The following is a 64,714-nucleotide window of genomic DNA, read 5'->3' on the forward strand; positions in this document are numbered from 1 at the left end:
AAAGTGTGCCTCCACTTTATCACAAAGAAGGTTGAAATAAGCCTGAAACCAAAATGAAATACAAAATGAAAACCTCTATGGAGGCATTATTAATTCATTTTTATTAATAAAAAAAATTGCATTTCTATAGAAAGCTGCCATGCCCCGTGAACAAAGGAGAGATAATAAAGTCACAGCAGTGACAGACTTTTAAATTCTGAGCCTTTCTCCTGGGGACCTATGGTAGTTCATCTAAATTGAGTGCTAGGCTATTAGAAGATATAACTGTATGATTACTAAAAGATCATAACTAAGGTCACATAAATTTCCTTGTGCTTAAATTCACAGATACTCAACAAGTGTAATGTTGTCATTAGAATGGTTCCGCAATTAACAATATTAGCATTTTCTTATCTGCTTTATAAAGGTGGACTATAGTAAATGTACTTATTCTTTTCTCACATGTTATTCTGCTTTACTCAAATCTTCCTCTGACTACTCAAGTCAAAACAAGAGGAATCTTCGTGCCTCCAACCCAGGCAACTCTTCAAAACTAAGTTTATTTTCATACCGCCTCCACCATATTACATTTCTCCTTGGCTATAGCCAACAGCTTCCTGGTGATAGTCAAAATAACCTGACCGGTATCCACTGTCTCCATAAACTCTTCCCAGCCTGCCTTTCCTGTCTTAGACCCTGGTGCACAGCCACTCAAAACCTCTGCTATAGTTGGGCTAGTTGGCCCTTTGTTTTCAAGCACATGTAGACCCACTAGCACACAGCACTGTTCTTCAATTTTCTTTGCTTGGAATGAGCTCTCATCCTTTTCTCCATCAGTCTGAACCCTACCTTGACTTCAGGGTAAAGGGACAGTCTTAGGTTCTCTCTGAAGCTGTTCCTAACTAGCCCATCTCACAGTTGTCTATACTTCTTAGGGAGTTATATTACATTTATTATCTTTACCAGTCAATTAATAGTTGTCATATTTCTTACATTTTTAATTAACTGCTTGAATATTTACATAGTTCTCTCCATACATATATTTAAATTTAGTAAGAAATAAAGACACTTTTTTATTATTGTTTTTGCCTTTAATTGTCATCCCTCTGTGTACTATACACAGCAGGTGTTCGACAAATGCTTAATTTACTCAAATAAACTCAAAGAGCAACACAAGGGATTCATGCTACATCTAAAACATTCCTTTCCAGAGAAACCTGCTAAGCATTGCTCTAAGTTGCCAAGAGGAATCTTATCCCCTGGGTGTCATTAAAAATAGATACAGACGACATTGTGTTGGATGATATAAAGGAAAGTAATAACTCGGGGAAGAAATAACCAAGGGTGTATCGGCCCCCATTCTCCTGTTTTATTATTCTTGAGGTATTTCAATGCCTCCAGACTGTAAACATCCAAAAGAAAAAGATAGTTTAGTATCTGGGTGGGAGCTTTAATCTCCAGCGGATGCAGGGAATGAAGTAAACCATTAGGGATAGCGAGCTCTGTTCGCGGCTCTAACGTTAGGCCTGATAAATCTGTGAAAGCTCTAACATATAAAATAGAGCACTATCACTTCATATCAGATAGTTTTCACAATACACACTTCCTACATTAGCCAGAATCTACTACCAACGCATCCCTCCATCTCATCCTTCAATTTCGTCTCTCCTGTTACCGACTCTGCCTTTGGCTTGGACTGCCAGACCACGTACGTTTAATGCAGTTATGGATATATTGCTGCTTGGTTCCTATTTATCCTGTGTTTTGATTCTCAGTTCCTCCTTTCCTTTCTTTTTTTTTTTTTTTTTAAGACTTTATTTATTTATTTGACACAGAGAGAGATCACAAGTAGGCAGAGAGGCAGGCAGAGAGAGGGGGGACCCAGGCTCCCTGCTGAGCACAGAGCCAGATGCGGTGCTCAATCCCAGGACCGTGGGATCATGACCTGAGCCAAAGGCAGAGGCTTTAATCCACTGAGCCACCCAGGCGCTCCCTTTTCCTGACTTTGCAAATAGTTGTCAGTATTTCATTTTAATTCATATATCAACTTTTTAGCTATATCTGTTTGTATTATTTTGGGTGGTTATCCTAGAGATTAACACCACCCTCTACTTAGACTTAATAATGTATTAATTCATGTAAAATTAACAATCTTGTGAGAGTAAAATTCCACTTAACTACTTCCTATTGTTTTGCTATTGTTTTTATGTATTTTACTTGTGTTATAAATGTCATGAACCTCAGTCAGTTATCTTATGCAGAAAATAGGAGTAGAAAAAAAAAGTAATGTTTTATATTTACCTACATGTTTGTCATTTCTTGCTTTTTCCTTCTTCCCAGTAAGCTCAATTTTCATCAGGTGTTTTTTCTCTCTGGCATTGAAGAGCAGCCTCGAATATTTCTCGAAAGTATAGGCCTAATGAGAACTAATTCTCTGAGCTTTCATTTATCTGAAAATATTTCTATTTTGCCCTCATTTTTTTTTTTTATATTTTATTTACTTATGACAGAGAGATCACAAGTAGGCAAAGAGGCAGGCACAGAGAGAAAGAAGAGGAAGCAGGCCCTCTGCCGAGTAGAGAGCCAGATGCGGGGCTCAATCCCAAGACCCTGAAACCATGACCTGAGCTGAAGGCAGAGGCTTTAACCCACTGAGCCACCCAGGTGCCCCTGCCCTCATATTTTAAGAGTATTTTCATTGGATATAGAACCCTAGCTCAACATTTTTTTTTTCTTTCAGCATTTTGGAGATGCCATTCTGTTGTCTTCAGTCTTCCTGTGTTTCCTTTTTTTTTTTTTTTTTTTTTTTTTAAGATTTTATTTATTTGTCACAGAGAGAGAGCACAAGCAGACAAAGTAGCAGGCAGAAGCAGGGACAGAAGCAGGCTCCCCTGAGCAAGGAGCCCAATGCAGGACTTGATCACAGGACCATGGGATCATGACCTGAGCCGAAGGCAGCAGCTTAACTGACTGAGCCACCCAGGCGTCCCTCTTCTGTGTTTCTAATGAGAAGGCACCTAACGTTCATATCACCAGTCCTGTGTGCGCAATGTGACGGAAACCCATGTTTGCTTTCCAATACTTTGACTATGATGCGCCTAAAGTGTGACTCCTCTTTGTATGTTTATCTTTTTTGGCAAATGCTGAGCTTCCTGGATCTGTCAGATGATGTTTTTCACTTAACTTGAAGCCATTGTTTTCTTCAAATATTTTTCTTCCCCAGTCTGTGTTCTCATTTTTTTTCTGAAATTCAGACTAGTCATATGTTATATTACTCAATATAATCCCATAGCCACTGCAGTGATGTTATTTCTTTCTTCAATGTTGGTTTTCTTTCTCTTCTTCAAATGAGATCATCTTTATTGACCTGTCCTCTCTTTTGCTTCCTCCAATCTGCTGTTAAGCCCATTCTGTGAATTTTTATCATTTCAGAAACTGTCCATTTCAATTCTGAAATGGCTAGTTTTTTTTTTTTTATAGATTTTCATTCCTTAATACTACAGGAGGTCATCAAAAAGACATAACTGCTAATTGACTCGTGAGGGGACCCAGGCAATCAGAAGCTCCTCGGTCTCTTCCCTGTCATTGAAATGTACATTCCAGCCATTCTAGGAGCCATTGCAAGGACACAGACTTGCGAGAGGAATGTGTTGTTGGAACAATCTGGACTGAATATGATTGAACTCCACTGAGGCTTCTATATAAACTTTAGATTCTGGTCATTGGTTATGGAGACCTATTCATCTTGCAGATGCCCAAGGTGTTTATTAAAATTACCATCTACCCTCCTGTAGTGGTCTGCCTCTTTATTTGGTCTCTGCTTGCCTTATGTGTATGGGAGCCAGTTTTGAATTTCACTCTGGGAACTCTGTAGATTGTGAATCAACATTTACTGAGATTTCTCATCTCCTGATATTTCTCTGAGATTTCTCATTTCCCTTGATATCTATTGTTCCCCTTAGGTCATTTAACATATTTACAAAATCAAGCTTGAAGTCTTTGTATGCTAATTTTCACATCTGATTCATTGACTTTTTGCTTAATTATGGGCCACATTCTTTGTTTTTGTTTTTTTTTTTTTTTTTGCACGTCTAAAAATTTGTGTTGTGTATTAGATACTGTGTTTCATTGTAGAAATGCTGGAATCTATTATTTTTCTCCAGAGAATGTTGGGATTTTTTCTGGAAGGAAGTTAAATTACTGGATGATTATTTAGAATCTATGGAGGGTTAGTGTTGTGCTTTGCAAGGGTAGGTGGGTAGACAATCCCTGCGGTTTACCAAATTCCCTAATTTAAAAGGACTCAAACTCCAACCTCTGTCTTCTCTGCTTTGAGAAGCATCTATCCATTTGCCATCCTTTCAGCTCTTACTTTCTAATGGATTTCTTGGCATCTTCCCCATGCATACATGGTTCAGAAGTCAGCCAAGGACTTGAAAAGAGTTCATCTTCATATGTTTAGTCTCTCTTTCCATAAACTCCTCCTTTGCAGGAGGTTATTCTAAATGTTCAGTCACTCTGGCATTCTCAAACTCCATCCTCTCATTTGTCAAACCAGTAGAATTCTGGCTTTCAGTTTAGGTAAAGATATTCTATATCATGCAGGTGGCATGTGACTTGTGTTTTTAAAAAATTATATAAATGTCTATTTCACCCAGTGTGTATGACTGTCTTCTTTCAAGGATTAAATTCTAAGTTCTGCCTGCTTCTGGCCATTTTTCAATTCCTTCTAATCATATACACACACAACCACATGTGTGCATAGATGTATGCATACATACATGTATATATGTATGCATATGTGTGTGTATTATAATTACTATCAGTGGAAGAGTCAGTCCAGTTTTCTGCAGTTACTAGGATTGGAATTCCATCCTTGGCATTCATTTTCAAGTCATCACTCTGAATTACAGCAATAGCCTCTAGTTCCCAAGGGCCTTTAACTCTTCTTTGACTCACAATTTTGCTCTGTTAAAATATATTCTCCCTGCAGCAGCCAGAGTTATTTTATTAGAAACCCAGTATTAATCATGCCACTCTCCTTAACATCTTTGTATGGCTTCTCATTACACCAAGAATCAATCCAGAATTCTAAGTATCGTCTTTAATAACTTACACATCTGCCCTCTGTCCACCATTTCTACTCCAACTTACCTGCTCTATTTGTCCATCAGGTTCTGGTAATACACAAAATGTTTAAACTTACTAAACAATAACCCTGCTCAAGAATTTCAGATATTCTGGGGTGCCTGGGTGGCTCAGTGGGTTAAGCCTCTGCCTTCGGCTCAGGTCATGATCGCAGGGTCCTGGGATCGAGTCCCGCATCGGGCTCTCTGCTGGGCAGGGAGCCTGCTTCCTCCTCCTCCTCTCTCTCTCTCTCTCTCTGCCTGCCTCTCTGCCTACTTGTGATCGCTGTCTGTCAGATAAATAAAACCTTAAAAAAAAAAAAAAAGCAAAAACAAGAATTTCAGATATGCTGTGCCCACAGCTAAACCAGTGTTTCTACTCCCTATATCGGCCACCTGACTTAACCTTCAGGTTGTCATCTAAATATCACTTCCACAAAGATGGTAGGGCTGATTCCACAGATTGTGTTAGTCAAGTACTACATTATAAATGGTGAAACCCTAATACCCTTCTACTTCTGGGCTTGGAGAAAACTGTCAATCCAGTTTCAATAATCCATAAGTCAAAAGCAGGCGACTGGGGGATTTCTTTCTTGGGGTGACCATCCCTAGAGGAAAGCCCTAACAGATCCCTTTATGACTAGTGTTCTGCAGTAAAACTGCCCGGCTGGATTATGCTACAGAGAAACCCACGAGTCAATACTCCAGTCTGTGTACATGCAGAGAAGGCTTCCTCTCACCTACTTGGGTCTCCCTCTGAAATGTGAACAGACAGGGACAACCAGACTGTTGAGGGCAGGGCCCAGGATTAAAAACAGAGGAATGCAACATATCCTGCAAAAAGAAACTTTCAGGAAACAGAAATTTTAGATTAAAAAAAAAAAAACTTTTAAAAAATCTATCATTAATGCCCTCATAGAACTAAGCTTTCCTCCTGTAAAAGGACAAAACGGGAAATTTTAACTGAGGCACCAAGATATGATGAGCACTAGATACTAAAATTTGTTAAGAGACAACATACAGTAAAACTTAAACATTTCGAAGTAATGTGGTGGAAATTTAGACAACTCTAAATCTCATACAGAGAGTATAAATGGGTTAGCGGAAATGGAGAAAGGATTTAAAAGAAAGGTTTTTGTGGGAAGAGCTGTTGGGATGCTGTGAGCCAAGGTGGGGTGCAGAGAATCTTCAGAAGGAACACTCAGAGAACTCGATGTGTGCCCCAGAGTTAGGAGGGCCATGTGGACTGGTGACTGCCTCCTGCCTAGGAACTCTGGAGGGCAAGAGCACACTGATAGGTCACTTTGGTGGTAGCAAGGAGAGGTGTTCCTTCCTGCTTTGGGGTTAGCAAAGATGCATCCCTGCATTCTGTGGACAGATGTGGCCACATATTAGAGAGAACAAGCTGGAGAGGTATCTCAGATCCTTTCCAAAACTATCACCTACCTGGAAAACCAGGCGTCAGCAAAGAAGTTAAAGATGGACCGCTCGACTCCTGGGGGCTGATTGCTCTATTCAAAGGGGTGACTACTCAAATCTGGTTTGTGAGTCTAAACCAAGAGAGAAACACACCAGGGGTTTGGTTTCCAAATAATTCTGTAAATACATTCCAGGTCTACCAAAATAAAGTCATTAAAGGACAGAAACAGTAGTATAATGATTGCCCAAATGCATAGAGAAAACAGCCAAAGTGTTGATGGAATTAATGTTGAGATGGTTCTTGTCTTTCTTCCCTTTCATAAAAGTTTCTCCAAAGGATGATTCAAGTTCTCCGTGTTACTTTATCAGAAAGGATGGGAGACTAAACATTTACCTAGCACTAACGATATTCCAGGCACTTTCTGGGAATTTCATCTTAACTCATTTGATTTTTCCAACAATCCTATTATATAGGTAATATTATTACTGTCCTTTTACATATGGATCTGAAGCCTAGAAAAGGTTAAGGATTACTAAAATCATGTAGCCACTAAGTGTATAGCCAGGGCATCAGTGCCTCAGTCTAGTTCCAGAGTCTGTGCTCTTAATCAGTATATTTTATGGTCAGCTCACTTGTTCCAGATGAAAGATTATTTCCTGGCATATATCCTTGATTATAACACATACTAATGATATTCTGACATGTTTTCTCTTTCATTTAAAACCACGTTGTAAGGGAATAGGTTTCTATTGTTTACAGCTGTCTTGCTATTCATGATCTTTCTTCAGAAATAGAAGCAAAAAGAATCTGTACTACTCAAAGTCTATTGCTGTCATGGGATTAGTCTCTGGGGTCCAACTACTTTACACTGAAACAAGGCAATAAGTAGCTTATTACTTTGATCAAAATTTTCTTAGTTGAGACAATATTTATGTTATTGCATCATAACTTAGAGTTAAGTTTGAAAGAGTCTATGTTTTAGACATGCAAGTCACATTAAAAATAAGCCTGGCTTAAGAAGCTAATAAAAGAAAATCAATTTTCTCCCTGGAGATCACTATTTTTTGAATATAGTTTGTGTTCAATCTAAGTAGTTGCCAATATTCTCAACTATAAATCTCACAGTTTAGGTTATTCAACATAAAGCTAACAGACCTCAGGAAAAAAGTGAAACATTTTCCATCCCAGTTGTATCTAAAAGGCAAGACTGTTAACATCATAACTGAGATTTTTCAGGTCTCTCAGAATATGGCACGCATCTGGGTAATGGGAAAGGTCTAGATTTCCTGATCACTGTAACTAATTTTCATTTATTCACCAATTCAACAAATATTTATTGTGCTGCTACTGTGTGGTAGGCATAGACACTAGAAATCCAAAACTGAATAAGATAAATATGGTCTCTGCCCTCATGGGGTCTGCAATTGAGTGGATTTCTCAGGATTATCTAGATCTACTTATCCCATGTACCATTTGTAAGTGGGAGAAAAAGTAGACAATCAGGTGACCTGTGGATGAGGACTTTCCTCTTAAAAAAAAAAGGCATTAGGGGCTTATGTGCAAAGTTTAAACACTGAGATATTTATTTTACTTTCTCTTTGGATTCTTTTTTTTCTTATAGCACCACTTTTTGTAAGCTGTCATCTTTACATTCATAAATAAAAAATTTATTTCCTTTAACCATATTTTCAGTGAGCATGTTTCTGTTCATTTTCAGTTACTCCACATAGCGTGTCTCCTTTTCCCAAGGCAGAAACAGAAGCAGGGAATGGATGGGCTGAAGCAGCGTGCTGTCAAGGGAGTAGCATGTAACAACTGGGTGGTTTGAAAATAGTAGCTTCCTTGAGCTTCCTAGGCTAAGTCAAAATAGACTCACGTCCATGAGATGCTTGGCAAGAAGTTTCTTGGCCCTGATCTCATTTTAGTCAGGCCTAAAATAGACATAATCCTAATTCTCATTGCCTTCCCCAACAGTACAATGTTAAAATAACAAAAGGAAAATATTGGCAACTTATGAAATCTTTAGTAGCAAAATGGAATGTAGCAACTAAGTTAAACAGGGTTCTATATTACCTAATGCTCTCATAAACTCCCCCTGAGGGGTACTCAGCGGTTAGCAGCCTCCAGAGGAGATGCACTTGCCAAGGAACTGGGTGAGATGCCAAGGGCACTGGCATCAGACCAACTCTTGACTTCCTTTGACGATGGGCATTTCCCAGGCCTCGCTCTCTCACCGGACCAATGTTGGGGATGCCCTTTCTTCTCAGCCTCTGAATTTCACAATTCTTAAAATTATGTCTTACCTTGTTTACTTTTCCACCTTATTTTACCTTTTATTGTTTCAGATCCCCTTCATTTCTCTTCGTTTTTCTCTTGTTTCAGGATGTCCTGGACCAACGCATTTTTTTTTTTCCATGTGGAACCTGCTGGGAGTAAAATCAACAAGGATCTCTCATCTATACTTAATTTTCCTCACAGCAGGTGCTGTGATACAGCAGCAATTCTAGACAGAAATGTGGTAAGGCTTTTGTTGCTGCTGCCTTGCTAGTTACCAGAAAATCAATAAATGATTAGAGCACCTAACAGAGTGAATAATTCCAGGAGCATTAAAATGATGATGGAGGAAATCACTTAAAATTCATACATGTACTTGTTCTTTGGCTGTCAAGATTCCAAATTAACATGCATAGTAACCAACCAGTTTCTTTTTTTTTTTTAATTTTTTATTTTTTATAAACATGTATTTTTATCCCCAGGGGTACAGGTCTGTGAATCACTACTTACCAAAGCACATACCCTCCCCAATGTCCATAACCCCACCCCCCTTCTCCCAACCCCCCTCCCCCCAGCAACCCTCAGTTTGTTTTGTAAGATTAAGTCACTTATCAACCAGTTTCTTAATATACTGTTTAAAAGAGTTTTTTAAGGTTGATTTTTTTTGTTCCATGCTTTGCAAAGAGGAAAACAATTTAGAATTTGTGGCAATCAATATAATCGGATAAAAATAAAGAAATTCAGTAAGAGTTCATTTGCCCACTATTTGTTCAGGTAAATAAATTTTTTGGATAGCTAATGTTTAATCTTTATAACATAAAAACTTTAAAATTTATAATCACTTCAACAAAAGCTTTCAAAATTCCTATGCACAATTCCTTCCTTCTTGAAATCTGAGTATTAAATAGAATTTCATATTTTTCTTGATGCAAGAATTGCAGTTACTCCTTTGCCCCAGCTCTAAATATGCCTTTGGTTTCATTGGTTTTTACAGCTTCCATCTTCCCACACCTGGCAGAAAATGCCACAACCTCACTAAATGAATATAGCTTAAATTTTCCTCCCTACAAAATCTAAACTGTTACTCATGACCTCAAGCTTTCAATTCCACTCCTCATTCTCACCTCCTCTGGTCTTCCTATTACATTGAGGAAATGGAACCCTTCATCAGTCACGATCTTGTTCCTGCTTAATTCATATTTCAACCTCAGCTTCCCTTCTTCAAGGGATGAATGGGCCCTCTTCCTTCAACCTCTGTTCTCTATTCTTCTGGTGTGTTCAGGATTTCTGTCAACTATTTGCCCTGATTCTTTCCATCTAAATCTGGTTTGGATATTGTCCTAGAAGCATACTTAAGTCTGTTCCATCTTAATGAAGAACGAAACAAAGCAAAACAAAAACTCCCACGGATGCTGTGCCAAATTTCAAATTCTATTGTTGTTCATACCGATTCTCGCTCATGATGGTTTGTTTCTTGGGTGTTTTATAATTCTGAATTTTGAGCTCTGGTAATCTAAATCTATGGAAATAATGATAGGATTGGAGTTAAATGTGGACTTTTCTGGAGAGCAATTGTATTTGTTTCTGCCAGACACCCGCAACCACATCATCTTAATTCCTAGGATTGGGATTCTATAAATCTGAATAACAATTCCACAAGAGGTCAGTGTTGTGTATAGGAGTTCTTAAGAAATTCTTTCTTTTTGCCCTAGCCAGAACCAGAACCAAGGATGAACAAGCGACCTTGTCATGTATCTTTGCTGATGGGAATATTTCCTTTTCTAGCTTAACTTTTTACTGAGAAAATATTCCTTTGAGGGAACTGACTATTGGAATCATTTTGCACAGGTACAAGGTTATTGAGCCATGAGAATACAAGCCTCTTTGCATCAGAAAATACCTTCATGCAGCCACAAATCCAGTATTGGCTTACCACACCAGATTCCTGCTTTTTCTTTATTTATGGACAATGAGGAATTCCCTTATAAATTTTAAAAAGTTTTTGCATTATGTCCATCACATTTAGTAGTAGGAGATCGAACCCTCCATAGTGATAGGAGCAAAAATTCTCAGGTTTCTCGAACAGTAAGATTGAAGTCCATTCTATCAAGATAATGTCAGACTGAATCATTGTGATTATAGGGAGCTCCAAAATACAAAGTTTTCTAGAACTACAAAACAAAATGTTTATAACTTATTTCGTTACAAAAAAGAATTAGTACAAATTTCCTCACCTTATATTAACCAAACAGATAAAAACAAATATCAACCTTGCAACCAACTATGGGAATTATATTTAACATGATTTCCATTTCAAAGAAATGAGGGAAATTTAACCGAAACTTTAGGCAAACTGCCTAAAGTCACACAACTATTAAAAAATACGGGCAGCAACCTCTTCGACCTCTGCCGCAGCAACATCTTCCTAGGAACAACGCAAAAGGCAAGGGAAGCAAGGGAAAAAATGAACTACTGGGATTTCATCAAGATCAAAAGCTTTTGCACAGCAAAGGAAACAGTTAACAAAATCAAAAGACAACTGACAGAATGGGAGAAGATATTTGCAAACGACATTATCAGATAAAGGACTAGTGTCCAGAATCTATAAAGAACTTAGCAAACTCAACACCCAAAGAACAAATAATCCAATCAAGAAATGGGCAGAAGACATGAACAGACATTTCTGCAAAAAAGACATCCAGATGGCCAACAGACACATGAAAAAGTGCTCCATATCACTCGGCATCAGGGAAATACAAATCAAAACCACAATGAGATATCACCTCACACCAGTCAGAATGGCTAAAATCAACAAGTCAGGAAATGACAGATGCTGGCGAGGATGCGGAGAAAGGGGAACCCTCCTACACTGTTGGTGGGAATGCAAGCTGGTGCAGCCACTCTGGAAAACAGCATGGAGGTTCCTCAAAATGTTGAAAATAGAACTGCCCTATGACCCAGCAATTGCACTATTGGGTATTTACCCTAAAGATACAAATGTAGTGATCCAAAGGGACACATGCACCCGAATGTTTATAGCAGCAATGTCCACAATAGCCAAACTATGGAAAGAACCTAGATGTCCATCAACAGATGAATGGATCAAGAAGATGTGGTATATATACACAATGGAATACTATGCAGCCATCAAAAGAAATGAAATCTTGCCATTTGCAACAACATGGATGGAACTAGAGCGTATCATGCTTAGCGAAATAAGTCAAGCAGAGAAAGACAACTATCATATGATCTCCCTGATATGAGGAAGTGGTGATGCAACATGGAGGCTTAAGTGGGTAGAAGAATAAATGAAACAAGATGGGATTGGGAGGGAGACAAACCATAAGTGACTCTTAATCTCACAAAACAAACTGAGGGTTGCCGGGGGGAGGGGGTTTGGGAGAAGGGGGTGGGATTATGGAAAAAAAAAAAAAAATTAAATTCCCCTTGTTACTTTTTCCCTTTTTTCATGTATCTACCAGAAAATTAAAAATTACATGTTGTTTGCATTAAAAAAAAAATAATAATAAATAAATAAATAAATATAAATGATAGACATTTAAAAATAAATAAATAAATAAATAAATAAATATAGGGGTGTCTGGGTGGCTCAGTCCTTTAGGCATCTGAATCTTGGTTTTGGAACAGTTTGTGATCTCATGGGTTGTGAGAAGGAGCCCCGGGCCAGGCTCCACACTCAGCAAGGAATCTGCTTGATATTATCTCCCTCTGCTCCTCCCCACTCCTATACGTGTTCTCTCTCCCTTTCTCTCTAAAATAAATAATTAAATCTATAAATAAATAAATAAATAAATAAATAAATAAATCTAGGATGCGAACGCAGAGCTCTCTTTTTTAAAAGCCCACAATAAACAACAGATTATATCCTCTACTACTTCTAACAGTGTAGTTATTGAGCAGCCACTATAAAATAACTATATTTGAATAAAAATAAAAGATAAAAGTCATTTATGCATCACAAGCCTCATAAACAACATTCTGTAGCCTGCCTGTGTAGAGTGGTCATAAGCGACAGGGCAAGTCACAGGAACCTCCATCCATGTAATACTGAGACAGAGGCTAGACACCCAGTTGAAGTTGCAAAGGAAAGAACTGAAAGATAAGAGAGAAGCCAGAAAACTCTTTAATGTGCTGAAAGTAACTGTGCACCTAGAACTGTACACTATGGTAACTAATCATCAGAGTAAGAGTGAAATAAAAGATATTTGGATTCATTCATTCACACATTTTTTTCCCCAAGGATTATAATTGGGCACTTAGATTTATCTAGATCTAGCGACATGGTATTAATGAAAGTAAAGTTTTTGGTCTCATAGTTCTGAGTTCTGGGTTTCTGAAATGAAGTGAATGGGATAAGAGTAAGGATGTCAGCAGGTCTGGTTCCTTCTGGAGTTTCCAGGGGGAATGCTATGCCTTGCGCCTCAGGCTTTCAGAGACTGCCTGCTGGCATGGCTTCACTCCACTCTGCCCGCTCTCTCACTGCTCTTGCAATCCTTTTATAAGGACTCCTGCGGTTATATCAGGCCCACCCAGACAATCAAGGATAATCTTTCATCTCAATAGCATTAACTTAATTACAACTGCCAAGTTCCTCTGTCGTGTAAGGTAATACCGGTTCTGAGGACTAAGGTGTGCACATTCTTAAGGGGGACATTATCCATCCTACTACAATACACATGCATTTCTATTGGATTTTACCTTGGAGTATAAAATATTCATTATGTTCAGCATTAGTAGATAAGCCAATCAGTGTTTCTAAATTGTTTTATCTACTTATATTTCCACCAGCTGTGTTTCACATACACACCAATACTTGGTACCATCAGTCTTAGTTTTAGCTGTTCTGGTGGATATATATTGTTTTATCATTACCTTAGTTTTCATTTCATGTCATTAGGAATCTCCTAATAATTAATGAGGTAGAGCAGATTAGCCCATTTCAAATGTTTAATTGTAATTTAAATACTCTCTTTTGTAAAGTACTTATTAAATCTTTTGCTCATTTTCCTGTTGGGTTGTAGTATTTTTCGTACTGATTTGTAGAAGTCCTTCATATTTCTTGCATACAAATTCTATGTCAGATGTATGTGTTGAAACTATTTTCTACCACCCTGTGTGTTCAATATCTATTGTTATCCTTGATGAAAGTTTTTGATTTTAATGTACTTTAATTTCTCATGGTTTTCCTTTAGGTTAGTATTGGGGGGGGGCGGATGTATAAGGAATTTTTAACTACTTCAAAGGTGAAAAAAATGTTTCTTTATGGTTTCTCTTATAAACCAACATTTTCAAAATATTTCCCTAGCTGCTTTGTGGGCAGTAATCTTAAACTGTATCAATTATATCAATTAGAATTAAATTATATCAATTAGTAATTCGCCTGGATTCACTTTTTAGATTTTGCTGAAATTCTTGCTACCACTTTCACATGATAGACATTAAAATGCAGGAAGAAGTAATACAAAAATGGTGTTCTTCCCAGACTTATCAGCTCCTTCAAATGGGAGCTTTCTCCAAAGCTTCACCCAGAGACAACTGTAACACCTTCTCAACCACTTCACTTGCAAGAGAGGTAAGGAATTGTCATTTTTTTAGCTCACTACTATGGCACTTCAGTATAATAGGTACAATTTTTAACAGAAGAGGAGAGAAAGGATCATTGGGAGGTACTTAGCAATATTTACTGAGAGGATAAGAGTAGAAGCAGGATGATCAGGTAGCAAGCTGTTCCCATCACCCACTTAAAGAGGACTAGAATGATGGTGGGGGGTGTTGTAAAAGTGGTCAGATTCTGCAGCCATTTTGAAGATCAAATGGGATTTGCTGATGGACAAATAAAGACTATGATAGTTTCACTACTGATGGCTATTTTCAGAAAGTATTTCTTTTTTTCTTTTTTAAAGATTTTATTTATTAATTTGACAGAGAGAAATCACAAGTAGATGGAGAGGCAGCCAGAGAGAGAGAGAGAGGGAAGCAGGCTCCCTGCCAAGCAGAGAGCCCGATGCGGGACTCGATCCCAGGACCCTGAGATCATGACCTGAGCCGAAGGCAGCGGCTTAACCAACTGAGCCACCCAAGCGCCCCTCAGAAAGTATTTCTAATGGATCTATCTCATAACGAAGGGATTTGAACCAAGAAAGAAGGAGTAGAAGGAAGATGAAACTCGGGGGGGGGAGGGAGATGTTATGTCTTTGACTAATTTGGAGAATAAGATAATGGAATAAACTTTAAAAATTATATAGGTGGAAAAAATTAAAGTTTTCTAAGAGCCTTCTATTATTCAAGAGGAGAGCAGATAAAGGCTATTAGAGAACAGGAGGGAGAAAATGACATGGCCAGGGATAAAGAAGAACGGAAAGTACCTTTCGGAAAGACAAACTATTAGGTACAAATATTCAGAGCTCTACAGGAATCCTGCAAATTTTGAGAGGGACAACCATGTGGCATGTGGCTGGATGCCAACCTTCATTATGGGTGCTGAGGAAGATTTGTATATTGCTGGAGCAGTAAATGGGGGACAGAATGTATACGGTTATTTCAGGAGATTTTTAGGAGTCTGTACTTCATTGTTTTGACCAATGCAGAGCCATTAAGTATTTTTAAAAGCATGTATGGCATGAACCATGCTTTTAAAATAATTATATTTTAATATAAATATGTTATAGAAATGTAAACTGAATTGGCAAAACAGGTAAGTGACTACTGTAATAATCTAATATATAATGTGACAATATCTCACCTTAAGGCACTATGTTATATGAATGTGTGAGTACAAAAATAAATGACATTGACCTTAAAGCCAGGAAACTCATAAGACAGGTTGCTGGTGTTTGAAAAGAGAATTGAAACAGGTGAAGTATGTCAGAGTTTAGAGGCAAAGAATATTTGGCGTTCGAGAAGTGCTAGAAGATGTCCCTGATGGTTGGTTTTTTATACCTTCTAACCACTTCCTAGCATGTGTGCACACACACAAACACACACACGCACATATGTACAATGTCCCTTTCCACTGTCTGGCTGTGTGTTATTAAACAAATGCCATGAGGAAGAAAAACCACTTTGGGTTTAGAACATGATTTCATGCTCTATGCTTAGAGAATTTCATATTTGTTGTTTAAGAAAGCAACGTATCAAATTTCTGAAACCTAGCTAAACAAATAATTAGTAATACTTTAAGGACTTCATGGGGTGCCTGGGTGGCTCAGTGGGTTAAAGCCTCTGCCTTCAGCTCAGGTCATGATCTCAGGGTCCTGGGATCGAGCCCCTCATCAGGATCTCTGCTCAGCAAGGAGTCTGCTTCTTACCTCTCTCTCTGCCTGCCTCTCTGCCTGCTTGTGATCTCTCTCTCTCTCTCTCTCTATCAAATAAATAAATAAATAAAACATTTTTAAAAATACTTTAAGGACTTGTAAACACATTTCTTTTTTGATGTTGTTGTTTTTAAGATTGTATTTATTTCTTTGAGAGAGAGAGAGAGAGAGAGAGAGAGATCCTAAGGAGGCAGGGGAGCAGGTGGAGAGGGAGAAGCAGGCATGATTCCATGAACTTGGGGTCATGACCTGAGCTGCAGGTAGATGCTTAACTGACTGAGATACCCAGGCGCCCCAACATATTGCTTTCTCTACCAAATTACTCAAAAGAAAGCCATCATAGACAGAAATGAAATGTGTGAAACCTCCACATCATAGAAGTGAAATGTGTGGCTTTTCATAGTGTAGCTATAGGGTTGAATCTCAATTCTGTCTCTAGTGTTGGAATCCAAGTCTCAAGTAAAACTAGGTACCAAGTCTTTTTTCTCTCATATCGCTATCGATTCTAGTGCATATCATTTGCTTGAAAAATGAATGTCTCATATTGCAAAGAACACAGATGTGCCTTTCTTTCTCAGCCAAAATGATGAACAACTCCAGTAAGCAACTATTTTGTGAATGGGTTTTTATGTAATGCCAACTCATACTGCAAAACTAATTCATCCTTCTGCTAACAACAAACATTCACCCAAATTTCCCCCACCCACCTGACAGAATAAGTATGATAACACATACAAGATTTTAGATAAACAATGTATTTATCAAGTTCTGAAGCAGTGTTCAATCATAGCAATTTTATAGATTTTCATGAGGAAAATCCATTAGACTTTGCTCTATTACAGTATATCACAATCTAGAACATTGTACTGTTACAGAATTTCAAAGAAGCAATCTTGTTATGAATGTGGTTTGACCTCAGGAAAAGCAACTGGAAATTTCTAACTTTACTTATAAAACATGAATATCTTGAGGAGTCGGGTGTTTCATTACTGACCCTTTGTTTACTGTCTGATTTTTTAAAAATTTATAACGAATACTTCATGAAGTAAAATAAGAGGTTTTGATGTTTGTTGGTAAAAGGTTAGCAAAAATTTTTTTAAATCTCAATGCTTTCTATTATGTTTGGACTTCAGTCTGAACTCTGGGGTCTCTACCAAATTAAAAAAAAAAATCAGATAAGTTTGTGAGGCATTAGTACTTGGAAAATGAATAGTCTTAATTATGTCGACTACTTCACCCTTCCAAGGCAATTAGTGTATAAACAACCCTACTTTTGTACTTCATGTCTAAAAGGAAGAAATTTCCCTATGATATGTAATCTTAGCCCATCTTTATTGGTTTTCTATGACTGCTATAAGAAATGACCACAAACTTGGTGGCTTCAAATACCAGAAATACATTCTCTCCTTTCCTCATCCTACTTCCAGTGGCTACAGGCTTTCTTCAGCTCCAGGCTACATCACATTCCCTTCTCCCTTTCTGTGTGCCTTGCCCTTAAAAGGACACACATGGTTATGGTAAGGGCCTACTCAGGTAATCCAAGATAAACTTGTCCTCTCAAGAGACCTAACTTTATCACATCTTTTGTCATATAAAGTAATATTCATAAGTGCTCTTGGGTGGCTCAGTTCATTAAGATTGACTCTTGTTTTCAGCTCAGGTCCTGATCTCAGAGACATGGTCTGATCCCTAAGCTCAGTGGGGAAGCCGCTTGAGATTCTCTCCCTCTGCCCCTCCCCACACAGGTGGGCACACACACTCTCTCTCTCTTTCTTTTAAATGAATAAATAAATCTTTTTAAAAAATAAAATAAAGTAATATTCATCAATTCCAGGAAACGGACCTGGATATCTTTTGGTGCTGTTTTTCAAAAGACCACACACCAGCTCTCTGTGATTTTATCTTGTACTTTTCTACAGGTCTGGAATTTTCTCCCCTTGATTCCCACCTCTCTGCTGTCTCCTCCCTTTCTCTCATCTTTGATTATTTCCCCTTCAATAGTTCCTTCCCTTCATCATATATGCATGTTGTGTTAGTTTACTAGGGCTGCTATAACAAAGTACCACAGATTGGGTGGCTTAAAAAACAGAAATTTATTTTTCCACAATTCCAGAAGCCAGAAATCTGAGATCAAAGTGGGTGCAGTCTTGCTTTCTGAGGCCTCTCTCCTTGGCTTGCAGATAGTTGTCTTCTCTCTCTCCTCACATGATTTTCCCTCCGTACATTTCAGTGTCCAAATGTCCTTCTTTGGGAGGATTCCAGTCATATTGGATTAAGGCCTACCCTAATGACCTCATTGTACCCTGATTACATCCTTAAAGACCCTATCTCCAAGAACAGTCACAATCTGAGGTGCTGGTTTTAGGACTTCCACATATAAATTTGGAGAAAACACAATTCACTCTATGACACAGAGCATCCTTTCCGATTCTGGAAAAAAACAAGAACAGAAAAACCCTCCACCTAAAGAAATACTCCCTCAAAGTATCAACTGTATCAAATATTTACTTCCCATCAAATAATCTGTGTTTCTCCACATTTCTTGGCCCTCTTGCTATAAGGTGTAACCTTGGGACTAATTTTGGGGAAGCTGTACCACAGCTCTAATGGACCAATAGAGGCTTATACTATGAAATGTGGACATAAAAAAGAAAAGTAATTTCATTTTAGGGTCACCATCTTCTAAGACCTACAACAAATGAATGATAATGCTAGTTTCACAGAAAGCATTGTCTGTGATACTCTCAGCTCCATTTTGTTCTCATGTCCTTGGCTTTCATCAATGGAGGCTATAATAAATAGCTTCACAAAATCTACTGTGACGTTTACTGTAGGAAAACTATTTACTATAGCACATCTCCAAAAACCTTTGCTTCCCCTGAGGGTCTCTCTTCAATTTTGGCCAATGATAATCCTGTAATTGACATATTTGTTTTTGTTTTGCTTAAAAGCTGTATTTGGGGTGCGAGTCATACAACTAAAATGTAAGCTCACATGAAGGTAACAACCAATGAAGGTCGTTCATGCATCCCCTATGCCCAGTATAGGTGTTTAATAAGTACGTATTAAATAAATGAATGAGCCAACTTTATAGAGCTATATGGCCTGAATACCTGCAGTATTTTCCCCCAGATCTTGACTTTCTATGTTTACTTGTATGGGGGGGGAGGTAATACTTTCTCTAAATTATGAATGTAAGTATTGTAAAAGTTATGAAAATCTCTTTAATAAACATTTTGTTGAATGGATTATCTCAGTTGATTATGTTGTTTCCACAGATCTGATACTTTTAAATGATGAAATGCCAAGAACAGCCCTAGCAAGAGACTTCACATATTCATTCCATCTCAGGTCAGCAGTCATCACAGAAGGGGTTGAAGCATCACTTCTGAAAGGGTCAGTCAGGGACAACTGGTGTCCCTACAATCTTTCAGGGGGTCTCTGAGGTGAAAACTATTTTCAAAATGGTATTAGGTCATTATTTGTCTTTTTCACACTTATTTTTTCCCGAGTATATAGTGGAGTTTTCCAGAGACTACATGATATGGGGTATCATAACAAATTAAGAAGCTTCTATTAAGTTTCAAAATGAAGGACACCATCTGAATATACCCGAACACCAAACATTAATAGTCATGTAACCAAAGTTTAAAGTTGTCCTGACTTCCAGAAGTGCTGACTCTGACCTTAAACAAAATGTATGCTTTCTTCATATCAGCATGACTTTATAGCTTCCTAGCCAGTCAAGGAAGCAGATAGGCAAACAAATCAGTATATAGAGTGCTACTACCCTAAAAGGAATGAGAGTTTCTTGTAACAATCACAACAGAAAACAATACACTCCCTCATTCATGCTTTAGAAACTGAGCTGTAACTCTGTAAACCACTTTTAGTTTTGAAGTCTCCCTGCTTATGAATAGTTTGTTTCTTCTCAATAAAATACTCATATCAAATAAAGTTCTCTGAATTTTCTTTTAATAAGCCAAAAGTTAAAAAGATTTGAAAAAACATAAAACAATGCCACTCCTCTCACTAAATTTTTTGTTCTACAGATCAATTTTCCAAAAAAAATATTATTTATGTTGTCATTTTACTGTAGTCATTTTCAATAACTAGTTTAGTTCTGCTTTAATTTTAACACAGGAAATATTAGTAGTTATAACCCATATATAAAAGCTTTTTGAGAAATCCTCAGACTGTTTAAGACCACAAAAGTTTCCCGAGACCAAACAGTAAGAACAACTAGAGAAAAAATGAATTCTGTCTTTTAAGAAGCTCCTTCCTCTCTGCTGTGGTAAAACAAAACTAAAAGTAAATGTGTTCCTCTTTCACTACTTTGGATCCTTAGTCCCAGGAAACACCTATGATATCACAATAAAGCACCACTGTGAGATACAAAAAACTGCTCAGTAGAATAAGAGGAACCTGAGTGACAGCCACACAATTTATAGATTTACAGATATAACCCCAAAGTATGTTTTCTCTTTTTGTTTCCATCCTACATTTACTCTAAGTCCAAACCAGAATTATCTTTTCATCTGGCTCCTGAGAAATTGGGATCTGTATCTGATTCTCCGGGTGCAACTCCCCGTTCAGAGAGGCATCGACATAATCCACAGGTGATCTTTATATTTCTGATGCCACTGCCCAGAGGTCTTTTTACATTAGGATATTTCTCAGAGGTACGGCCTTGCTCTAGAATGGGGAATGTATTTCATAGCAAGTGCCAACTCTGATATATTGTTAGCAGTTGGCTGGAATATTGTTTGAGAAAGATTCTCGGGCATTTCCAGGCTTAGCAAGACAAACGCCATCATTGATTAGTGGTCTACTGTGGGTACTAAAAGGAAGAGTGTGAGCTTATGTGCTGTGTATTTGCTGACCAAATGAAATCCATTGGAATTGCTATGTTCAAACAGATGTAAACAAGATATTAAGTGTTTAATCTATGTAAAAATTAGATGGGAATGTAGTTACTATGATGAATAACAGTTATCAGCAGCAATAACATCTCTCATAAACAAACTCAACCTGCTTAAAATATGAACACATATTTTAAGATTCAAAGAAACAGATTAACTTGAGAGAAAATGAGAACTACCTTAAAGATTTGTAGTAACATAGACTGTGCATCTATATATCTGAAGACATTTTTACCTTGCACACGAACTAGGATAAATGCCAACAACCCTTGATTTTTGGCACTTTTAGGAGCTTGACCAGAACTTACTTTCAGAGACAATCTCCTCAGAATGGAATTTAAAAAGGTGACTATTAGGAATGCCAGGGTGGCTCTTAACAACTTCCAGATGTTGTCACTGCTGCTGCTATAATGTGGCATGTGTTACAAGTCCTCAGTTTCTTTGTAACATACCATCTTGGTGTAATTAATGATTAATACATGGAGGAAGAGGAAGAGGAGGAGGAGAAAATCAAGAGAGAAGGAACAAGAGATAAAGAAGAAAGACACCCAACAGAGAAAGACAAATCCTCTTTGATCTCACTTAAAAGTGGAATATAAAATAAAAGAAACTCATAGATATAGAGATCAGATAGTCAGATCAGATAGAGATCAGATAGTCGGTTGCCAGGGTGAGGTGTTGGAGGTGGGTGAAGTAGGTGAAAGTGGTCAAATGTACCAAGAAGAAGAAGATGATGATGAAGAAGAAGAAGAAGAAGAAGAAGAAGAAGAAGAAGAAGAAGAAGAAAGAAGAAAGAAGGAAGAAGGAAGAAGGAAGAAGGAAGAAGGAAGAAGGAAGAAGGAAGAAGGAAGAAGGAAGAAGGAAGAAGAAGGAGAAGGAGAAGGAGAAGGAGAAGGAGAAGGAGAAGAAGAAGAAGAAGAAGAAGAAGAAGAAGAAGGAAAGAAAGACACTCAAGTCATTCCTGGAGATTTGAGCCAGTGTGACATTTTCCTTGTTCAGCTATACATTTGTTTAGAATGTGTCCCTATGACTATTAACTCTACATACCATTCTAGACACCACTGCCTTAGCGATGACCCAAACTGCCCATATATTTCTTTACATTCCATTTGGTTGATAAAATAGAAGAATTTCAGTTCCTTTGAGAGCAACGCCCAAGCACTGACAAGAACACTAACTTGTTCCTTTGCACGTTTGCCTTTGTCATATTGCCTGGCAGTTATATTGTGCAAAAATGCACACAGGAAAGCAAGTGATGCCTGGAGCTAATAAGTCTGACTCTAAATACAGCATTGTGAAGAAATTTGTGTGTGGGGGGGTACAAATCCACAAAAGACTAATATAGTATTTGTTCCCTTGGAAACAAATGAATACTTCATGTTTTGGGAATAAATATACATATTTGCAGAAGAATTTTCACAAAATATGGCTCTAAAATGAAATGACAATAGAGTCACAACAGTAGTGAGGAGTAAGGGGGGGCATAAATACATAGATAATTTAATACTTTATAAAGTATTCACATGCATTTAACTCCATAGTTCAGGCTATAAAGATTATGTTCCAATGATAAAATGATGTGGACCAGAAGGAACACCTGTTATTGCTTTACTGATAAAGATGAAAGATCACAATGAGCAGAAATTTGCTCTCTCACTCCCCCCTAACAGAACCTACAAATATTAAAAAGAAAATTTAAACCTCATTTTTGGAATGAGGAGAAAAAGAAAAATATAGGAAGGCAAAAGATATTCTAAAATAAGTTAGCAAATAGATGGCTTTTTGTAGGATTTTGGTAAAGAAAACAGTGATTTTTATGAAACAGCCTGAGCTCTTTAAGTCTTGAAAAATTTGCTCTAAGACTGATAAATCTGAATTCTGGAATTCCATAAAAGTTTTATTTTTTAGTTCATAAAAGCTGTCATTCCATGACTTTCCCCTTAGACAAAAGGAGAAATAAGATATTTAAGACAATCACACTCAAAGATACATGTTAACTCTACTTTATAAAATAAATGAATCAGACTTTTAGATGTCCCTAAAGTCCCCTCTAGCTCTAAAATTTTTTGAATCTGGGATCCTAACATACCAGTGTCATCAGCTTATCACAATATATATCCTTATTTCTCTCTTAATCAATTTTATTATTAACTTAAATAAAAGCTTAATTATATTTTTTTAAAATATAGAAATGACAAGTGATGTCAGAAAGAACAAAGTTGAGTGATACTTAATTTTTGAAATAATCTCAATTGGTTAGAACCGTTTGTTCTTCTTGGTATTCTCAAGGCATACCACAAAGCCTGGCAGATAGTCATCCTCAAATACTGTTTGTTGAAATAATGGACAAAGGGATGAATCAATCCATCAATCAATCAAAGCTAACAAGGTGAAAGTAAGTTTTTAGGTACAGAATTGACTAGACCTAGTTTGATAGCAATTTAGATAAAGATCAGTCAGATATAGTGCATTACCAGCTCCATTTAAGCCAAGAGTCCAATTAACAGAAATATAACATCTAGGGAACTTAATGTCACTGTTATCTGCTCTAGTCAGACTACATTCCTCTGGGCATCACTTTCTAAAGGTGATATTGGCAAACTACAGTTCCATAAGAGAGGGTGGCCAGGACTAGAGGTCTGGAACTTCAGTCAGGAGACATAATCAAAGGATCTGAGATGCTTAACTTGAAGAACTAAAACAGGAGGAACATGTTGAATATCTGGAGGGTTGTCATGGGAAAGATATATTAGAGTCACTCTGTGGACCCAAGGAAAGAATGTGGAAGCTACAAAGAAAGAGATCTTACTTATTATAAGGAAGGAATTTCTAATTGCTAGATCTGTCCCAAAATGGATTAACCTACTTTGCAAAAAAGGGAATACTTCATCACTTTAAATGGTCAAGCAAAAAGTACATCATCTGCCAGGGCCTTGCAGAGAAATTATTACTGCGGGTGGATATTAGCATGAGTGATCTGAAGAGCTTTTCCTAACCTATAATGCTGCAATTCTCTGATTCCTGAGTGATTGCTGCCTACCTCTTCAACATCATCATAATCTCTCTCTCCACTGACTTATCTTCTATTCATGCAACATCTGATCTTTGTTCTCTTTGTTCTTGCTCCAGTTATTTTGCTCATGAGGTATCCTACATTTGCTCATGAGGTATCCTACAATCCGACTTCCATTGCTATCATAGCAGGAAAAAAATACCCTCTTAAAAGTCATAACCTCTTTGCTCTACTAGCTAATGGGCTTGCATCTATTTTCATTATTTTTGACTCTGTAGAGCTATTAACTCTTCCATCCCCTATACCTTCTTGTTTCCTTTATTGCTAGTTCTTCAGTTTCATCTTTTTCTGACCTTTTTGCTTTTCTTCCACTCGTAAATCATAGTGGTTTCCTAAGGCATTAATGCTTTTTATGTATAAGATTTTAGTGCCCTTTTTGATGGTAGTATTAAGGTAATTTTTAAGTCCCTGACTACAATAAAATAATATCAGTGACAAAATTAACACAATGTATTTGTAATTTCTCTGCAATGACTTGCTTGACAATATACATTTTGCAGTTGTTTCGGTTTATTTTTCTAGTTGGGGTAGAGAAAGCAATTCAAATTTTACTATATACTAGTAAACGGGGGAAAATGCTTCAAATTTTATTAAAAGAACAGTTTATCTTGGAGAAACTTTACAATATCACATCTTATATTATCAAAGAAACCATCAATCCACATTATGTTAGAATGTTTTATTAGTCTTCAAATTTAAAATGAGTCTGAGGACAATGTCACAATCATGGACCTACTGTAGCTGAAAAGACCATGAGTCCCTCCCACATAATACATGTCAAAATTTTACTTACGTTTGTAGACACAAGCTGTTAGAAAGGGTTTTGTTTTGTTTTGTTAGAGAACTGAAGCTATGTTTTCTAAATCTACATGAAGTTTGTTCTTGAAAGGAATCTCTCATCTCTTATTCAGCAGCCACTTGTACTGTTTACCATTACCCTATTCATACATTAGATCACTTAAAGCTCCTCTACTCTGTACCACAATGTTAGCCAACTTTGCAATGGTCCCCATTCAAATTCTTATTTCTCCTTCAAAATAACTGATACTGCTGCAGTTAAGGTATACAGCTGCTAAGTTCAGATCGTTGTTATGAGTCTTAGGATCTCAGAGTAAACAAACATGAGCATTTATCAAAGGTCGAAGTCAGAGTTGTCCCACAGAACTTCTGTGAAGGTGAAAATGGTTTTCTATACTGTCCCATAAGATAACTATGAGCCACATGTGACTGTTACACATTTGAAAGGTAGCTATTATGACTGACTAACTTGCTTTTAAATTTTATTTAATATTTTAAACACTATTTTTAAGGGCAATTTTAGGTTCATAGATAAATTAAAAGGAAGGTATAGAGATTTCCCATATAATCTCCATGCCCACACATGTATAGCCTTTCCATATCAAACTCCCCCACCAGAGAGGAACATTTCTTACAACTTATGAACTTACGTTAAGATATCATAATCACTCAAAGTTCATTGTTTACATCATGACTCATTCTTGGTGTCCTACATCCTACTGGTGTGAACATACATATAGTAACACATGTCCATCATTATAATACCATACAGAGTATTTTCCCTGCCCTAAAAGTCCTCAGTGCTCTGCCTGTTCATTCCTCCACCCTCCCCAACCCCTGGCAAGCACCGGTCTTTCCACTGTCTCCATAATTTTGGTTTTTTCATAATGTCATACAGTTGGAAACATACAGTATGTAGCCTTTTCAGATTGGCTTCTTTCACTTAGTTGCCTGCATTTAAGGTTTCTCCACGTCTTTTCAGGACTTGATAGCTCATTTCATTTTAGTGCCAAATAATATTACATTGTCTGGATGTATCACAGTTCATTTATTCACTCACCTACTGAAGGAAATCTTAGCTGCTTTCACATTTTGGCAATTTTGAATAAAGAAGCCTTCAATATCTGTGTGTAGGTTTTTGCATAGACATAAGTTTTCAACTCATTTGGGTAAATACTAGAGGTGTGCAATTGCTGGATTATACAGTAAGAGTATTTTTAGTTTTGTAAGAAAGCACCAAACTGTCTTTCAAAGTGGCTGTACCTTTTTGCATTCCCACCTGCAACAAATGAGAGTTCCTATTGCTTCACAGCCTCATCAGCATTTGCATTGTCAGTATTCTGGATTTTGGTCAATCTGATAGCTGTGTGAAGGTATCTTATTTGTTTGCATTTCTTTGATGACATGATGCTGAACATTTCTTTATATGTTGTTTTGCTATCTGTATACCTTTTTTGGGTGAGGTGTCTCTTAAGGTCTTGGCCCATTTTTTAATTGGGTTCCTTGCTTTCTTACCGTTGAGTTTTAGGACTTTATATATTTTGATAACAGTCTTTTATCAGATATATCTTTTGCAACTATTTCCTCCCAGTTTATCTTATCTTCCATTCTCTTTACTTTGACTTTTGAAGAGCAGTTTTTTAATTTTAATCAAGTCCAGCTTATCCATTCTTGCTTTCATGTGTTGCACCTCTGGTATTGTATCTAAACAGTCATTGATATACCCAAAGTCATCTAAATTTTCTCTAGTTATCCTCTAGGGGCTTTTTCATTGCATTTTACATTTAGATCTGTGATCCAATTTAATTTTTACGAAGACTGTAAGTTGTGCATCTAGATTCCTTTGTGTGTCTGTGAATGTCCAATTATTCTAGCAACATTTGTTGAAAAAAGTATCTTTTCTCCATTGTATTGCCTTTTTTCCTTTGTCAAAGATTAGTTGACTATAATTATGTGGGTCTAGTTCTGGTCCCTCTATTCTGTTTCATTGATGTATTTGCCTATTCGTTCACCAATACCACATTATCTTGATTAGGTTATCTTCATAGTAAGTCTTAAAGTCGGGTACTGCCAGTGCTCCAACTTTTTGTTCTCCTTCAATATTGTATTGGCTATTCTGACTATTATTTATATAAACTTACGATAAGTCTGTTGATATCCACCGATTAGTTTTGGGGGGGGGTTGATTGGGATTGCATAGAATCATATTTCAGAGGAGAACTGACATTTTGGCAATATGAGATCCCCCCCCCACTTGTTTTTTCTATCCATGAACATGGAATACCTTCCCATTTATTTAGTTCTTCTTTGATTTCACTCATCAAAGTTTGTAGTTTTTCTCATATAGATCTTATAGCTATTTTGCTAAATTTATGCCTAAGTATTTCATTTTGGGGGGTGCTAATGTAGTCTACATTGTGTTTTCAATTTCAAATTCTACTTGTTCATTGTTGGTACATTTTATTTAATTTTAATTAAAATTTAAATAACTTCATCTTGCTAGTGGCTAGCATTTTAGTCTAGTCTCTATAAAATACAATAATAAATTATTCCTTTTTAAGAAATTATTGCCTCCTAAGAATGAATGTAAATGAGGTTGCCTGGGTGAGTCAATTGGTTAAGTGTCTGCCTTCAGCTTAGATCATGAACCTGGAGTCCTGGGACTGAGCCCCGTATCAGGCTTCCTGATCAGCAGAGAGTCTACTTCTCCCTCTTCCTCTGACCCTCCCCTCACTCCAGCTCTCTCTTGCTCACTCTCTCTCTCAGATAAATAAAATCTTTTAAAGAAGAGAATAAATGTTTTTATTAAACCAAAGTAAAATGCTGCACCAAAACATTTACACTGATTTATTTACGAAATATATATGAAATATACCAGGCACTATGTACCAATTGTTATACTAATGCTATGGAACATTGAGGAGTTCAAACTATTTAGAAATGTAGTAAGTAAAAATGAAACGCAGTTTTGCTTGCTATTATAGACACCTGAATAAAGAATTGTGGAGACACTGCATACAAAACAACTGTACAAATTTAAAAAGGTTTCATTAAAGAGTTTTATTTTAAAAGAGAGTTTGATTTAATTTCATTAAAGAGTTTTATTTTATTTAATCTGGGACATCATGGAAAAATAAGTTACAAAATAAATGGGAGGATGGTGCAGTGAGGAATAGAACAGGCATTCCAGAACGATATGGAGTCCTGAAAGGGTTTGGTGTGTCTAGGCCAGTACTTCACATGTGGTGTGATGCTGCCAAAAAGTAGAATCCAGGCTCACGGAGCCTTATATGGTAAGGAAGAAGTTTGAATGCCAAGTGGTCACATGGTACACTATCCCTCCCTACTGCATTATAGTGTATACTGAGTACGTTTTTTTAAAATTTGCTTTATTAGTTTTATAGGTTGTTTATGGCAAAATCATGTCTGCCTTGCCAACCAAGGTATTCCATGGTATCTGACAGAGAATCAGTTAAGTCTTTGTGATATGAATGAATGTTTCTGGTTGTTCTGAAGCTTGATACTCTTTGAACCACACCACTCACTCTCTTCCAAGTTACCTTCTTGACTTCTGCTGTTCCACCTCTTGGTTGGCAATCACATGGCCAGATGGTGTGGCTATTTGGTGGCAGTACTTAGTAACAGGTTTCCTGACCGGGTTCTCTGCATTTTAAATAAAGCTGGGAACTCTACGGGACAAGTACCTTTGTGGCATTGGATATGAGTCACCCCGAATAAGATACTAAGATTGAAAAAAAAACTGAAACAATCCCCCTTCACCTACTCTATAGGGCATGCAGTTAAAAGGAATGACAATTTTTTTTCTTTTAAAGTGAAGACTTTGGTATAAAAGTAAAAGGGGGGGGTGGTGCCTGGGTGGCTCAGTCATTAAGCCTCTGTCTTCAGCTCAGGTCATGATCCTGGGGTCTTGGGATCGAGCCCGGCATCAGGCTCCCTGCTCAGTGGGAAGCCTGCTTCTCCCTCTCCCACTCCTCTGCTGTGTTTCCTCGCTTGCTGTACCTCTCCCTGTCAAGTAAATAAATAAAATCTTAAAAAAAAGATATATATATATATATATATATATATATTTAAAAGTAAAAGGGGACAAGAAATTTACTCCAGATTAAATAGCTTTTACTGGCATCTATGCAGGGGAAAGCAAAATAAACGTGTCCTTTGCCTTCTCTATTTCATCCATAACGGTATATACGTATCATCGTATGTTTCTATTTCTTCGTTGCTTGATGGAGCCAACCTTCCGCAGAGGAGAAACAGGAAAAAGTAACATTCTAAATCCAGAATGAGATTAAAGCAATTCCCAGTCTTTAGGGTACCCGAATTAGTCACCTTTGTACAAAACAAAACAAAACAAAACAAAACAAAAACAACACACACACAACGCGTACCTACCTTCAGTACTGTCTCCCAAAAGCTAAAACCTGTAGCTACACAGCACGGAGAACGCCCCGCCCGTGCGAGGTGGGCGGGGCTGCGGCTCTTCCGGCACGCCCCTGCCGGCGCGGACCACGCGCGCCCGGGGTCTGCGTCGGGGGAGGAGCCTCCTGTGGCTCCGCGCGGCCTGTTCCGCTTCGGCTCCCGCTGGCTTAGGCTGACGTGTCGGCAGTTCTGCGGCGGCTCGGCGAGTGGGGCCGTGATGGCGGACGCCTGGGAGGAGATCAGGCGGTTGGCGGCTGACTTCCAGCGGGCGCAGTTCGCCGAGGCCACACAGAGGTGCCGACCCTCCCTCTCCGTTGCGGGGTCCAAAATAGCCCCTGGCAGCCACGCCGAGATCCGAGGCCGGGGATCCCTGGCTCTGGACCCCGCACCTTCCCACCCTGTGTCACCATTTCTGCCTTCTCCTCTCTCCCGTAGCCTGGATTGCAGCTCCAAGTCTACTTCTCGGCGGTGAAGCCCGAAAGCTTCTACGTCCCGAAGAACCCCCCCCCCCCCCCAGCCATGCCCAAGCCAAGAGCTGGCGCGCCCCGCCCTCCCGATGGCCGAGGCTGGCGACTTCCAGCTGTTTGCAGAGTGTCCCTCTGAGCCTTACTTACCCGTCAAGTCCCTTCGGCATCAGGGCCTGTTGTGCATTACGTGACCTAGAATAAGCCGGAGAGGAGAGGCTAAGGCCAAAATACAGTACTTAGCGAATGTCCTGTTGACTCTTCTCAGACATTTTGCCTTTTTGTGCACCAGAAGAGTTGTGCTAGGCCAGACCCATGGTCCCATCCGTCATTTTTAAGGACTCCTTGGACACTGGCATTTCTTGCAAACCCACTAACCTTGGGGGGATGTGTTCTGGGCACCCTAACTCTGCTTTTTATGTTACAGAACACATGCACAGTGTTAACAGAATGCTCTCTCTCTCTGGACTGTCTCTCACCTTTGATGTTTTTGTGCCTTCTGGGGCTTGAAGACCTTAAATCCTTTAATACGGTATTTTGTAGCACTGAGAGCAAACTAGGGCAGGTATTTAAGTGCTTCGATAACAGTTGCCATCCTGGTTTTCCTAGGCCATATCCTGTCTACAGACCAATAGCAGTAGGGAAACAATCACACACTTAATTTAAAAGAAAATTCTGGTTTGGTTTTTTTTTCATTTTTTTTTTTTTTTATTGACCTTAAACTGTAAATTGAAGTTAAAAGAGCAGGATTTTTCCCTATCTAAATTATATGTCCTCACTTTTCTATTCAGATTTGAAGAGTAGAAGCGGGTCCAGAGGAGGGAGCAAACTTGAAATTCTGTCATAGAATGGTTTGTACCAATTAGGTACATGACTTAAGTTTATGTAAACCTGCTTGCTCCCAAGAATTGTTGTTGTTGTTTAACTTACTGAATCAGTATGGTTATTACTAATAAGAGATGCAGATTTTGTAATATAGACCCTCGTGACTATTCATCCAAACTTTTTTTTTTTTTTTTTAAAGCCCGTTTTCATGCATTGTTAATTTTGTTAAGCACAAATGTATCGAGTGCATTTTAAAACTTCTTGTGTCTCTCAGGTTGTCAGAGCGGAACTGCATTGAGATTGTGAATAAATTGATTGCTCAAAAACAGCTAGAAGTAGTTCACACACTTGATGGGAAGGAATATATTACACCAGCTCAAATTAGTAAAGAAATGAGAGACGAGCTACATGTCCGAGGTGGTAAGTAATTCCTCAATTTTCTCCTCTGGTTATTTGGAAGGGAAAAAACAACTTAAAACATAGATAATAAATTATTTGGAGGGTATAGGACCACCCAATTATATTGTTATTATAATAATATTATTTTTAGGAGTTATATATCCTATAGGTGAATTAATCAACTGTTTCTATTCATAGTTCATGAGTTTATTGCATGACTCAAGGGAGGTTACTCAGCTATCTATTATCAGGTGGTAATTATGAAAGGAGAACAGAGATTTTAAAGGATTATAGGTTGTTGAAACATGAGGCTATACTACCACACTCTTTTTAAAAACTTAACTTTATGTGTTTGTAAATTAGCAAGTAGTATGGTGCTATATCTATTGTAGGAAATGCTATTACAAACATATGAAGTTTTTGTCTTTTTAAAATTTGAACAAACTACCGAGCTAATTTGAATACTATTTGATTAAAATAGAAGCAACTATGAAAACAACTCTTCAGTAGATGTTATCAGATACACCCTTGGTGCTGATTCATCTTCCAGCATAATACTAATAAAATATTAGCTATAATTTGGAATACTTAACAGATTTTCTTTTGCCAATAGGTGGAAATGTACTCATTCCAAAAATTTTTTAAAAGTTCATCTGAATTTAGTTGTATCCCTTTGGTCACAGTAGATAAATTGTGATAGGCGGTAAATCTTAAGTCTATAGGTCTGGCCAACTTGTGTATCAGTTGCTGTTTGTTACTGGCCTGATGTGACAGATAAAACTTCAAAAATAAATTATTGCCTGTGCCTTCAGCCATAAATAATTATTCAGCTAATGGTTTGTATTTGAAAACATTAATTATTGTGGCTTTATGTCCTTTGTAGAAGGAGGACTTTGACTGCCCATAATGTAAATCTGTTGACATTTACAGTTTTTGGCTTGTGTGTACTTATATGTAAATATGACATTAATAGATGTCTTTTCTTTAAAGGTCGAGTGAACATTGTTGATCTGCAACAGGTAAATTTTAAATTTATAAAATTTTTTACTTTCTCAAGTTTTTGATAGTGTGACTTAAATATTCATTAATGCTGGTATCGTATTTGTACAATGTTTGTGAAGAAATAGTTTTATAGTCCTCAGTAATAAATTTAATCAACTTAATAAGTTCTGATATATTGAATGATTTAATAAATTCTTCTTTCTGGGGCGCCTGGGTGGGTTAAAGCCTCTTCTTTTGGCTCAGGTCATGATCCCAGGGTCCTGGGATCGAGCCCCACATCGGGCTCTCTGCTCTGCGGGGAGCCTTCTTCTTCCTCTTTCTCCCTGCCTGCCTCTCTTGTCTACCTGTAATCTCTGTCCGTCAAATAAATAAATAAAATCTTTAGAAAAATAAATTCTTCTTTCTCAGTTTCTTGCTTATTCTTTACCAGATAAACTCATAGTTGTCATTTTATGTAGTCACAGAGTTAATGTAATTTGGAGAGGAAAATAATTTTCATGTTTACATGCTTTTAGTATATGAATGGAGTAAAGAAATATTTTTAAAAGTAGAAGATATTTCTAGAACATGTAAGTGTGCATGTCATTAGCAAGGTACACTATATACAAGAGGCTGGAAAATCTTGTGTAAGTGGTGCCTGTTGTATGAAAATATTGCTTCTTAATGCAAACTGTCCTAGCAAGTGAAAATGTATTGTTCAGAAATGAAAGTTAGTAAGCAATAAGCTTCTAATTTTTTATTTGACTGAGACTTTTTCACAGTATTTCAAATTAACCTAAGAGAAAGAAAGTTTTTAAGTAGATAGTTCTAATAGTCACTGTATTTATAATTCTAATATGTAATATTATAGCTCTAATATGTAACAAACTCAAGAAACAATATGAACTTATCACTAATAGAATTTTATTTATTTTCCAGGTAATTAATGTGGATCTGACTCATATTGAAAGTAGAATTGGTGACATTATAAAATCAGAAAAACATGTTCAGTTAGTGTTGGGACAACTGATAGATGAGTAAGTACAGTATTTAAGAGCACTTTTTTGTATTTCTTTATTTTTTTTTTCATGTTTAAAGTTAGAACAGTTTAGTGTTTAAGTTTAAATAATTTAGTGTTTAAATTTAGAACAGTTGTGGCCAGTTTGGCCTTTCGTTTAGAACTCTCATAATGCTGATTTTCATTATTAGGATCATTGTACTTAATAAATGCTTGATTGTATGAAGTACTTGGAAATAATAAAAAGTTGGATTTTTTTTCCTGTTATCTTAAAGCAGCATAAAACATAACTTTTATGATCTTTCCTTTACAATATTAACTCTGAAAGCAAAACATTCTTCCAAAAATATTAATGAAAAATGACTGAAGGAATTTACATTGTATTTACATTGTTAAAAAATAATCTCAGCACTTATCATTTGATTGACCTTACATATTTACATGGATAAGAAAAAAATAATCTTAAGAATATGAGTCACGAATCAAGTGTATCTAAACATACCCTATTCACTATTTTGTTGGCATATTTTATTGCACAGAAATTAAACATAAAGAGGAAAATCATTACTTGTAATTTTTTTTTTTAACTATTAGGAACTATCTGGATCGCTTAGCAGAAGAGGTAAATGATAAATTGCAAGAAAATGGTCAGGTCACCATATCAGAGCTGTGTAAAACCTATGATCTTCCTGGAAACTTTCTGACACAGGTATTTTTTCTTAATAGTATAATATCTTTTCAGATAAATAAAGAATTTTAATTGGAAGAAAAAAACTAGATTTTCTTATCATTACTTGATTTTTTTGACTATTGCTGTTGTAGCAGTTTATTTGGGGGATACTTCTGAACATTTATGGCTCTGATGAGACCATTTAGAAATGATTATTTCTTTGTTCTTAAAGTAGTTTGGTATTTTAGAATTACAGACATTTATTTTGTACAATGGAAAGTGCATGGGCTTTGGAGTTAAACAGACTTTGATTTGAATTCGTTTATGCCACTGTTTAGTTATTTAGTAATTTAGGAAATTATTTAGTTATTTAGGAAAATTATTTCAACTCTTTGGTGCTTCAATTTACATATCTTTGAAATGAGAATAATTAGCTTTTTCATAGACTTAGTAAGGTTATACACATGGTGTATCTAGTGAGATGTCTGGAACAATGGAGGTACTCAATAAATGATTTTGTTTTGTATTTACTGGAATAAATAAGAGAAAAGTCAAATCTCTTCTTAGGTATATATCACTTTAAGAAAATTCAGTCTCATAATTGCATGAGACTAATTTATAATACAAAGAGATATACTCACCCATTTTGTAAGAGTGATTTCCTATTATGGTATCTAAAATACCATTTGAATACAGACCTATTTTATATAGTATTTCAGGAGCCTACATTCTATTTTAAGTGAGCAAATATATTTTAATCACAGAAGGTCAAAAAATTTTTTGTAAAACACATTTTAAAAGTATCAGAACAGGCCCAAATGATTTCTTAGGAAACTGCACTGTTGACACATTCTGGAAATGCGTATATTTTCTTAACATTTTTCAGTTTAGTTTTTCTGAATATCACAGGCAGTATTCTAAAAGCTCATTAAGAAATTGTTGAAATGCAAAAAAAAAAAATTGTTGAAATGCATTTTTCTATATCAGAAAAGTATCAGCTACTCCCCTAAGTAGTGCTAACTCATCTTGGGATGTGAAATATGTCCAGACTTATTTCAGATGTACCTGACCCCAGCCCTAGTCCTAGAAATACTCTCAGGATTACCAGGGAATCATGTTATCTGCTAGTATAGATCTCTGGGCACAGATAAACTTGTTAATAATTGCATCAGAGAAGAGAACTTTTTAGGTCTTAATATTTGTGTAGGTTTCAGAATCTTGGAATTACATTTATTTTACTCAGTGTTCAAAACTCCAGATAGGGTCTCCTTGAAGACCCATGTAAATATGTTGGCTGCCTCTATGTTTCAGGCTGCCTATATCTAGAAAACTGGTTAAGCAGTCACTTTTATTTTACATTAGAAAGAGCCCTTCTTGGGACACCTGGGTGGCTCAGTGGGTTAAGCCACTGCCTTCAGCTCAGGTCATGATCCAAGGGTCCTTGGATCGAGTCTTGCATTGTGCTCCTTGCTTGGAAGGGAGCCTGCTTCTCCCTCTCTGCCTCTGCCTGTTTGTGTGCTTGCGTGCTCGCTTGCTCGCTCTCTGATAAATAAATTTTTAAAAAATCTTTAAAAAAAAAAAAAAAAAGCCCTTCTTAGGAAGTAGCAAAGCCTTTTAAGATACCAGCTATTTGACTCATTGAATTCTCGATTTTGCTCTGACATGAAGTTTCCTAGATCCTAAATCTTCATTTTAGCTTATAGAGCCTCTGAATTTGTGTTTGTTGAAATGTTCAATTGTATGGGTAATACTAGCAGCATGACTTTATTGAGACTATACAATTATACAATTATATATATATAATTTTGTTCTTTGAAATTAATAAAAATTTGCATCTTTACCCCCAGGCCCTAACTCAGCGACTAGGTAGAATTATTAATGGACACATTGATCTTGATAATAGAGGAGTAATATTTACTGAAGCTTTCGTAGCTCGACATAAAGCACGCATCCGTGGACTCTTCAGTGCCATTACCCGGTAAGCCTATTTAATTTTTTTTAAGCCTGTTTTAAAATAGGTACATTTTTACATATCTTTGACCATGGTGTGCTTTTTTTTCCCTATGAGCTTTTCCTCTTTTCTTTCCTTTTTTTTTTTTAATTAAAATCTCATTCAGGACCCTACTTTTTTAGGCATACAGAAGGATTGGTTCCTTCTGTGAAACGGAAGTGGGGATTCCAGAGCCCTAGAATGGAGCCAGACTCTCTCCAACCCACATCTCCTTCCACTCCTCACGTTAATCACCCTCATAACCCCAGATGTGGGTCTACAGAACAACTAGAGGGGTATATGAAGTCATCCTAGGATCATGGAAGGAGCAGGCCATTTAAAGTCAGAAGTCCTCAGGCCCTTGCTCTATCATAGAGCCCTGCTGTGAGCTGCAGCAGATGTCAGTTACCTAACTCCTTTGAACCTCAGAGGGGTTCAAACTAAATGCCATCCTACAGTTCTCATGAATAACAATGTTCATTTCAAAATCACTTGAACTTTTCTAAAATAAGAATTTCTGAAAATGGGGGTGCCTGGACAGCTTAGTTGGTTAAGCCTCTGCCTTCAGCTCAGATCATGATCCCAAAATCCCAGGATCAAGCCCCACACTGGGCTCCCTGCTCAGCAGGGGTCTGCTTCTCCCTCTGCCCTTCACCCCATTCATGCCCTCTCTCTCACTCTTGCTCTCTCTCAAATAAAATCTTCAAAAAAAAAAAAAGAATTTCTGAAATGTGTGGACCCCGAGTGACTCTCCAATATGGAGGACATTCTCAATTATGTCCTCTCTCTTGTGTCATTAACTATCTCAGTGGCTTTTGGTCCAAATTTCTCCCATTTTAAAACAATCAAACCTCTCTCAGCCCCATATTCCACTCTGTCTACCCCACCTTATTTATCCCTTTCCTTAAAGTAAACGATCTCAAGAGTTGATGTCTTCTCAGCTCACCCATCTGGCTTTTACCAGGTTACAAAGTAATGACGTCAGTAGCATGAACTTTAATGCATACTTCCTGACATTGTTTTCCTTGACTTGGCAGCAGCACTTAACTTCATTTAAGTCTTCTTAAAATGTTCCTCTCCTTTTTGTTTTTGTTTTTGTTTTTAACATAACATTTTATTTTTTAAAGCAAAAGAAACTGCTTTCTTCTTACCTCTTTTGGTTGTACATTATAAGTCACCCTTTCTGGGTATTCCTCCTTTCCTAGCCTTTAAAGTTTTGTTTCAGGCCATCTTTTATTCTTAGTGTGGCACTGTCTTCCTAGGTGACTTTTCCTTTCTTTTAAATTTCAGACTCATATTACCCACACAGATCTCTACTGAAATGTTTGATAAGTCCCTCTAATTCAGCATATTTAAACATATTTAAAATAACTCATCATCCCTGAGCCCCACCCTACCCCACCTGAATTTATTCTACTTGTGTTTCCATTTTAGTAGTGAATGTTACTAGTCCAGTTGGTTTTGCCACAGTTCTGGGAGTCATCCTTTATACCAACCTTTGTTTCACTTCCCCCTTTTCTAGAACACAAAGGCTTTTGAATTCTGTGTTCTAAAGATTTATGTAATCTTTACTTATGTGACATGACCATTGCTCCCACTTCAGTCCATATTTTAGCTGGACTATTCTAGTAGCTTTCTAACCAGGCTCACTTCCTCTACTCTTACTACCTTCTGGGACATTGTTCTTTTGTCCTTCAGCAAATCAAAAGCATTTATTGAGCACCCAATATATGCAAGGCACTGGTACAAAAAACTAGGTTAGAGAAGAAAGTGTGCAAGTTAGTGCAACCATTTTCTTTTTTCCTTTTTTTTTTTTTAAATCATCTCACAATTACAGAAAAATTCAAGAGAACCTTTTTTTTTCTGTCCATTTGAGAGGAAGTTCCTTCCTAACATAGTATCCCATCACAGATACATTAGTCTGTGTCCTACAGACAAGGGCATTGTCCTATATAACCACATAACTACAATACAAACATCAGAATATTGACATTGATACATTCCTGCCATCTAGTCCTCAGAGCTCATTCACATTTTACCAGTTTTCCAATAATGTCTTCTACTGTAAAAGGACCCAGTTCATAATCATATATTGCATTTAATTGTCATGTCTCCTTAGGCATCTTCAGTCTGGAACACTTAAATGTGGTCTTTTTTTTTACTTTCATAACCTTGACACTTTTGTTAATACCATAGGCCAGTGATTTTATAAAATGCTCAATTTCGCTTGTCTGCTATTTTTTTCATGCTGATGTTCAGGTAATGCATCTTTGACAGGAATGTAACCAAAGTGATTCTGTGTTCTTGTTATTGAATCCTAGCAGGGAGTAGACAGTTTAGATTTTTCTAGTTACTGATGGTATGCAGTATAACTTCTTAGTAAGGAGATATCTGTTAGACTTGCCATAAAGCTACTTGTATTTTCTTTATAATTAAGTATTTGTGGGGAGGGCAGTTTGAGATCTTATAAGTTACGCTGTTTTTTTTTTTTTTTTTTTTTAATCAGACTTTCAGTTTATTCATTTGTTTAAATCAGTATGGACTCATGGCTCCCTGTTTTATCCATTGGATTAAAATCTATTATTGCCATTATTTAGATACTTTTAAATTGGCTCTGATTTAGCTATTGGCCCACCCTTCATGCTGACTTCTGTGTCCTTTTAATACTACCCCATCATTCTTGGAACACATCTCTTCTTTCTGGTAAAACAAGAAGCTGTAAGCTCAGCTCATAATTTTATTGCCCCAAACCTAGAATCAGCCATTTCCTTAAGGAACCCTGCCTGGTTCTTAGTTGAGCATACTATTTAGAAACCAAGATCTGGACGCTTAAATTGGTTATTGCTATTTGGTTTTCAACGCTCCCAAGCCCCCTCAGCAGAAAAGTTAGGGGATACACAGACACGTTAGTATACACCCCTCTATTTACCTATATTTTTGTATTTTTTATCGAAAACCATGAGTTCACACTGATATTTCCAGTTCCCTTCCAAGCACCTAGTTTTGTCCTAGTTTTCTCCTTTTCCATATTTGCAGCTCCCTTCTCTGGCCCTGAGAAACCTACTTCCCATTATCCTTAATATACACTTGGCCCTTGAACAACACAGAGGTTAGGGTCACCAACCCCCACACTGCAGTTGAAAATCTGAGAATAACTTTTGACTCCCACAAAACTTAACTGCTAATAGCCTCCTGTTTACCAGAAGTCTTACCAGTGACAAATAGTTGAATAATGCATCTTTTGTATGTTATATGAATTATATACCTTATTCTTACAATAAAGTAAGCTAGAGAAAAGAAAATAATAAGAATATAAGAAAGACGGGGTACTGGGTGGCTCAGTCAGTTAAGCATCTGCTTGGGTCATGATCCTGGGGTCTTGGGGTCTAGTCCCATGTCATCGGGCTCCCTCCTCAGCAGGGAGTCTGCTTCTCCCTTTCCCTCTGCCCATCCCCCCAACTTGTGCTCATTCACTCTGTCTCTCAAATAAATAAAATCTTCCAAAAAAAAAAAAAAACCAAGAATGTCATAAGAAAAAGAAAATACATTTTCAGTGCTGTACTATATGTGTATTTTAAAAATCTACATATAGGGCGCCTGGGTGGCTCAGTGGGTTAAGCCTCTGCCTTTGGCTCAGGTCATGATCTCAGGGTCCTGGGATCAAGGCCTGCATCGGGCTCCCTGCTCAGCAGGGAGCCTGCTTCCTCCTCTCTCTCTGCCTGCCTCTCTGCCTACTTGTGATCTCTGTCAAATAAATAAATAAAATATTTTTTTTAAAAAGATAATTATAAAAGAAAAGCATTCTCAGGGATCTACCCCCCAAAATGAAGAGATATGTCCACACAAAGGCATGAAAAAAAATGTTTGTAGCAGCATTATTCATAATAGCCCCAAACTGGAAACAATCCAAATGTCCATCATCTGATGGATGAATAAACAAAACGTGGTATCTCCATACAGGGAATGTCATTCAGCAATAAAAAGGAGTGAATACTAATTCAGGCTTCATCATGCATGAACCTCAAAATGATGCTAAGTGAAAAAAATCAGACATAAGAGACCATACATTGATTCCATTTCTATTAAATTTCTAGAAGGGCAAGTATGTAGTGGCAGAAAGCAGATCAGTGGTTCTCTAGGACTAGGGGTAGAGGGAGAATTAACTACAAACATCTGTGCAGGAATTATTTGGGTGATGGAAATATTCTAGACTTGAGAGCTATAGTGATGGTTCCTCAACTTCATAAATTTATTAAGATGCTTGAATTGTATGTAAATTATGCCTCATTAAAGCCGGGATTTTTGTTTTGTTTTGTTTTGTTTTTTTAAAGCAGTCATTACAGAAAATAGTGATAAACAAAAAGGAGCATTTTCAGTGGCTCCCTTCCAGTCATCCACCTAATCTGGGAGAATATCATTCCAGATTCCTTTCACTACATATATAATTTCACTTTTCTTCAAAAACAGGATCAGATAACATTCACCTGGCTATTCCTAGGTAGAGAAAGAGCCTCCCAGAGAGAAAGACTAGAATAAAGAAAAACATAAAATAAAAGCTGATCAGATACCACTAAATCTGAGGAGGGAATTTGGTGAGAAAGTGAATTGATCTTGGACTGTGAATACAAATCAATTCCCCTGGAATTTCAGTAGTGTAATTCTGATTAATGTTGTAAAATCTGGTGTTATTATTTGCCTTCATTTTTCTTTTAAATTAATTGGTGTTTTTCATAAACTAGCTATTCTAGTTATTTTTATAATTCATAAACATGTGTAACTCTAGAATGACTAAGGGCTTTTTCTTTCTTTCCATAAAGGCCTACAGCATTAAATTCTCTCATTTCAAAATATGGATTTCAAGAGCAGCTGCTTTACTGTGAGTTTGCTTTAAATTATATGTCACTTAATTAGCTGCTAAATAGACTATTAAAGTGAAACTTAACTAATTTTTCACGTTTTGACTTATTTTAACCTTAAAACTTACATAACTGAAATATTTCTCATTGAAAAGCTTCTCTATACCAATTTTCATGTATATATTTGTTATATCCACCAAACATTTAGTGTTGGCTACCCCAAAGGAATAGAATGAAAAACAAACTCTGTGTGTATGTGTGTGTATGTGTGTGTGTGTGTGTGTGTGTAAAATACTGCTATGCATATATATTTATAGAGAGATATTTAAAATTGTAGGATTAAGAATAATTTTCACTTTGTTTCTTACAGATTCTTGCTACATTTTCTAACATGAAAGTAAATAGTGTTTGTTTAAAAAATTTTTACAGAGGTGCTAGGCTGGCTCAGTCAGTGGAGTATGCGACTCTTGATTTCAGGGTCATGAGTTCAAGCCCCACATTGGGCATAGAGCTTACTTAATTAATAAGTAAATAAAATATTTTAAGAAATAAAAACATTTTACAAAGAGGATACCAGTAAAAATATGTTCTTAGCATTTAAACAACATTGTAATATCTCCAGAATAGTCTTGATTCATTACCTATATTATGTGTGTGTTTGTGAAGCTGTTACCAGGTTTTGAGGGCTTTTTTAAAAGTCTTGGTGGAACAACTTTTAAAAACAATGACTTAATCTTTTGGCTCAGATACCTGTGCAAATAGAAGAATTAAAATGAAGGATAGAAAAGAAATTCATGTTTAAAACCAAAAGTTAATTTTAATTTCCTGTATTTTTCAGAATATGGAGTTAAGTTTTTTGTTTAATAAATTTAAAATTAAAAATGTGACGTATGGGGCGTCTGGGTGGCTCAGTGGGTTGGTTAAAGCCTCTGCCTTCAGCTCAGGTCATGATCCCGGGTCATGGGATCGAGCCCTGCATCAGGCTCTCTGCTCAGCAGGGAGTCTGCTTCCCTTCCTCTCTCTGCCTGCCTCTCTGCCTGCTTGTGATCTTTGTCTGTCAAATAAATAAATAAAATCTTTAAAAAAAAAAAAGTGACATATATTGGAATCTACAAATTGGCGATTGGTGGGATTTCATGTAGTTTTTCAAGTAATAATTGATAACTTTTAATTTAGCACGGATTTGTGCTGTACAGTCATGAAATTTATTTGTTGCAGTCTGTTGAAAAAGACTTTTCTAATGTTATCCTAATTTACTCAGCACCAAAATCTTGTAATTCATATAAGCTAATTTTTATTTCTGGTAAAGGCTGATTTTCATGAACATTTCTTTGCCAATCATGTATTGACTGTGCTTTCTAATTTGCTTAGAAATAACTCCTTCCTATCTGCTTTTGTCTTTTTCAGGGTATTTTGGTATTTAAACAATGAAATGTTTAGTTAGATGTTATGGTTTAAATAAAAAAGCGTGTATTTTATATTAATGGTATCAACTGGCATTAGCCTTTTGACGATGATGAGGGTGATTAATGATGATGATGTGTGGTGGTGATGATGATATTTAGTTAAAATTTACTGTGTGCTCATCATACACCAGCTACTATTCCAAGCACTTTACTTGAATACGACAATTATTGGAGACACTTGCTATTATCTCTATTTCATGGCTGAGAAAAATGGAAGCATAAGTAAAATGACTTGCCCAGTTTTTGTCAGGGAGTAGGTGACAGAGTTGAGATTTGGACTTAAAGGGTGTCTAAATCTAGATCCATCCTCTTAACCTAAGCATTATACTTCTCTTACATGTGTTGCAATTTAAATGGTACAAATGTAATGACATTAAAAAAAAAGTAGAAATATAATAACATAAAAATTTTCATGGCTTGGGGTGCCTGGGTGGCTTAGTAGTTGAGCATCTGCCTCTGGCTTGGGTCATGATCCCACAGTCCTGGGATCGAGCCCCACATCGGGTTCCCTGCTTGGTGGGAAGCCTGCTTCTCCCTCTCCCTCTGCTTTTGTTCCGTCTCTCACTGTGTCTCTGTCAAATTAATTAATTAATTAAATCTTTTAAAAAATTTAAAGATTTTCATGACTTTATTTCACACAGTTGATTCTAATGTGATCCAGGTGTCTTAAATGTTCTAAATAGGAGAAACTGAATTTGGAAAAATTTAGTGATTGCATATTATCTATTCTCAAAGTGTTTAGTCATCCACTTTCAAACATATAAATAATGGCATTTTTCCCCCCAAATTGCTCTTAACTAAAAAATTCAATGTTAGGGGCACCTGGGTGGCTCAGTGGGTTAAGCCTCTGCCTTCCGCTCAGCTCACGATCTCAGGGTCCTGGGATCGAGCCCCACATCGAGCCCCACATCGTGCTCTCTGCTCAGCAGGGAGCCTGCTTCCCCTCCCTCTCTCTCTGCCTGCCTCTTTGCCTACTTGTGATCTCTGTCTGTCAAATAAATAAATAATATCTTTAAAAAAAAAATTCAATGTTAATATTAACCAGTTTGTGTTACAAGTTCATTACTTTTAGCTAGTCGCCAGAATTTCCTAAATTTGTGACCTGAATATTCTCATAAATGGCAGGAAAGTTTTGTCTAGAATATAATGTCTTCATTTATGCAATTAAACTTTAAAATTGCTTTTTTTAAAGGAGAATAACTAAATTGTGAAATAGTATTTTACTCTTTGACATTTATACCTGCTCTGATTTATTTGTATTTGGTTTTGTTTTAAGCTGTGCTTGAGGAACTTGTTAATAGTGGACGTTTACGAGGCACTGTGGTTGGTGGGAGACAGGATAAGGCGGTGTTTGTCCCTGACATTTACTCCAGAACACAAAGTACTTGGGTGGATTCCTTTCTCAGACAGAATGGCTATCTAGGTAACTATTTCTTCTTGTCTTTGAAACTAAAATTTCTTTCTTCTATTGCACACGTTCTTAGAAAGTATTTTATTAGTCCTGGGAGTACACACATGCTCTACGATTGACAAAAGATTATAATGGTTCTCTGTGAATGTAAAAATAGCCAAATTGCAGATTTTTGTTGGTTTTGGAACTGAGTTTAATTTCATAGTTACTGAACAGTTTTAATATGGGAAGGCCAAAACTGGAACTGTTTGTTACCAGTGTTCCAGTGATGTGATACTATTACAACTTCAAGTATATTTTAAGTCACAAAAAATAATCTTATTTATTATATCTTATATTTTATGAAGTTGCCCAATTATTCAGATACAGAATCTTAGAAATACTTTATTGGCTATCATCTTTACAGTGTGCATTTTTATTAGTCACTCACTTCTTCAGAAACACTAAAGCTATTCTCACTCCTTTTTCTGAGGTTCTGTCATTTGGGTAAAGTAGATTGACTGAACTTAATCATTAAAACAATTAGTATATGTATATTATATATAATAGTCATATACATTATATATGTACATGTAGCTCACTTAGTTTGATCAGTTTCATAACCCAAGTCAAATCATGTAAGAAATCAGTTGCTTTCTCAGTAATAAACCTGTAAGATACTAATGGTTCAAACAATTTAAATCTATACTAGAATACTGGGTTTCACTTAATGTTTTCTTCACTTTCCGTTATGCCCTTTCAGTTTCTTCAACCATGGACTTGGATTAGAACTTTGTTATAATCCATTTTCTTAAATAGATTATTTGGGGGCAGAGAGTACAATAGATACCTCCAGTAACCTTAATGGCTCTAAATTTAAGTCTTTTTCTTTTTTTTTTTTTTTTACTTTTGTTTATATGCTAAGTCTAGTTTAAATTAAACTAGGGAATTACTTTGTCTTACGTTATCTGATACCTTTAGTTAACTGTAATAAGCAAAATAAATTCTACTTTTTGTTTCTGTAAATTATTACATTCTCCTTCACCCCCATTTCTGTAGTTTTTTGGTCTGTAGTTTTCATGTTTCCCTTTGACCCCTCAATTGGAGAGGGTGTGACATAGCTGGGATGGAAGAAGTATTTGAACTAATTTTTCTACAGCTATGTTTAGTAATAAAAATTTGGAAGTGCATTCACAAAGAATAGATATTGGTAGAACTTATTTTTTCTAGGATTTCTAAAAGATGGGAATAATTGACAATTTCTATTCCAATTCTATTTGTGATGTATTTCTAGAATTTGATGCTTTGTCCAGACTTGGAATCCCAGATGCTGTGAGCTACATAAAGAAAAGATATAAGACGACACAACTTTTGTTTTTGAAAGCAGCTTGTGTTGGTCAAGGACTTGTGGATCAGGTGGAAGCATCAGTAGAGGAAGCCATCAGCTCTGGAACATGGGTCGATATTGCAGTATGTTTTATCTTCTTCTTGTTAATTTTTCTTTAAACCAATGAGAATTGATACTCACCAGTATGTGGTCATTTTAATAGTTAGGATACATTAAGATAGTCTTGGCTTTGTAGCCAAATTGTAGCAGACATCGTTATGGCAAAAACAATCTTAATTATGCTTAAAGACTTTTAGCTTTTGAGGTAGAATGACCTTTTAGATAGAGATAGTCAACATCCAGAATTCCATAAATCTCAAAACAAGTAAGCAAACAATATAATACTCATAACAGTCTTGCCATTGATACTGATGAGATTTCTCACAATCTTATCCAAGTATTTACAAGTTTATTGGTATTAGCCACTGTATAGTGTTTGTGTATCCTTTATCCATTCATTAATCTCTGCTCGTGTACTAACATGACCTGCTTTAGTCCTGTTGGTGTTTTACTTCAGTGTTCAGTATTGACCTGCCTTTATTATGCCAAAGTGAAAAGTACAGGTGAAGAGAAAGAAACAAGAGACCATCCCATTATTACTAGGCAAGGCCCAGATTGTCTTAAATATATATATATATATTTTTAAGATTTTATTTATTTATTTGACAGAGAGAGATCACAAGTAGGCAGAGAGGCAGGCAGAGAGAGAGGAAGAGAAGCAGGCTCCCTGCTGAGCAGAGAGCCGGACGTGGGACTTGATCCCAGGACCCTGAGATCATGACCCGAGCCGAAGGCACTGCTTAACACACTGAGCCACCCAGGCGCCCCCCAGATTGTCTTTATAAAGTAAAAAATTACTTTTTGGATACACAAGTTTCCAGAGATTCCAGATTTTGGTGTTCCATTCATTCATTTAACAAATTTTAAGTACCATCTGTGTGCGAGGAACCATTTTACTTGCTAGGAATGTGGTGCCCACACAAGTTTCCTAGGTGTAGATAGTTAATGAAAACAGTAATTTCAGATAGTCCAAGGAGCTAAGAAATCTATTTTGTAGGTAAATTTGTCAGGACTTGATGATGGATTGTTTATGGATGTATGAGAGGAACTGAGTGTGACATATAGATTTGGGGCCTGCTAACTGCATGGAGAACAGTACCATTAATTGAGATGGGGGAACAATGGAGAAAGGTGGGTGGGAAGTAGGTGTTGGTGGGTAGGCGGCTGCAATCAGTGTCGTTCCATACATGTGGAATTTGAGATGCCTATTAGGCACAAGAGCAGAGATGTTAGGGAGACAGAGGGCATATGACTCCAGAGTTCAGAGTGATAATGAAAGCAGAAATACAATTTGGAAGGTATCCGCATAGAGATGGTTCTGAAGGCTCTTAGACTTAATGAGATCACCTAGGGAGGGCATATATGTAACAAATGGTTTATCTGTATGTTATTGTATTTATGCTTGTTTTCACTTTGTTTCTGCTTCTAGCCTCTGTTACCCAGTTCTTTATCAGTTGAAGATGCTGCCATGTTGCTTCAGCAGGTCATGAGAGCATTCAGCAAGCAGGCTTCAGCTGTAGTTTTCAGTGACACTGTTGTAGTCAGTGAGAAATTCATAAATAACTGCACAGAACTCTTCGGTGAACTGATGCACCAGAAAGCTGAAAAGGTAAGCCAGATTTCCTTTCTTCTACTAATCTTAATAGGATTTTCACGTTAGAATCATCTGACATTTTTTGAAAAATGGAGTAAGCAGCATACACCCGAAAAGTGAACACTGTGTTTCATGCATCATTTCCTTTTAATGCATCGTTCCTTTTTATTTCTTCTCGATTTGTTTTTCCTCTTCTTCACTCCCATCAGGACATACAAGTTAGAACTTAAGGAGCTGATTATATAATTTTATATTTTTATAAAATTTATAAATTTTATAATTATGATTATTACATTTATAATTTTATAATGTATAATAATTTTATAAATTGAAATCATATAAATGAAATTATACATTTCACAGTTAAGTTACCTAAGGGTATTGGTCTAACATTGAAATCCACAAAAATTATATCTGTGGATTATATGTACAAGTATACAGTATAGCTATCAATCACTATACTGTTTATTTACTAAATCAGGTAGAGCCTTATTAATTTTACCTATTTAGGATGCACAAATGGGATGACTTACTGAGGAAAGAAATTGTTGATACTATCAAAAATTGATTAGTTCCTGAGAGCAAGTGCTATAGTTTCTAGAAGCAGAGGTCCAGTCAGGTCTGCTTTAATGACTATTCAATTCATGTTTCTAGTTAGCAGCTCCATCTATTTATAAAGCCTGCTCATGAGAGGCAGAACAAGCTTATTTATCATAGACTGTTACTAAGTCCATGAGAGCTTATTAAGTATGTAAATAATTTGTATTCATCTCTGTTCCTTTTAAGCTCTTTAACAGTTTAAAAAGGAGAGATAATTTTCTGTCTTGCCTACAAAGCAGCAGAGTAAAAGTACATAAGATTGTTACCAATACACCTGAGTTCCATTCTCACCTTGTTTACTGTTCAACTTTAGACAAATAGACCTCCAGTTTCCACATCTTCAAAGGAAGGATGATGATGCCTCTTTTCTCCTTTCTAAAGATTAATTTAATTTAAATAAAGAAGAGATGTATACCAAAAGTCTAGCACATATTATCTCCCAAGTCACTAAATGGCTACATTATTTTTATTTGCACTAAGATAAAAACGTCATCAGTTTTCATTCTTTGTGCTCCTCCTTCCAACTGCAAAAATAACTTTGAGGAAGAAAAAAAGGTGATTCTGCTGTTTGAACTGTCAACACTCTAAACATTTTTCTTTAGGAAACCAAAAGGGAAATACCATTTTTTAAATTAATTAATTAATTAATTAATTTTTAAATTTATTTTTAATAAACATATAATGTATTTTTATCCCCAGCGGTACAGGTCTGTGAATCGCCAGGTTTACACACTTCACAGCACTCACCATAGCACATACCCTCCCCAATGTCCATAACCCCACCCCCCTCTCTCAATCCCCCTCCCCCCAGCAAGTCTCAGTTGTTTTATGAGATTAAGAGTCACTTACGGTTTGTCTCCCTCCCAATCCCATCTTGTTTCATTTATTCTTCTCCTACCCCTTTACCCCCCCCATGTTGCATCACTACTTCCTCATATCAGGGAGATCATATGATAGTTGTCTTTCTCCGATTAACTTATTTCACTAAGCATGATACCCTCTAGTTCCATCCATGTAGTCGCAAATGGCAAGATTTCATTTCTTTTGATGGCTGCATAGTATTCCATTGTGTATATATACCACCTCTTCTTTATCCATTCATCTGGTGATGGACATCTAGGTTCTTTCCATAGTTTGGCTATTGTAGACATTGCTGCTATAAACATTTGGGTGCACGTGCCCCTTCGGATCACTACGTTTGTATCTTTAGGGTAAATACCCAGTAGTGCAATTGCTGGGTCATAGGGTAGTTCTGTTTTCAACATGTTGAGGAACCTCCATGCTGTTTTCCAGAATGGCTGCACAGCTTGCATTCCCACCAACAGTGTAGGAGGGTTCCCTTTTCTCCACATCCTCACCAGCATCTGTCATTTCCTGACTTGTTACTTTTAGCTATTCTGACTGGCGTGAGGTGATATCTCATTGTGGTGGGGAATACCATTTTTAACATGAAAATGTACTTTTGTCATTGCAGATTTAGAACCCTGTCCCATTCTGAAAAAACAGTTTCTGAACATGGAAATAGTTCATTAGTCTTAACATAAATTTTTTTAAAAAAGCAGAGATCAGGAATGAGTCTGGAGGAAAAAACAGATTATATGATTAAGTGTACAACTCATCCCACTTGCTTGTTCTGTTAGGTTGGAGGATAGAGATTTTGTAATCAGGTACCCAAGTGGCACTGGACTTGGGAGCCTCAAAGAGAGAAAAAGCAAGGTCACCCAGTAAGCAGTGGTAAAGAACCCAAATCAGCTGAAGAGGATTGCATCTGTTGTATGATCAGTTTTTCAGGGACCAGATAGGATTTTTTATTTTTTGATCACAGATTGAAAAAGTCAAGAGCAAGGGAAGAGACTGATCTTCGGCAAGGAGAAATAGTGTCAGAGTGGCAACTGTTGGACCAGGCTCTATAGTTCTTCTTAGCAGTGAGCTCAAATAAGAATAATTAGGATGAATAATAATAATTGAATATGTAACTAACTATTTTATGTTTTCAGTAATGTCATATATTTTTGCTTACCAAGAAAAGCATGTTTTATTTCAGGAAATGAAAAATAATCCTGTTCATTTAATCACTGAAGAAGACCTGAAACAGGTCTCCATTTTAGAAAGCATTAATACAAGTAAAAAGGATAAAAAAGATGAACGAAGGAGAAAAGCAACAGGTAATTATTATTATTATTATTATTATTATTATATTATTATTATTAACCAAGAAGAGTCAAAGATGAGTTTCGTTTATTTATTGCAGTGAACTCTACATTTATTACACCCTTTTATTTGGTTGATTTATTTTTAATTGCTAATATTAGCCAAATATTTTGCTAGTGAATTAAGTTTTGATTATGATAATGGAAATATTAGTGATTACTTATTTTTTTTATTTTTTTGTGAGAACTAAGTTAATTTCATGACCCAGCCCATGTCCCATTGTTTTCCCCCTCACTCTCTATGTTCCAGACCAGTAGCCTTCCCCCCACCCCCATATTTGGCAAGTTTGTGGTTACCTGAAAGCCTTTGCACTAGCTATTCCCTCTACCTGAATGTTCTCTCTTAAACTTCAGGTAACAGATTTCTTGTCATTCAGAGCTCACCTTTAAATGTCAATTCCTCATAGAGGCCTCTCTCACCACCTGGAATTGTAGACACAATCATTCTCCATATATTATCTTCCAGTCTTTTTGCATTGCTTTTATCACTGTTTTGTGTTTTATTGTTGGGAAACCTTGTACATCTTGTTTATTGTTTCCTAGTTCTTAGAGAACCTGTTGGTGTATTTTAGGTGTTCTGTAAATATTTATTAAATTAGTGAAATTCCCAAGGACATCTCATTTCTTTCCTTTTTGGTAATTAAGAGTCACTGGAAATTATTTGAGGTAACACTGGTATACTAGTAACTTGCACTTGGAAATTATTTTTGTTTTCCATTCTTTCTATAGTAGGAACAGTTTTATTAGTGCTCTATCAGGGTTAAAGAAACTAGATATTCGACATGTTTCATTAATACGGCTGTACTGGATATGTGTTATAAAAACTTCATTTTTTTTAAGATTTTATTTATTTGTTTGACAGAGAGAGAGATCACAAGTAGGCAGAGAGGCAGGCAGAGAGAAAAAAGGAAGCACATTCCCTGCTGAGCAGAGAGCCTGATGTGGGGCTCTATCCCAGGACCCCGAGATTATGACCTGAACTGAAGGCAGAGGTTTAACCCACTGAGCGACCCAGGCACCTCCAAAACTTCATTTTTATTTGTTGTGGAAATTCACTCCTATCTCTGAGATTGCTTCTTTCCTCTTCAAACACATTTTTCTACAAAGTCTTTCGATTTTGATACTTTGAAATTTCTCTCTATTTTTCTGGGAAGACTACTCCAATAAATCATAGTACTGTTCACAGCCATGCATATTTTATCATATGATTTGAAGTTATTCTTATAAATTCACCTTAATCAGTTGGTTGCACTTATGTCAAAATAGCTAGTCTGTTTTATTTCCTTCTAAAAATTCAGAGTCATCTGGTCATCATCTCAATTATAGTACTATCATATTGCAATAGTTTAGGTGTAGTGCATGGAATAATGTCAAATATAAATGTCTTCCCTATAAGAAATTTATTGCCATAGGTCTGCTTTTGAAAATTGTATTTTTCTATGATAAAAGCAAGGGAAAATAAATTAATAGAACTTAAAATTATAGGACATGATAAAATTTAAAGGAATTGTACTTAGAATTTAGAAAAAGATCTGTAGTTATATGTCATTTTACTTTATCGAAAAATGAGTCTTTTATGAAGAAGTGTATTATTATTTTTCATGTTTCAATGGCATTTCTAGATAAGTATTCTATTTTGTTGAATAGATACTTTAAATGTAAATATGTAATAGCAGAGAAATACCTCAATAACATTATCTTTATATACAGTGTTTTAGTTTGTCTCATAATGTGTATTTTTTTAGTCTTTAGCCAATAGGTGATTGATAACTGTATTTCTCTACTCATCTAATTTAATATTTGTGGTAAGCACTTATCAAGCACCTTTTAATGTGTCAAGCATTGCTTTAACCCCAAGGATACAAACATTAGTGAGACATGCTCCCTGTTCTCAAAAATTCATTATCTCATTGGGCGGTGGGAGACTTGGGATGTCTCCTGTAAACAAGAATAATAATCTTTCAACCAGAAAGACAAAACTGAGGGTAATTAAACTTGTGAAGTACTGTAATGGGATTTTAATGAAGCTGTAGTAACAAAGATGGCAAAGGAGGGCTCATTTCTTTTGGGGAAGGGAGAAGAACCAGTAAAGGAATGGGTTTGGCCAAGGAAAAGTCAGACAAAACTATAGAAAAGAGTATCTTTAGAGAAGGAAGAAGAGACTGGAAAAGATTGCCTTTAGAGCTGGTAAGCCAAGTGAGTTACTCAAATTCAAGAGATTTCACATTTTATTGATTTTTTTATTGACCAAATTACAAAACTTCCATTATAATTAAAAAAAAAAATACCTCCCACCTTAAATAGCAGCTAAAAGTTCAATTATTTGGCTTTTACTGTTCTGCTGTAAAGTTTAATATGACAACGTAGTGTCATCATTTTCTACTCACTAATACCGTTTTCCACCAGAGGGCAGCGGAAGTGTGAGAGGAGGTGGTGGCAGCAATGCCAGAGAGTACAAAATCAAAAAAGTCAAGAAGAAAGGAAGGAAAGAAGAGGATAGTGATGATGAGTCATCTCACACTGGTATGTAGCTTTATTTTACTCCTCTTTTGTATGTGTGTGATTTTGTAAACAGTTTTCTTCAGATGTATATTATTAGATGTATATGCTAATGCAAGAAGACCTTGCTTTGCCCAGTGAGGGGACACGAATTTCAGTTACCACAGCTTAGTTGCTGACCCCCACGCCACAACAACACGGTTCATATTTTAGTTACCAGGGTGTATTAACAGTGAGTAATCGCATAAAGTACAGACATAGCTGCTGGCTCCTCAGTCCATTGATCAGCACATAAATAATACATGTGCGTCATGAGCTATGACAGTCACATCACTTGTTTCAAAGTCTGATCACTGTGCGTCTCTTCTTCACTTTATGCACAGACAACAAACCATGTAGTTATGTTGCCTCCTTGTCTCCCAGTGATGAATCCATATGACATTTTGCAAAATGGATAATCAAAAGGGAATTGGCCAACAAAGATGAAAATGCAGCCAAGGAATGAAAAGTGATAACACAGGAAATAAAATATGAAGCATGAATAAATGGTGTTCAAGAAGAACTAGCTGACTGGGGGAATGTTGGCATTGCCACTGTTCAGGAGACTAGGTACGCAGCCACAGGAGCTCGGCAAAGGCGCACTTGCTGATGTAAACGGGGGAAGTGGTTGTGACAGTGACACAAAGGATGAAAATGTCTTAGAGGATGTGAAGTTGGCAGAAAACTTCATATTAAAGGAATTCTCAGAGACGTTTCACAACATTGTTGCCCAGTGTTTCTGATAAGCTAAATTACAGTATACTAAATTATAAGTATTGGTTTCTTTTTCATTTCCCTGTACATTTATAAGCAACAGTAAGACCTCTTAATGTTTTCACAGATATTTTTTAAAAATCACAGAATAATCATAAGTTTTCCCATTGTTTGATGAGAAGACCTTACACAGCCATTTTTATGCTTTCCCACTGCCCTACAAAACAAATTACAATATTTTATTAAAAAATGGATTTCTGCATATTCAAGTAGGAAACATTGATTTTATGCTAATTGGTTGATTGCTTCTAACAGGAGAATTAAGTATATCCATCTTCCTTTTTGGAGACTTGTTAGCATTTGGCACAGTTAAGTTAGCATGGGATATGTTAGTTTTTCTAAGTAAAACTATGATTCTTTTATGTTTGTGTTTTAAATAAATTTACTTAACAAAACTGAAGAGAGAAAAAAACTTGAAATGATGATAATTTGAAATTTCTTATTTTACCTCTTCTACAGAGCTTGTTATGTATGGGCTAGCGCTGGAAGGTATAGGTATCAGGTGACATGGCTTCAGCAATTAATATGCTACTACTCATGATAGCATCGTTGCTTAAGAGCTATCTTTAAAATATTCTAAGATAGGTAAAAATAGCTACTGTTCTCAACATGTATAAAACAATATTAATGAAAACCTTCTTCATACTAGCCCTGTTCTTATTTTAAATAGTATTAAGACTGTCCTCTGTGGGTTTTAATATTTCATTGATAAATGAATTTTTCTATTCCTCGGATGGACAAGGGGTGGGAGAAAAGGGGCATTTCATAAAATACTTCTCTAATATCTGTAGCCGTAAGTAATTGTTAAATGAGGCATGTGATACTCCTTTTATGCACAAATTATGGAGAGGGGCTATAAAGGTAGTAAAACCATTCTACCTAAAAAGATATAATTTCAGTGCCTTTGAAAGGGGGTTGTGTTAAAATCTCTGAAATGGGGGATATAATTAGGTTCTCAGCTAAAATACAGAACCAACTCAGTGTGAAAGATTACTAGATAGAAAAATAATTTAATAACTTATAAAATGCATTCAGGAAACAAACAGAGAAAGCAGAAACTATATGATGTGAAAGATCAGGAATGGAGGATAGCAGATCTCAAAAAGAAAGGATAGTGGATCTGTTCGAACATGTCCATCTGTTCTAAAGCTGTGATGGCAACTTAATTAGATCTTGACACATAGCGAAGAGTGATTTTTGAGCTAGTTTTTATTTTATTTATTTTACTATTTTTTATTTTTATGTCTAAGTTTTTACAATAACCAAACTTAGCTGGAAATAATCACTTTTATATTTTTACAACATTAATATTAGAAATATTGTTAGCTTTCTTTGCAACCCATGCTTATTTAAGTCATGAGAAGGCATGACCGTTCCACACTTAACAATTATTTCCATTATAGTAGCTGCATACAAATTTTCCCTGGCATAGAATTATTTTTTTTTAAGATTTTATTTATTTATTTGACAGAGATCACAGTAGGCAGAGAAGCAGGCAGAGAGAGAGGAAGGAAAGCAGGCTCCCTGCTGAGCGGAGAGCCTGATGCAGGGCTGGATCCCAGGACCCTGGGATTATGACCTGAGCTGAAGGCAGAGGCTTTAATCCACTGAGCCATCCAGGCGTGGTGTACAAAAATACAAAGAATTATTTTTGGAAGAAGAAAAATAAATGATGAGTGTAAAACTATGATTTTTCTTCATCTTTGCCTTTCCCAAAGGACAATTTTTAGCTTAATTTTATTGGAGTTGAGTTCATATGATTATAAAGACTTTTCCTGAAGATCTTCTACAAATTGTAAGGATGATTTGATTTTTAGTAACTATTCATTTTTATAAAGAAGGATATTCTGCTCGGTATACATTGTTCAACAAAGAGAAATTATCTTTTTCTTTAAAGATTTTTTTCCATCTAATTGATTGTTTTGATTTGCCATGATTTGCATCATCCAAGTTAGATCGGGGAAAATCATCTTTATTATTTTTTGATTGACATTAAAACAGTCATTAAATAAAGTTAGAAAAAAAAACTTTTTTAAAGTTAGAAAATTATTACTCATAAGAAATGCCACTATTTTTTTTTAAAGATTTTATTTGTATATTTGACAGACAGAGATCACAAGTAGGCAGAGAGGAGGAAGCAGGCTCCCCGCAGAGCAGAGAGCCTGATGCGGGGCTCGATCCCAGGACCCTGAGATCATGCCACTATTTTTAAAATTGTTTTCATTGGGTACTGTTGTCACTGGCAATGTAGGAGTCTTTATGGTAGGCCGTGAATGAATTACCATCTTAGTAAATATGTTAATGAGCCTTGTTTGCTTTTAGGTTGCTTTATGTTTTGTTCTTTTTCCTATTGCTCATTTCTACCATAGGAAAGAAGAAGCCAGAGATCATTTTTATGTTCCAGGATGAAATTGAAGATGTTTTGAGAAAACACATACAAGATGCCCCTGAGGAATTTATTTCTGAACTTGCTGAGTATTTAATAAAGTAAGTATAAAAACATATTTTTTTCTGTTTTATGATAGAAATTCAGTGAGTTATTAAATAAAATTTTGACCCAACATCATGGAAAATATAGATTTTAGGTCTTTACTTCTCAAAGCTTAGAATTTAATCCAGCCACCAAGTTCCAGATTTTGTTTGCCTATAGGGGCTGTTCAGTTTAACAAACATGTAAGTGCTTTGGGTGAGGTAGTGTGGGAAATAAAAGGCAAGAGTGTGGAGGCTCGGTCATTGATGTTTCAGTCCTAGTTGGGAGAAAAACACCAACTTGCTGGCTGCTCTCTGACATACCATGAAAAGTAACAACTAAAAGAAAAGACCTTTATCTATCTAGACTTGACAGAGAGTACACGGTACACTTTTAGGGAGAAATAAAGTAACAAACTATGTTCAGAGAACAAATTAGACAGCACTAGCTTATAATTGAGCCAAGCTAAATTTATTTTTATACAGAAGTAAAAGAAATTGTGTATTATAACTTGACCATTACTAGCTAACATGAGTTTCCCCTCAAGTTAGTTCCAGTGTGTAAGCATTGATAAATGGAATCCAGGAGCCCAGTGCATCTAACTTTGAATTCAGAAATACAGCTTTTGTCGTTTTGTTTTCCTTTTCACTGAATATTTTTGATGCATGAATACAGTACATAATCATATTTTTCGTATGTAAAAAGATAGTTACTACTAACCATTTGCCATTACTTAAAATAATCTATTCTGAAGTTGTTGAGCATAAAAAGTTTTTTAAAAAAAAAGTTTAGAATATATTATCTCTTTTAGAATTTTAGTAATTGAGAATTTATTATTCCTGTGTGTGGGGAACAGATTTATGTCCTATTCTCCAAATTAACTTTTATAAACTACTTTGGACTGAATTTGAATTAAAGCTTTTGTTACTGCTATTCTTGCTGTCTTTGGTGCAGTAATTTTGAGTACTTTAAAACTGAGAAAAATAATGCATTTAAGTTATTAAGTCTTAGGATTAGAGGACAAATTCTTGTGAACTATATTCCAAATTAATCTTACTTGTTTAGAAAATCTAGAGGTATTTTCTTAAGGCTTACTTCCATAGAAGGAAAATTTCTTATATGCATAAACCCAGTACGTTTTAATAAACTAAATGTATTTATCTTGTGCACAGACCTCTTAATAAAACTTATCTTGAGGTGGTACGTTCAGTGTTCATGTCTTCATCTTCTTCTGCCTCTGGAACTGGTAGAAAGCGCACCATCAAGGACTTGCAAGAAGAGGTTTCAAATCTATACAATAATATTCGGCTATTTGAAAAAGGGGTGAAGTTCTTTACAGGTATACTTAATATTATTGTTTCAGTGACTTTCATAATTGTTCCTGGACATTCGTTTTAATAAAGCACCTTCATTTTCCAGATGATACACAAGCTGCTCTTACAAAGCACTTGCTGAAGACAGTATGTACTGATATCACTAACCTCATTTTCAACTTCTTGGCTTCGGATTTAATGATGGCAGTAGACGATCCTGCAGCCATTACTAGTGAAGTATGATAGTGATTTTCTTGTATTCTTGATGCATTATGTTTTGAAATAAAAGCATATTTTATTTTCTCACGTAAGAAATAGTCTAAAGGAAAGTAAAATAAAGGAAAGGGGTTTTAAGGGGAAAAAAATAAGATTTTTATTTTAAATTGGTGGTATAACCAGTCTGTTGAAAATAATGCTTAATTACTTTGGAATCAACACTTACTTTTTTTCCTACTTTTTGTTAATGTCGCATCCGTTTTTCTGGCTAAGTTGCCAATTGCTTACTGGTTTCTGGCCAGATTCCATAATTTCACAGTCATTTCTGAGTAGTGACACCATCTCATTTCAATATTTAGATGAATTGCAGTTTTTTGTTAAAATGCTAATCTCAAACTAAAGTCAAAATTCATTTCTTCCTCTCTCTTTTGAGAGGTAAGGTAGTGCTGTGGCTCCCAGTTGCTTAGAGAAGCTAGGGTGTGATCTGTCCCTACGACTCCTCCTCCTCCTCTTCTCTATCCAAATAGATCCACTTAAAGTTGGAGATTTAAGAAAAATGAAGGAGGCACAAGTGTTTCATAAGAGTGACTGCATATCATTGGCTATCATCTGGGTCCAATTCTGTGGCCTTATGTATCTCTTGCCCCACCGGTGGTGTAGGTTGTTTTGAGGCTGTTTTTTAGCATGTGACTCCCCCTTTAGCAAGGACCTTCCCCTAAACCTCCAAACAGAGACACATTTATTTCTCCCTCCTACCCCAGCAAAGTACTGTACCCCTTCCCTCCTTCAGCCTGAGCAGTGACTCTCCAACTGCCTGGACAATTCCATATATCCTGCCTCTGCTGTGGGAAACACATGGGGTCCTGTCCCATGCCCTTCGGGGGCTACAGAACTGGAGTGGCATGTGACAGGGAGTCAGTAGGTCTCCCTTGTCTTCCAAGATTCACTGTAACTTTCAGTCAACCCATTCCACTAGGTCTCCATCAGAAATTTCACACTTCATAGGGCCATCAGACTCTAGTCAAGAAAGCCATCATATTTCACAAGATACATTTATGTGGAGAGGGATGCTGAAAAGATTCCACCCACCATAAAGTATAACAGCCAGCCAGCCATGGAGCAAGTTCTGTAGTTTATAGGCATTCTGGAATGGGACTTGGGAGTGGGAACCCCCTCATCTGGCATTAGGGAAGAACATTCTTCCCACCCCAATGGAAAATGGAGGGAGTAGCCTCTTAACCCCAAATTCTCTTTTCCCCCCAAAGATGAATGCTTTTCTCTCTCTCTCCCTGCCCTCCTCATCTTTCTCTTCCGCTTCTGGACCAAAAGGGAGGAGTAGGGCTATACCTAGCTTGATTGGCTGACTGGCTGTTGGCTAGCTCTCCAATTTTAGAATGTTTTTTAGCATATTTTTGTCCCTAGTTTGAAAGCTGAAATTCACAAATAAGGATAAATTCCATTCCGCATTCTATTATAGTAACAGATATGCTCTGTTTTCTTTTGTTTGATCTTCTGTCTACCACATGGCAAAGTCACAATCCCAAGAGAACTTTTTTCCCTTTGTAGGTAAGGAAAAAAATTTTAAGTAAATTATCAGAAGAAACCAAAGCAGCTCTCACAAAACTCCATAGCTCTCTGAATGAAAAGGTAAGTAAAGTTTGATTCTGTTTAGATAATGGGACTAGAATTTGTGATCTTTGAGTAGATTTTTATCAGAATAAATATAAACTCAATCTCTTCTAGAGGTAAAGGGGGAGAACAGGCTGGGAACATTTTATCCTATATCATAATTTCAAGTTCAATAACAAAATGACTTTTTAAAAAATTGTATTTAGAATGTAAAATTACAAAACCATTAACTGACTATATTTCTTTAGGCAACCTGTTAATAAAAGTAAATCGCTGTATTAAATACCTGTTTCAGAGCATAGAAGAGTTTCTTTCTTGTCTGGATTCTGCATCAGAAGCTTGTGATATTATGGTGAAAAGAGGAGACAAAAAAAGGGAAAGGTAACATTGAATTAATCTGTATTATTAATAAATTCTTAGATGTGTGATATTTCATAACCGAAGTTGGAATTTGACTCTCTGAACCTTGCACAAAGAATGCTTATATCCAAACGGCTACATACCGTCGAGCATATTCAATACATAGGTAGCCCTCTCTGACCAGTATCAATAAGGTAGCAAGGCTCCCTAATCCCAAGCCTGGGAACTTTATACCAGCTTTGAGACCTTCTTTACAGGAAATCTTACCTGTATCAGTGCACTTCTGTTTGATCTGCAGCAACTCAAAATAAAAATTACACTTTGAGGATCCCAACTATATCGTTTTCTATGTCGTGTTCTAGTATATTAGTTTATCCACAGCATTTTGGGTTACATGTCTGTATTTCATATTTAAAATGTCCCTGAAGATGTTTGTGGAGCTAGATAATTAAACTAGAGAAGCTAAAACTGAATACAGAAGGGAAGAACTAAAATTGGTAAGAGCTTGTTAAAACATGAGAATGTGTTTTTGTGATTTTATTTTTGTTTAGGCAGATACTGTTCCAGCATCGACAAGCACTGGCTGAACAGCTAAAAGTCACAGAAGACCCTGCTCTTATTCTGCACCTCACAGCAGTCCTTCTGTTTCAGTTCTCGACCCACAGCATGCTCCATGCACCTGGAAGATGTGTCCCACAGATCATTGCTTTTCTTAATAGTAAAATTCCAGAGGTATTACATTTTCCACACACTTGAAACTTTTAAAGCTTTTAGATTTTGAATATTTTGAATGGATAGGTATAAATCATCATGAACAATAAGACACAAAAACATATTAATATGACTTCCTGTTCTAAGAATGTGAACAGTGAATCAGAAGATTGATTTTTAAAAACTCAGCATAGCTCAAGAATCTTTTGGGGATTCTATAAGATCTATGGTAAAAAGAAGTCTTCCATTTCAGCTTATGCAAATTTAACCTGTTCTTCAAGGACCAGTTCCAAAAGTCTTAACCTGCACAAATTCTTCTGAGAGATTTCTCAACTAAAAGGAATCTGGCTTCTTTGAACTTCCATATCACTTTGACTTAATCTCTAGTTAATAGAATTTAGCTGAGTCAGTTTACATTAAAATGATGCGTATTCATGTGTGATCACCCCTAACCTGTCAACTCCTTGCCAGCAAGGACCTTACTAGTTTGAGCCTTCTACTTACTTAGCCAGTGATTTGTAAAGATGAAGACCTTCATGGTGTATTGGTTGAACAAATCTGGTTTGTTCTATAGAAAATTAAATCACATTTGTTAATCTTTCTTCTCTTTTCTCTTTTCACAGGATCAGCATACTCTTTTGGTAAAGTATCAAGGTTTAGTTGTAAAGCATTTAGTTAGTCAAAATAAGAAGACTGGACAGGGAGATGATCCCTTGAGTGATGAATTAGACAAAGAACAAGAAGATATCACCAACACTACTCGCAAAGAGCTTCAAGAACTTTCTTCATCTATTAAAGACCTTGTACTCAAGTCCAGGAAATCATCTGTGACAGAAGAGTAATGATCTTGATTTACTTTTGTCATATAGTAAACATTTTTCCCGAAGTTTAAAGTGAGGGGTTACCAAAAAATATTCACTTCACAACCCTCGAGTCCCCCTATAACCCCCCCCAACACACACACAATTCAGTTTAAAGAGGAGTGTCATTGTGTTCAGTGTAAATCTTAGAAAAATGTGAAATTTTTGTAAATTGGGTTCAACCATGGAAGACTTCTTTTTCACATTATAATTCTAAAAATTACCATTTCAGGTTTATTTTATTTTCAGATGCTGAATGAAGAATAAATTTTCTGAAATCTTTCATCTAGAAAAGGACTCATGCATTGTGTTATTAGATTTCAAGTGACATTCTTACATTTTTTTATATATATATATATATATATATATATTAGGCAGCACCTTAAAATGTGGTCTTTTATTTTAACAAAAAGAAAACCCTTTGGTGTCAGAATAAAAATCATGGATTTTAAAATTAATAGAGAGTGCTTCAAACCTAAAATACAGAAATTTACAAAAAATTTTATTACTAGGCCCTTGCTCTTATTTCTGGCAGATAGAGGGCCTCCCATATCCCCCACAAGAGTGACCTAGGTTGGGGATATCTTTAAAGGTGCAGAATACCAGAGGGGCCCATGCACTGCTGTGGTCTATTCTAACACAAGATGCTAACAAGTGAGAGAAAAAGTTGCTTCTTAAGAGGTATAAGTCACATTTCAACATTGGAATAACAAAATGTAATACAAGTATTTTTCTTTAACCCAGTCTGCATTTCTAAATGTCTTTTTTTTTAATAACAGTATTCACTCTGGCATCTAATTCTTTGTTATGAGAGGATCCATAAGTGCACTGAAGTCATTAGAACTTTATTTTTTTCCAAAAATGAAAATCCTTATAAGAAAATAGGTATTCTTATTTTCTAAAGATTATTAGTAGTTAAAAGTAACAAATAGTTCCTTGGAGTAATAATTTCAAGCAAGTGAGATTTAAGCAACAATTTATTATATATCAAAAAGAAATTTATTTTGAATAGAATAGAAAGTTAAATCTCAAGTATCAAGAAAGTACTATTTTATGTAATTTCTTATATGGTACATGTTTCAAAATGTCAATACAAATATCAGTCTACTTCTAATTCCAAAGTATTAATACTTAGTGAAAGAAATTGATATAATTGCTAACTAAGCATTATTATTAAAGTTGATAGGAATGTAACATAAATTTTAAAATGTTTTTCCATTGGTAATTTTCTATTAATGTATTTTCATATGGGCAAAGGAAGAAAAATGACAAATCCTCTGACCACAAATTTCAGTTAGTTTTGTTTATTCAGTTTTCAAAATACTGAACACCCAGTCTAATGTGTTATTCAGTCTTAAAGTACCTTCTCAATTATGTCTCAGCAGATACCAAAATAATCCACATTTGTGTCAAACTAGATCATAGACAATGAAGCAAATAAAATCATTCTGACTTTATTAATTTGTAGGAATAAAAATAGGAGAGACAACCAAGCAAATAAAAAGAAAACCATTCTGTCCTGTTCACATTCATTTTTTTTCATTCATCAAAATAGTTCATATTTTTCCTCAGTAAATAAGAGTTTTTATTGTTTTTGAAAAAAATCTAGATGATTTTGTATGTAAAATTCTAATTTTGATAAAATAAAAATTCTTAAATGGTTATCTACTATGATCTTGGTAGGCAGATTGAAGGATGTTATTAAAAATAAAGTTTTCTGTTTCTATTAAATTTTGTGGTACTTTGAAGCTTTCATTATTTTAATTATTAGAATGCATTGTGTGTGTGTTATATGTAGTGTATTTACATTTTAAAATCCTGATACTGAACATTTTTCAAAGTTTTTATTAAATTTTTCTTATGCAAAAATAGTTCCATAGTCCTCAATATCTCATTCCTTGAATGTTTACCATTCGTGAACCATTTCACCTTAGTAAATCATTTTCAGTTAGCTGAATTTCAGCAAATGTGCAGCTGTACTCTCATATCTGCTACTTCCTACTGTTGCAGATACAACAGAGATACTTGAATAACAGGTTCATGTTTCTGTCTCCAGACCATGTGTTTCTGAAGAGTCGAGGGAAACCCACTTCTGGTCATCAGAAGAATTCAATGAACAGTGGCATATCTTATCAAAATCAGTGAATTTTCAGAAAAGACATTAATACTGGATTAGAGTAAGTGTAGAAGTTGCTTAAACTGAATATAGAACCATCTTGAACTCTTTAGAGAATATATTTTAGTCAGACCATAAAGCACCAAGAATGAGGTCCAAGTGCAACCGTGATAGTATAGTGTATAGATTGAGAAGAGCAGTTAGTTCATTCCTTCCCCAGGAATGCTACTCAACCCAGAGCCAAATGGGACTTTATTTCTATCAAGGACTAGCAAGTGAGTTGGGTAGAGGGTGGGGTTAATGGAAGGTTTGCTTTCTTTGACTAATACCAATGAAGCCATTACCCCAGTGTATATAGGAGATGAAAGAAACATGTAGATAAATTCCTCTGGGATGTATATTTTCCACAGAAATCTGGGACCACTATGAAAGTGGCCATTAAAATGGCCTAAGGAGGGATGCCTGGGTGGCTCAGTTGGTTGGACAACTGCCTTCGGCTCAGGTCATGATCCCAGAGTCCCGGGATCAAGTCCCGCATCAGGCTCCCAGCTCCAAGGGGAGTCTGCTTCTCCCTCTGACCTTCTCCTCGCTCATGCTCTCTCTCACGGTCTCTCTCTCAAATAAATAAATAAAATCTTAAAAAAAAAAAAAAAAAAGTGGCCTAAGGAGTCACACAAGTTGTTCTACCTTGAAGACCACACTACATAAATAGGACCCAAGAGAGAGAGACTTACTCCAAACCATCGAAAAAAGAAACCTTGACTTTCAGGCTTTCAGAAATACAGTGTTTATTTCATTTACATCATCAAACGAGAGGGAATAATTACTTTGGACATGTATTAAATTTTTATAAGTTCTCAGTGTTGTGTTTTATTTGTTTTACCAGGCTTGCCTCTATTTGTACCTCTATTTCCCTTCAGTGATTAGCAATAAGACTTAACCTTGATGTGTGTTTAAAGAGCAGGAAGGGGTTATGTTGTGTGATAGAAGAAAGGGGAGACGTGGGGAATTTAAATCCTTGGCGCAACAATATCCTGGATGCAGGTATGACTGCCAAGTACTAGAAGTACCAATGTACATCTTAAAAATACACCTTGTTTTCAAGGAGATGGCAAGAATCAACAACTGTAGTTCAATATAGTGTTTTGAGAGAAATATTCAGAGGGTGATGTGGGGGAAGAAATGAAAGTCAAATGTCTTTGACAGCGAGAGGGAACTTAACAGACTAGAGATCACCTCCTGAACTGAGTCCTGAAAGAAAAGGAGGACCAGCCTTGGGAAAATGGGGGAAGGGAAAGCAGCCAGGCGTTTCTGGGACAGAAGAGATCCGGAAGTACTAAAACATGAACTAACATGAAATAGACACTTCAGAAGCCCTAAGTATGAGAAATATGAAAAATGGTCTGGGGAAGTAGGGTAAGATGAAGCTGAAGAGACCAGAGAGAGATCTTGAAATTCCTTATATGTATACTAAGCGAGAAAGTTTAGCCATTTTCCTGAAAATAAGGGGAACCTTTTCGGGATTTAATTAAGCAGGAAAGTAAGGTAATTAGATCTGTCTTTTAGAAAGAGCACCCATTCTGAAAGGCAGTTTGACAACTTTATTACCAAAATACAGTATTTGTGAAATCAGTGTCTCTCCTATCTGAAAAGTAAAATGGGGACTTAGTATGTAGGAGTCTTTTTCCCAACCTGTAGTCAAAAAGAAATGAGGTGGTCTTCTTGGCTCTGAAATATTCTTGCTTATTCAGATGACAGTCCACCAAAACGAAACCAAGCAAACAAACAAAAACACCTTTCTCTGACTAGTCAAGCTAAGACAAAGTTCCCAAAGGTTTTCTCTTACATTTCTAGTCATTCAATGTGAAGAAGAAAAAGTGCTTGGTCAAATTGCTTTCCTACTGAGCTTATCTACTCACCTAAAATATACCTGTACCTTAACTCTATCACGTAGACTTATAGATTGCTTGGAGGCAGGACACATAGTGAGTACAGAATACATAGTGGTTTAAATAGTATCTAATGAACGTAAATGAACTTAAAATGAGTGTTCTGTATTTTTCTCCTTCCCCATTTCTCACTGAAATCTAAGTCCTTGTGATTCATACATTATAAACGCTCAGGGTAAGTTCTGGTGTTGAAGAAAACAAATCAGAGAGACAGAAGAGCACAATTCCACAATATATTTCATGTGTTTCATTATTTTGCAGCCTTAATTCATAACCACTTTAAAATATTTGATTTGGAAGATCATTCACAGTATATTAAGTAGAAAAGGATGCAGAACTATATATATAATGTCGTCTTGGTTTTCTAATTAAATATACTATATAAACATTTGCATAAGTACATTTACATAAACATTTCCTTGTATAGTTCTATGCATGCATACAAAATGTTCTAAAGAGATTTGGGTTGTGACTCTTTTAGATTGCAAGTCATTTTAAACTTTAT

At 36.2% G+C, this 64,714-nt stretch overlaps 1 protein-coding gene and 1 long non-coding RNA gene across 2 annotated transcripts; one reads left to right on the forward strand and one right to left on the reverse strand.

Annotated features, from left to right (window-relative positions):
* Positions 1–6,571: 6,571 nt before the first annotated feature.
* LOC132018307 (uncharacterized) lies at positions 6,572–29,414 on the reverse strand. The gene is made up of 3 exons (XR_009404502.1): positions 29,337–29,414; positions 8,856–8,951; positions 6,572–6,655 (listed from the first exon to the last, which is right to left on the reverse strand). It is a non-coding gene; the product is annotated as an uncharacterized LOC132018307 (long non-coding RNA).
* Positions 29,415–29,486: 72 nt separating this feature from the next.
* UFL1 (UFM1 specific ligase 1) lies at positions 29,487–60,250 on the forward strand. The gene is made up of 19 exons (XM_059401084.1): positions 29,487–29,657; positions 30,927–31,072; positions 32,042–32,070; positions 32,972–33,069; positions 33,645–33,759; positions 35,568–35,698; positions 40,528–40,586; positions 43,309–43,455; positions 44,717–44,892; positions 46,299–46,478; positions 49,108–49,228; positions 51,680–51,796; positions 54,955–55,072; positions 56,228–56,394; positions 56,475–56,605; positions 58,151–58,231; positions 58,509–58,594; positions 59,125–59,305; positions 59,908–60,250. The coding sequence occupies exons 1-19, from the start codon at positions 29,581–29,583 to the stop codon at positions 60,124–60,126; spliced, it is 2,379 nt and encodes a 792-aa protein (XP_059257067.1). The 5' UTR covers positions 29,487–29,580; the 3' UTR covers positions 60,127–60,250.
* The last annotated feature ends 4,464 nt before the right edge of the window (positions 60,251–64,714 follow it).

The sequence above is a fragment of the Mustela nigripes genome, chromosome 5 (assembly GCF_022355385.1).
Source record: "Mustela nigripes isolate SB6536 chromosome 5, MUSNIG.SB6536, whole genome shotgun sequence".
Classification (NCBI taxonomy): domain Eukaryota; kingdom Metazoa; phylum Chordata; class Mammalia; order Carnivora; family Mustelidae; genus Mustela; species Mustela nigripes.

Excerpts from the sequence above, each read along its gene's own strand:
- UFL1 (XM_059401084.1), top strand. The coding sequence starts at position 29,581 with ATGGCGGACGCCTGGGAGGAGATCAGGCGGTTGGCGGCTGACTTCCAG. Across the intron at positions 33,070-33,644 it reads TTGGGACAACTGATAGATGA|GAACTATCTGGATCGCTTAG; the intron begins GTAAGTACAGTA and ends TTTAACTATTAG. Across the intron at positions 43,456-44,716 it reads CAGACAGAATGGCTATCTAG|AATTTGATGCTTTGTCCAGA; the intron begins GTAACTATTTCT and ends ATGTATTTCTAG.